The following is a 60,948-nucleotide window of genomic DNA, read 5'->3' as shown; positions in this document are numbered from 1 at the left end:
TTCAGGGTTTATCCTCCTTGGACATTAAAATCCATCCCTCATTTCTGACCTAGACCTACCAATGGGACCCTTGCTCTGAGTTTGGGGCCAGTGTAGGCTGTGGTGGAGCAGGTCTGGGCAGAAATAGCTGGGTTTTTTGGACAAGTGACTCCTGCAGAGCTGCTGGCTCCCTGCATGGGTTACCCAGAGTTAGGTGCACTCTGTTGGAGGGGGCTCCAAACACCCTGCAATTACTGAAAATGAAAGTCAAATGATTGTGGGAGCAACTTTGTTGTAGAGTTGAAGGTGTTAAATGGGACAAATCTTACAGGAGAGCTAATTCCTTTTATTAGATGGGGAAAACAAATTAGCTGGGTACACAAGCCCTTTCTGACACTATTGTTGCTGTTATTATTCCTTACTGGTGCTGTTAGAAATGAGGGCATTGCATTAGAGGGAAGGCACATTATGCAAGGGTTTAGACGTGCTGGTAACTGCTCTCTGCTGACAGGTATTTACTTAATGATATGTTGGAGTGAAATCCAGCAGCAAGGACAAGCTCTGGAGGGAGCTGGGAGTGCTGAGCTTTGCCTGGACCTCCTGGATCTGCCTGACACCCCCCACCCACAGCAGGCATCCCCCAAAACCCCTCTTCTGTCCATCCTGACCATTGCACATTCCCAGCCTGCATCCCCAGTGCTCTCCTGGAGCCAGGCCTGGCTCCCATGGATGTGTGCAGCCTCCAGAGCTGCCCTGACTTGCTTGCAGCAGGTCTTTGTGCTGGTGCCTGTGCTGGAGGCAATGCCTGCTGTGGGGAGCAGTGGGACTGGTCACGTTTCCGGTGTCATGTGCTGTCCATGACGGATGGCAGAGCCAGTTTTTCTGCTCCAAAAGTGGGACTGGGGAGGAGACCGCAACCCTCAAATACCCGGAGCCCTGGCATCCAGGAGATCACTGCTTTTTCAGCTCCAGGTAAGGCCCTTCCCTTTCTCCCTTGTGCCAGGCAGGGAGCTGATACTCACCTGTGTGTTTTACAGGCTGGGGGAGCAGAGCAGGACAGTGGGGTGAATGAGGGGGCAGCAGGAGCATCCCTGGGGCAGCTCGTGCTCCATGTGGTTTTGGGGATGGCAATGGGGGCCTGAGCTCTGTGGGAAGGATTTGAGTCCCCTGGCCGAGATGAGAGAGGGCTCAGTGTGAGCTGGTTGTGCCTGGGGAGGGGTAAGGCCACTCAGGCTTTGAATACACAGGTTTGCTCTGCTCTGAGCCAGCTGCACCTCGTGCCCGGCTTGGCCGTGGACAATTGCAGCTGCTCCATGGGGACCATCAGCTGCTCTCTGGGTTTTGCTGGTTTTTCTGCCTGGGCTTTAGGAAACCAGCTCATCTGGGGCAGGCAAACCTGCCTGTGTGAAATGTGAGGCTCCAGAGGAACAGGCAAAACCAGATCTGCTGGTCCGGGGTGGAAGGGGAAAAAGCTGAGGGTTGGCATGGAGGCAGCACCCACGGCAGGATCTGCACAGGTGCTGGGTGGCACCCCCAGACAGGGCTTGCAGAGCCCACCCCATCTCTTGGAAACCAGCAGGGTTGGTCCCCAGGGACCGAGGTAGCAGTGCAGGGGGGGATTAAAGGGGTTTAGCCCCCCACAGAGGCATTTCTTGGCATGTGTTGGAGCAGAGCCATCCCCGCCCAGCCCTGGCTGCTGGACTTTGGTCTGGTTGTCCATCTCCCAGTGCAAAGCTCCATGTCCACCTCTGTGCCTTCCCTATCTGTACCCATCTGTGGCCTGTGCCTTCCCCACCTGCTCCCCTCTGGCACTGAAGGCTCAAGGCAGGGGAATCCTCATGGATTTGGGGCTGGGCACACCATGGGAGCCATGGGGCAGCCTTGGTGAGGGTCAGAGCATCACCTGCACCTTTTTCTATCCCTTCCCAGGGCTGCCTTTTCCTTTGTTAATGTTTGATTCTTTTTAATGATTTCAGATTAAAATGTGATTATTTTCAATTAGTAGTTGCGCTTCTTAATTACGGAGATGAATTAGATTGCTGTTCATTATTAATTAGATTTTAACTTTGCACTGATTAAATCTTCTATCAGTCACTTCCCACACTCCTTTCCTTCCCTTTCCATCCAAACTCCCTCTCCCCCTGTGCCACCCCAAACCCCACTGGTTTCCTGCTCCCCTGCAGCATCCTGGGGGTTTTAAAAGCTGCCTAGAAAATACAAATCAATGTTATCGGCTTAGAGGCTGCAACTGCCTCCTTCAAAGGGCCAATAACACCAACTAGATGATGTCATTTTGTGGCTAAAAACCATTAAAAAGAAGCATTAATATTCTGCCTCCCTCCAACACTGGCTGGATGAGAAACTATTTCCTAATTGCCTGCTGGGGTGGATCTGCTCTTCCAGTGAGCAGGAGGGACCTGATCCCCTCACCCCTGCTGCCCTGCTTGTGTATGAGAGGGAGGGTTTGACCTGCCCAGCTATTTCTTAGCCTTTGTTTGGGCTTCCTATTTTTAAAGCAAGCTGTTTCCTTCGCTTTCTTTTCATCTGTCACCTTTCAGGCACCTAATCAATGCTTGGGAGTTTTCTTACCCTTGCTCTTGGTTTCTTCTCTGCTTGCTGCTGTCTCCATCTCCCTCTCTGCCATCACCCTGTCCCTCAGGGAAGGTGTCCTTTCTGCTGGGGATTCCTAGGAGCCCCCACACCTGCTCTTTATTGTTTCTTCCTCATTTAATTTGAAATACTTCTGTAATTTGCTTATGGTGAGGGGTTTTGATATCTCCCTGCCCATTTTACCTGAGATTTCTCTGCCTCCATCCCTCTCCACTTGCTGCTTTCCTGGGCAGAGGGGGCAGCCTGGGTGGGCACAAGGTCTGGTCCTTTTGGGTTTTGTGTCATCCACACATTGTCCCTGCTGTTTCGGGGTGTAGAAATTACACAGGGCCTCTGTAAAAACTGAATGTTCCAGGGAGGCCTTTTCATCCCTGAAAAACTCACCTTCCTCCACTCTCTCGTTGCTCCTTCAGGTCCTCTCTGTTCCCCAGGTGTGACCGTCTCGTGCCCCTTGGTGAAATGTCGACAATCCTGAAATGTGAGTGTTTGGTGTGGGCCCAGGGGCACCTGCAGGGTTTGTGTGAGCTGGAAGCTGCAGGCTGGCAATGAACCCTCCTCTGTGCCCTGCTGCAGGGTTTGGACGGGAGGATAAGGAGAAAGAGGAGGACAGGAAAGAGAAGGAAGAAAAGGAGAAGGAAAAGACTGAGGGAGAAAAGGAGAAGGAGAAGCAGAAGAGGAGGAAGAAGGAAGAAGAAAAGGTAGGGATGGAGTTTTTGCAAAACCATTGACATCCTGGCTGTAAAGGGAAGTCATGTCTGAGTCATGGCAAACCCACACCTGTAGAAGATGGAGCTGTGCTGCCCACAGCCTAAAAATCCCAGTGTCCATGGCTTTTCCACTGAGAGACAGCTGTCTCTTTGCCCCCAGCATTCCTAGTTAGATCTCCCTCCTTTTCCTCTCCAAATGGGATGCTGGTGTGGACAGCAATGCTCCTGCACTGTGCAATCCTTGCTCTTGGCTCTGGAGAGCTCTGTGCTGCCATCGTCACACGTGGTGCCACAGCAGCACCAGGGGTGCCAAGCCTGGCTCTAGATACCCACAGGACCAGAAATCTCTCTGCCTCCTGACTCTGAACTGCCAGGGCTCCCAGTGATGCTCTTCCCTCTCTCTTCACCCCAGCAGGGAGATGGGGAGGAGGACAGGAGCAGCAGCAGCTCTGACAGTGACTCAGAGGAGGTAACCCCAGCCCAGCCCTGTGGGGTTTGCACCTACAAACCCCAGTGTGGATCCTCCCAAACACCTGGGATGGGACACTCAGCACTCCCCTCACATGCTGTCCCTTTTATTTCTGCCCCAGGACCAAGGCATTGCCAAGGATGATGAGAAGGAAGACAAGGATTAGTCTTGCAGTGCTGGAGCAGCAGTGCAACCCTCCTCAGGTGGAGATGGAAATGGCAGATTGGGCTGGAGAGCGACTGGGCCACTGTTAGCCAAATAAAGATGTTGTGATCTCCAAAGAGAAATGCTGTTTATTCACCAGTCACACTGCCTACCCAGTGCTGTCTGTCCCTCTGCAAGAGGAAACACTCAAGGAAAGGCAATAACAGGTGGGGAGTGGGACCTGGGTGAGCAGGTTTTGTACAAGACCGCGACAGAGTCTGGAGAGAAATTCAGGGGCTCTGTGGGCTCGGCCTGCCTGGCTCTGCAGAGTCCCTCCAGATCTGGCATCTCCCTGTGCCCTCCACGCTGTTGTTGTGGGATGGAGCAGCGTGAGCAGGGACAGACACCTGGAGCTGTGCTGAGCAGGTAAAACTGATTTCAAATTTATCAAAAACAAACGAAAAGCAGTTATGGGGGGGAAAAAAGCCAAAAAACCTCTCTGTTTTTGCAGCGCTGACCCCAGCGCAGGGGCCGCGCCCGTTCATCCGTCCCCAGCCCCGCCGAGCGCTGGCATCTGGCGCGGCGCCAGGAGAAAAACAAGTGGGGAAAATGAGGAAAAATGAGCTGGCACCGCCATCTACCGGGAATGAGACGTCTGGCAGCGGGGCCGCGGGTTTCATAACGCTCGGCTGTTTGGTAAGGCTCCCGCAGCGCGCCGGAGACAGGGAGAGAGCATCGGGAACAGGGAGAGAACATCGGGACAGGGAGAGAACATCGGGGACAGGGAAAGCATGGGGGACAGGGAGAGGGCACTGGGGACAGGGAGAGCATCGGGGACAGGGAGAGGATTGGGATAGGGAGAGCATCAGGGACAGAGAGAGATCATCGAGAGCATCGGGGACAGGGAGAGGGCATTGGGGACAGGGAGATAACATCGGGGACAGGGAGAGGGCGTTGGGGACAGGGAGATAACATCAGGGACAGGGAGAGTATCGGGGACAGGGAGAGGATTGGGATAGGGAGAGCATCAGGGACAGAGAGAGATCATCGAGAGCATCGGGGACAGGGAGAGCACTGGGTACAGGGAGAGGGCATTGGGGACAGGGAGATAATATCGGGGACAGGGAGAGCATCGGGGACAGGGAGATAACATCAGAGACAGGGAGAGGGCATTGGGGACAGGGAGAGCATGGGGGACAGGGAGAGCATCGGGGACAGGGAGAGCATCAGAGACAGGGAGAGGGCACTGGGGACAGGGAGAGAGCATCGGGGACAGGGAGAGCATCGGGCACAGGGAGAGCATCAGAGACAGGGAGAGGGCACTGGGGACAGGGAGAGCATGGGGGACAGGGAGAGAGCATCGGGGACAGGGAGAGCATCGGGCACAGGGAGAGCATGGGGGTGACAGGGAAGGCACCTGGAGCAGGAAGTGCTCCAGGAACAAGGAGTGCTCTGGGGACAGGGAGAGCACCAAGGACAGGAAGCGCTCCAGGATCAAGGAGCGCTCCAGGGACAGGGAGTAAATCGCGGACAGGGAGCTCACCAGCAGCCCTGGGTGCTGGCAGAGTCCAGCCAGCAGCAAAAGGAACCTCAGAGGGGGACACACGGCCAGCAGCCCAACCCAGTGCTGCTGCCAGCAGTATTAGGACAAGCCCAGAAGCCTCCCCATCAATAAAAACTTCAATGCAAACTTGAGCATGAGCCCTCCCTGCTGTGTTGCTGCCTTGGTTTGTTTCCTTTAAGGAGTCTATTTTTATGAGTATTTTCTTGAGTAATGCAGATTTCAGGCAAACCCAAAATTAAAAGTCAACACCGCGGAGGATTTTACTTGAAACCACAGAATGTGGCTCTGGATGTTCTTTCTGTGGAACAAATGCAGCCAGCTCTTGTATAAGCACAACAAACAGCAGGAAAGATGCTGAGGAATGTTGTCTTAATTATCCAGCACAAAGATTAAAGGGAAAACACGAAGATGGGAATAACAAACAACCCTAAAAGCTAAGCTGGGTTTCAGTGAGCTGGTTTGGCTTCAGCAGGAAAGGATTGATTTTAACTGCCTTATTGCTTCATGAACCCTTGGGTGCATTAATGTAAAATAATCCTGTGTGGGGTTATTTTACATATTTTACTTTTTCCTCTGTGCAAGCACACAGGACTCTTGCACAAGACACAAACTGCTTCCAAATAGTAGATGGAGTTGCAGAATTTTACAGTCCCCTCAGGCCATGCTACTAAAGGATGGGAATATCTTGGAATAAATTCTGTGTTTGGACATGAAAAGGAAAGGCCTTGCCTTTGCTTTTCAAGATAAAGGTTGGAAACCTTTCAAGCATGGTGTGCCAAACTCTGAGGTGAAGCTTGCCTGTAGACGCTCAGTTGGAGCTGAGAGATATTGCATCTCATGGGGGTGGGATTCTGCTTTCCAGCTGTCAGGTATTTAACCTAAAAGCCCTGAAATTGTCCTCTGTGCCTTGTGCCCCAACTCCCAAAATGGGAGCCTGCAAATGTCTGTGTGGAGCTGACCCCACAGCCTCACACTGCCCCAAATCTCAGCACTTTCACGTGCTCAGGGCCAGTGCTGGGCACTCCCTGCAGTGCTGGGTGATGGTGAGCACCAGGTGAAGTCTTCTGCTCGTGTTTTACAGTCCCTGCTCCAGGCCACTGCACCAAGCTCCCTGCAAATCCAGCCTGTGCAGCCAGATCCCTGTGGCACAAGGGCAAAGAGCCAAACACACCCAGGACTGGCTGTGTGAGCATCCAGCTGGCTCCTCCAGCAGCCAAGCTCCTCCATCCTGCCTTCAGCACCTTGCCCTGCATGTGGCTCTCTCCCCTCTGCACCCTTGTCCTCCCTTCATAGAATGGCCAAGTTTGCTCAAAAAGTTGTGGAGGTGAAAACCATTTCACGTTCCCTGGTGTCCCTAATTCCACACTGCATCTCAGCCCTGGCTTGAAGCCAGGTGACATGAATGGGCATAGAGCACAAACATTCGTGCCAGCCACGGGGATTATGGCTCTAAGAACACTTAGTGGAGGAGGCAAAAGGCAGGTGGAGCATCTGGCCCTTGGGGATGCTGAGGACCTTCAGTCAGTTCAGTAGCTCTCCTGAGGGACACATCCCCCAGCATGGCCTCGGTGTGCTGGGATGAGTGTTTGCCCACAGATGTGCCAGCCAGCAGCTGCCCAAGCTCTGCTGGGCCTGAACTCTGGCTTCCCCCCATGTTTTAACCACCTCCTCTGCCTGGAGCATCTGCAAGGTTCAACCAGAGGCTCCTTGGGGCTGCTGTGTCTTCAGCTGGCTGGGAGAGGAGTGTGGAGCACAGAGCTGGGCCAAATGCCCATCACACCAGGCTCTGCAGGGGCGGAGTAGGAACAGACCAGCAAGAGGAACTGGCAGCCCTGGAGTTACTTAAGCAAGTCTTGTTTACACAAATTTATATAATAACTTTGGCTGGTCCTCGGGGAGCAGGAGGGGTTGTGCTGCCCCTGCTCACAGCCTCTGGGGGTGCCTGCAGGGATCCTGCACAGCACGTGGCTGTCTGGGGCCTCATAGCAGCAGTGATGCCAAGAGAGTTTAGATGTGGAGAAAGAATTGTTTCCTATAGCATTTCATGCAGAGGTGCCTCCAAATAAAAGTGTTCTTCTATAAATGCCAAAAATTTTAGAACAGAAAGGTTGGACCTTTATATTGTGATGAGACTTTTCATCTTGCATCTCGGGGCTTTGTTATATAAAGCATCCTATTAGGGAAACAAGGCTCTCTAAGGTAGAGATCAAAAAGAAATCTTTCCTCTGTTCCCAAGTGACCTTCTTCATGGAAAATTTCAAGCTGCTTTTTCATTCCACTAAAAAATGGGAACAGTTAAAAATCCTCACTTTCCCAGAAAAGCTGATTCCTGCAGCCCTGCTTATGATCTGCTAATCTCTGCAGAGTGCTGGGCAGAGGTTTCCTATGAAACCACTCTCCTATTTTTGAGCTGAATAAAAAGAAAAGCAAAACTCAAATGGAACTGGAGTCATACAAGTGAAGGCTGTTCTGGAAGGTAAAATCCCTGCTCCTGCTTCCTGCACAGCACTCAGACTTGGTCCTCTCTATGATGCATCCTTCTACAACTTATCCCTTCACTCTGAATATCTGTAAACTAAGACTCTTTGCTGTGTTAATTAGCAGCTAAAAGTTATAGCAGAGCTTTATTCATGGGATTAATTGTCATAAAAATGATGCTGAGGATACACATATTTCCCAGCACCTTTCCCTTCCCTGCAAACCTCTCTAGGATTCTGCATTTGCTCTTCCACAAGAGCAGAGCAGGCTCCTTACTCCCCAAACCTCACTGCAATAGCTTCCTAAAACCCACAGTGGAACGGTGCCAGGCTTCTTGCGAAGGAGAACCTTCAATTTGCCCTGGCAGATTCCCCAGGACAGGTTTCTGGGTGACAAATGTTCCGAGCAGTAACAGCCTGACCTCTTTAAGAGCCGTGACGTCCGTGCGTTATGAAAGGAGGAGCTGGTGACGGGCTTACCCAAACATGATTCACCTGCTGTTCAAAGTGCACCAGAGGTGGAGCCCAGCCAGCCTGGGCAACAAAGAGGCACAGACAGAAATATTTGTCTGCTCCTTGAGCAGAAAGCTCTGCCCAGGCCACCACTGCTGCGAACAGGCCAGGGGTACACAGGCAGCTCTCTATAACTGTGGGAGAGAGCAGCCCTGCTCATCCTGCCTGAAATCCAGCCCAGGGTGTGTTTAGGGCTTCGTTCTGTCTGACTGAGGGGAAGGGAAACTGCAGGGAGACCCTGAGAGCCCTCTGCATTTCTCCCTGAGACTTCCAGGTGCTTCCTTCTCCCCACGGTCAGACAGAGCTTTTGGATGGAATCGAGCCACTGGCTTTGCAGAGCTCCTTGTCCTCACCAAGAAGGACACACGGGGTGGTGAAGATGCTGGAGCCGAAGGAATAAGGAACCAGGGTAAGGGATGAGGAAATCAGCCCCTGGATCTGGCCTGAGAGGCCAGAGGCATCCCTGCAGAGGGTTGTGCCAGCTGCAGAGCCCACCCTGTGCCACTGGCACCTCCTCTGCCAGCGCTGGGTGCCCGCCAGCCCTGCTGGCATCTCTGGGAGCTGCACAGACAAAAGGGAAAAGGGAAAATGAGGGAGGCAGCACGTACTCGCTCCTTGCTGAGGCAGGGAGCCAAGGCCACGAGAGCTGCTGAGTCCCCAGCTGCAGTGACGGGCCACCACGGTGTCACCCCGGGCCACCACAGTGTCACCCTGGGCCACCACGGTGTCACCCCGGGCCACAGGGCAGGCACACGGACACACAGCAGCCTGTGAAGGGGCAGCTTCTGTCTGACCCTGCAGTAAAGGCTCATTACAAATCTGCTCTCCCCAGCCAGAAGATGCAGAGGTTGATGTGGCCTCCAGGTCTGGCCCACTGGGAGGCAGGAACCTCTGGACACCAATCTTCTTGGAAGGAATGGACCTTGCTGCAAATGTAGACGTGTCTTCAGGGAGTTGTCTTGTTATGACTTTTCCTCCTTTAGTCACTTTGTTATCCATGGTTTAGGTGGTGCTGAACAAGCCCTGCTGACTTTGGGCTCCTCTTTGGGAACTCCTATAGATGGAGGATCTTCATCTTCAGTAAAAATACCAATAAAACAATTGCAAGGCATCAAGGCAAGCTTACAGCACCCTGCACCACAGCCCATGGTCTTGTCATCCATCCCAGGGCTTCCCCCCAGGACAACGGGGACAGCTGTGATCTGTTTTTGTATTCTCTCCTTGGGGTGTGTAGTTTGTACATGACTGCCCATGCTGTGGAAAAAGACATCTCCATCTATTTTATGTGGGCATTGCTTCCAAGGCTGGCTGTTAATGTTCTGCCAACCTCTTTGCCAAGATATTTGGCTTGAGAGATTAAAATGAGCCAGATAGGAATCTGGGCTCTCCTGCTGTGCCTCTCCAGTTTCCAGAGTTCAGGCACAAGCCTGGTTACATGAACAATGAGATAATGCTCCTTTGCAGCTCTCTGTCCCACCGGCCATGTGAAAGTCAACTCATTTCTCTAGGAATGATGCTGCCTCAGGCAAAGCCTGTGTGAGTCAGAAGGAAAAAATACTGAAGTTTTCTTAATTCCCTGACCCTGTTTATGTCTGATCCTCTGTGCTGAGAGTCAGGACCCCTCTGAGCACTCAAGCAGCAGAGTTTCGGGAATTGGGAACAATACCATGTAATTTATATGATTGCTTCCTGCCCAGTGCCAGCACAGAGCAGAACTGGAATCCCAAACCTCCTGGAGCACTGTGGCAATCTGCCTGCCTCTGCCCAGTGCAAACCACCAGCAGCAGCTCCCCTAACTGCAGACAAAGATGCAGGTTATAAAAGATGAGCTCAGGACAAAGAGTCTGCCACACCACCTGCTCCCACTTCCTTTTGCTCCACTTCCCAGGAAAGGCTTTGTACCACATGTAGCAAACAGGGAAACCTGCTGGTTGAATAACATCCTGGATCTAGAAATACTATGATGCAAAGAAAGAAAGAAAAAATTCCAGGAAGCTGATGTGTTTGTTGACATCTTTGGGGTGGGGTGGGGGGGAAAGGGAGGATGATGCAAATAACTCCCTGCATGTTGCAGGCACATACTGAGGTGTAAAAATAATTCCTTAGGCCAGCTCTGGAGGCTTGCAGAGAGCCAGGATCCAGGTGCAGCACTGCTGGGGCACAAGGGTGCCTGCACAGGTGCTGAGGCTCTCTGCCTGATCACCCTGATCACCCACAGGCTGCCCGGCACTTGGACATGCCACTGTGAGCCCAGCGTGGCCCTTGGACATGCCACTGAGAGCCCAGGGTGCCACTTGGACATGCCCCTGTGAGCCCAGCGTGGCCCTTGTTGGCAGCAACTCTCCCCCTCCTTGGCTGGGATTCTGACGCTTTCCTCCTTGTGTGGGTTTAGGAATGGCAGAACTTGTTTCACCCCTGTGCAACAGGACTTTCAGGTCTGATGGGGCTGGAGGAAGCTGGTGGGTAGAGAGGTGTGGAAAAGGGGTCATGACATTTGGGGTGCGTGTTCCTGTTTACACGTGCTTGTGGTGCCTTTGAAGACACCCTTAGGAGCACACAGGCAAACAAAACTGAACAAAAAAAGGCAACACTGGGAAGGTGCTGCCACCTCAGAGCCACTCCATAAACCCTAATGTGTCAAAAACAAGTGTCAATGCCTGCAACAAATATTTATGCACTAAAAATGAGCAAACACAGCTGGTGTGCAATCCCTGATCCCCACGCTGGGCTGTCAGCAGTCTGGACCACATTAATGAGGCTGTGCTGGGGCTGAAGCACCAGTGGATGTGTGGCTGGGAGCCAGAGGAGGAGCTGCAGCAACACCTGGAACTCCTCACCCTGCACTGACCCTGAGATATTTCCCATCTCTAAACAGAAAAAAAAAAATTAATTAAAAATCCTGTTGTGCTTTGCAAATAGTTCCTACACACAGTGTGATCCGTCCTGAGTTATGCAACACGTGAAGTTCTCATCTGGCCAGCAGAATGGTTAGCATTAAGCATTTAAAGCTTTTTTTTTTTTTTTTCTTTTTCAGTTATGTACTGAGTCAGCACAAACAGGGCAGTGACAAGAGAAAGCATTCGGAGTTCTGAACCAGCTCAGCTCTGGACAGACTGAAGAAAACAAAATGTTCTTGCACACTGGTGCTAATGAAGCCTGGTTTGCCATGGCCTCATGTGTCGTGGTTGATTGATTTTAAACTGCATTATGCAAAGCAGCAGCACGCCCGCTCTGCTTCGAGAGCCCACACATGGTTGTGGAGTGAATCAGGAGGTGAGGGAAAGAATGAGGCAGGTCCCAGAACAGCCCTGCGTCTCCCACAGGAACTGGCTGGGGTGATGAAAGATGCTGCTCTCCTCACCTGGCAAAGGCTGCTGCTCCCAGGCTGAGCCACACAAACAGGTTGTTGTGCACTTTGCTGCAATGTTGGCTGTGGTGGCTAAAATCAGGCTCATTCCATGGCTCACGAGCCAAGAACGTGCCCTTCCTGAGGGGTAAACTGGAGACAAAACTGGAGAAGCCTCCCTGGTGGCAATCTTTGTTGTTTTAGTCAATAGCCAGGTTTTGGTGGAAAAACAAGCCATGGTGAGAACTAAACCATGAAAGGAGAGTGTCTGGCGTGAATGATCTTTGTCCACCTGAGGAATGCCCATGGGAGAACTGCTGGGGGAAGGGATGGGCAAGGTCCTGTGAGGCAGAGGCAGGAGGAGGGAGCTAAACGCTGACCCTGCAGATGGGGACATGGAAAATGTCCCCTGCTGGGCAGTCCCACACTGACTCCAATGCTCCCACTGTCCCTAATGCCATGCTCAGCTTTTCAGGGCAGCGCTCCCAAATGCCACCTGAGATTTCTCCATGCTGGAGGGATCACTTAAAAAGATAACGGAGAAAGCAATGAAGCCTATCAAGCCCACATAAAATGCTTAGTTGTTGAGCTTTTAAAACCACTTATGAGCCGTTTAATGTAATTGCAATAGATTTGGAAACAAAACCTGCTCCACAGCCCAAACCTCCTCCAGCCACTCCCTCAGTGGGGCACGGGTTTCACCAGCACTGATGTCCCACTGGTGATCTGAGCAGCTCTGCCAGTGTGTGCGTGGGGTTGGGTTGTTTTTGGGGGCACACAAATGAGCCCTTGGGGAATGTGCTTCATCCTGATCTACTAAGCTGCAGAAGTGACAGATTTCAGCTGTTTTTCTCGGCACCTGCAGTGCAAGAGCTGCTGGCTTTTTGCTGTGTGGCTGTGTGTGAGGGGATGCATCTCCCTTGTGACACCGGGTCCATGCTGGGGGTCTGTGAGTGGGAAGGGGATTGTCCACATACAGGGTCTGAATTCATTCAGTTCTGGGTGTAGAGCATCTGAGGGAGATGTCGTTTCCCGTGTACCTTGGAGGAGTGCCCCTTTGTCCCCAAACGTGATGAGTTTCCATGGAGGGTAATACAAAGAGGCATCGGGTGCAACCCAGCCTCACCAGCCTGCCCTGCTCTGGAGCACCGCAACAGCCAGCACCCCACTCCAACTCCGGAGAGCCTCAGACAGCTGAGGGAGCCCAGGTATCCTGTGCCAGGACTCTGGAGCATCCCAGCCTCCTGTCCCCATCACAGAGCACCGTGTTCCCCCAGGACTTGTGCCTCAGCCCTGCTCCACAGGATACCCCCGGATACCCCAGGCAGCCCGCACCGTGAGTGGCTCCAAAGTGTCCTGGCCCCACACTGGGGCATCCCAACCACCCCCAGCACTCTGCACCTTGGTGCTGCTTCGGTGCGCCCCCGTGTCCGTTTGGGACAGAGCTCTCCTCGCCCGGCTCCCGGCTCCAGAGCCGGTGTCCGGCTCGTACCGCACCCGGCTGCTCCGGAGGCCCCCAGCATCCCCGCCTGCCGGGAACGGGCAGCGGAGCGGAGTGGGTCGGCACCCACCGGCACAGCGACCCCGCCGGGCCCGGCTCCCGCTCGGCCCCGGTTCCGCGGGCTCCGTTACGAAACGCGGCCGGGGCGGGGCGGCGCGGCCGGCGGCGGCCAATGGTGGCCCGGGCAGCCCCGCCACCGGCGCCTGCCCCGGGTCCCTCCGGCGGGCCGGGCCGGGCCGGGCCGGCAGCCGCAGCCTCGGCCGGGGCGGGAGCGGCGCGGGGCGGAGCTGGGCGATGCGCGGGGGCGCGGCGGCGGCCGGGCCGTGCGGGCACCGCCGGCTTTAGGGAGGACAGCTCCCCTCAGCGCCGCCATGAGCGGCCCGAGCTCCCCTCCGCCCGGGGAGAGCCCCTCCGGGCAGCCCCTGCGGCTGGACCTGCTGCGCTGCCCCTGCTGCCGCCTGCTCCTCTGGGAGCCGGTGACCGCGTCCTGCGGTCACTCCTTCTGCAAGCCGTGCCTCGGCGGGGCCGGGCCGTCCCGCTGCCCGCTGTGCCAGGAGCGGCTGGAGCTGCCGGGCATAGGGGCGGCGAGGTGCAGCGTGGTGCTGTGCGGGATCCTGGAGCGATGCGTGCCCCGGGAGCGGCGCCTGGCCGGGCTGGCGGAGCGCGTCCGCCACCGCCTCGCCCGCGGGGACGCGCGGGACGCGCTGAGGATGGCGCAGAGAGGGGTCGAGCTGGGTAAGGAGCACCGGGCTCGGGGGCTGGGGGTGCGGGTGGTGGGCTGAGGGGTGCCAGGGGCCAGCCCAGCAGCCCGACAGGCGGGGATGCACGGGCTGGGCTGTGGCAGCAGGAGAGTACCAGTGTGGGTGACAATGTAGGTCACCGTGTCCCTGCGGCTCCGTGCGCTCCGAGCCTGCACGGTCCGGAGCGAGAAGACGTGGGAAGTGTTGTAAGGCAGGGCTGGTGGGAATGGGGATGGGAAGGGGGGATGCTGGGCATTTCTTCCATATCCGTGGATGTCCCGAGGTGCTGGGGGCGGTGGGATGCCCGACAAACCGCGCTGCTCGTCCCCTGCCCGGCCGGTGTCCCATCGGCCACGTGCTCCTGGAGAGAGGGACAAGCACCGATACTCACTCACATCGGGCGGAATTTCAGGGTCACAGAGAGAGCTCTGCCCAGGGGGTGATCATTATGTAAAGCGGCTGGGACTCGTCCAGCCGGGGATGGACACGTCCTCTCCCCTAGAGCCTGGCGAGGACACAGCCTTGGCAGAGCTCCTGTGCCAGCCCCATCGTGCAGGTCAGCGCCCGGCCCGACCCATTCTCCACCCGGCCCTGGCCAGACATTTCCCGGGCCCGGGGGTAGGGGGGGGAGGTGGGGTTTGATCTGCTTTAATGTGTGGCTGTAAGTGGATTTCTTGGAAAGTAAATAAAAGGGGTTATACAATGCGTCTGGAGCAGGGGGTTGGGGCGACGGAGGCAGAATTTCCTTTCTCCGCGGCGTTTCTATGACAGCGCTGAGCTCTCCTCCCGCTCTTATTCATCGCCTGCTGCGAGACAAGTGCCAGAGGTCCAGGGTAAGCCTGGAAGCGAAGGGCTGAGCGGACCGGTCGATCCTGGTGCTGGCAGCAGAAAACAGGTCCTTTTATGCAACCTCCAGAGGCATCCGTCCGTCTCTCCCTGCACACCCTCCTTCACAGTAAAGGCACATGCACACTGCTCTGGTACTCATTTACCAGGCTTTTCCCTGGTTGGGGTGTGCAATTGCACTTTTCTCCAAAAATCCTTTGCTAGCATAAAGAGGAAACATTGCAAACTCTGTCCTCGCTCTTCCCTGCACGTTCTGTTCCCCGAAAGACAGGAAAGTCTGGCTGAGGGCAACAAGGAAATTGCAGTCACAGGCTCAGCTCCAGTGAACCTTTGCTTGCTGGGGCTGCCAGGCTCAGGCACGTGGGTGGTGCTTTCAGGATGTGTTTTCCAGTTCCTGCAGCCAGCTTTCAACTGCACACTTTTTTTTTTTTTTTTTTTTTTTTTTTTTTTTTTTTTTTTTTTTTTTTTACGAGCTGCCTTTCACTTTGGAACAGAACCACTGATAAATGTTTGACCCATGGGGATGTTTTATTTGTGTCTCAGTGTGGTGTGATGGGTCAGTTTGCAGTGCCCTGCTCATCCCAGCCTGTAGGGCTGCTCGCTTTGCTTGGGTGGAAATAAACTGTCAACTTTTTATCTTCATTCTTTGTGAGTGAACATCAGAAAAATGCAGTGTAATGTGTAGCACAGGAGGCCCTCTGACATGCCTGGAGCGTGGAGGCTGGTGAGGCTCTGAGGCTGCCAGCTGGCTGATGGCCCTGGTGTGTAATGATATCATAGATCAAAAATAGCTGCAGCAGCAGAGAAATGCAGAATTCATTGCCCTGTTTTACACATCTGGGGTGGTTTTGGTTTTTTTTTTTTTTTGCCAAATCAGTTGCTTTATTGCTGGGGCTGTGCAAATGTTTGAATGGGTTTGCCCACATGGAAAATAAGCCTCTAGACTTTGTACCTATTTGTTCATCCCTACCTTCTTAGGGGGTGGGATATTTCATGTCTGGATGGGTGTTTGTGGGATGGAGTACTGAGCAGCACGTTCCCATGTTTCCTCACTCAATCCCTAAGGTCTTGGCTAATATTACAAAGGAAAACAAGGTCCCAGGGACCATTCTGTGCTGCACAGCTCAGCATGGCCAGTGCAGCTTTTGCTGCAGGAGGGGCTGTGCCTGCCTCTCCTGCTCTCTGCCTTAGGGTGACACCAGGCAGGGAGCAAAGTCTCTCTGTGCTGCATGCTGGGGACAAGGAGGCAATAGCCATGGCAGAGTTTGCTGCTCTGTGATAAGGACTGGTGGGTGCCTGGGCAGGGCGACAGGTAGGGAAATGAGCAGATGCCTCCTGCACCCAGCTCTCATGGAGCTGCCAGTCCTGACCTGCAGTTTGCTGGCAGAGCTGCATCAGCACCGGGGTTGAACCGGGCCGGGAGGAAATGCTGCTGGCTTTGGAAGTGCAGGAGAGACATCACCAACACTGGTGTTCCTGGTGATTGCTGATCAGCTGCCAGCCAGGCAGAGTGCCCCTGGGAGAGCTCCTGGCCCCTCAGCAAGGTGATGTTACCCACACCACATTTGCCAATGCAGCAGCAGTGCCTTCAATGGTGCCTGATTTATGATACAAGGCTGGCATCAGTGTCAGCATCCTGCAGGGCCACCATGAGTTACCTGTGCTGGACCTGTCATCATCCCACAGGGAACTGGGAGCCTCCAGTGACATTGCAGGACATGGACATCTGTGACACTGGAGGCCTCCCCAGATGCACCAGGAAGCCACAAGTGCCCAGCCCCAACCCCCTGCAGCTTTGGGCTGATGCTCAGAGCTGGGGGGGATGCAGGGCTGGATGCTCAGAGCTGTTACCTGAGCTGGAACACCAGCACTGCTCTGGATGTAGGTCACCTCCATGAGCTGTGATATAACGGGGTGGGTCTGGGCATCTCTGCATTTCAGAACCCACAAACATTACCACACCTGGTTACTCTATGTAACATGTTCTTTAGGACTAAATCCTTTTTACAAATCTTTTTTGCACAATTTTTTTTCACAAAAAATGTGCAAAAATGATGCAGGCTTAGATACTATATGTTTGTCTAATTGGGAACTAGAAAAGCTTTTTTCAGCTTGTCAGTGTGCTGGTAAAAGATTTGCTTTTGATCAAAAAGCAATCTAATGGTGAGCTAAGTGAAATTGATAATGGGAACAATCTTGCATTGAATTAGAACGTTTGGGCTAAAGAACTAAAGAGGAGAAACATGGGTGCCCTTTCCAACATCTCCCAGCCCAATTCTGCCTCTGGCTGTGCTGATAGGAAGGAAGATCTTTATGTGGTTTTGTGAGGCAGGAAAGAAAAGGATCTCACTGCCAGTTTTTTTAGGAGAAGGCAGGAGCATGTAATGCTTGGTGTCATGACTAGCAGTGTCTGTGGATCCTGTGCTCCCCCAGCACCCTGATGTCCCATCAGTGACATCTTACTGACAAGGAACTGGATTCTCAATTATTTTCCTCTTTTTTGGGAAATCTCAGCCTTTCCTCATACTTGGAAACCCCAGGTCATGGGGTGCAGGCAGATCCTTGCACCCCTTTGGCTTCTCATCTGCCCCAGGAGAGCAGTGGCAGCCAGGTGGGTCTGGGAATTCAGGTATCCAGCCCTGCAGCCCTGTTTGGTAACATGTTATTTTGGCTCTGCTGGGTGAGTCACATCACAGAGCCTGCTGTGGCCACAGCCCTGTACGTGTGTGGTGGAGCTTTTCTTTTGCTCCATCCCAAAGAGATGGGTGAAAGCCCAGATCCCAGCATGGCTGAGCCCTGAGGCAGTGGTGGGGCCTCTTGGCTGGGGGTGCTTTAGGGAAGATGGGGGGAAAAAAAAAAACACAAAGGGAAGAGCCTCAAACAATTTAAAACTGGGTATTTAGGGGGAATAACTACTTTCTTACAAAGCCAGTGTCTCCTGATGAGGAGCACTGATGTGAGGCAGTGGCACAGGGGCTGTGCCCCTGTGGTGGTGGCTGTCCCAGGCTGGTCCAGGGCTCATGTCCCACGTTCTCTTGCAGCCCTGGAGTGCAGCTCCCTGCGGCTGTGCCGGGCAGAGGCCCTGCTGGCCCTGGGGCAGCTCCCACAGGCTCTGGAGGACCTGGATGCCGTGTGCAGGGCTGAGCCTGGGCACCACGAGGTGAGTGAAGCCACATGGACTGCACAGGAGCAGCTTTTCCCCCTCCTCAATTCTCCTCTGGGTTCATCCTGCTCAGAAATGCACTTTGCAGAGCTACTGGGGTGCTAACCAAGGTGGCAGGTGCTGTGTTGCTCTCACAGGAGAGGTCTGGCACTGTGTCCATCCTTCACTCCAACTCTCCCTAGGCTTGGCTTTAGCAGCTGCTGCACTTTGGAGAGTCCTGGGATATTTTAGGGAGCAGGTGCTTTGGGATGGGGTGGGAGCAGGCAGGACAAAGGGACATTCCCTTGGGGCTGGCATGGGAGCTGAAGGGGGACATGCTCTGCTGGTCACTGTCTCATAGTCACCACGTGTTCTTTCTGCTCTGCAGGCCTTCTTCAGGAAAGGGAAGGTGCTCCTGGAGATGGGGCAGAGAGCTGAAGCCCTGCAGGCATGGGAGCACTGCCTGACACTCAGTCCCCATTGCCAGCTGGCTCGGAGAGAGATGGAGAAGGTGTGTGGGCTCTGCCATGTCCCTCTGCTCTCACTTCACACAGGGACATGTCCTTGTCCTCTGAAGGACTCCACAGAGGGCTCAGCCAGCACAGACACCAGAAGGGTCCTTTGGGGAAAAAGAGGGAGCCTGGCAGCCTTCCCACCTCCTTGCTTTTTCCTCCTAGCATCCCCCAACCCTTGCTTTGTCCTTGCAGATCATCATGGAAGCTGATGCTCCTCAGCCATGCACGGCTGCACGCCTGGGTGATGCTCACCTGAGCTCAGCTGGTTCCCATGTCGATGGAGGGAGCCCAGTGCTCCCATCTTGCACAGAAACTCAGGTAAGAGCCTGCAACATCTGAATCTGCAAGGAGACTTCATGTTCCTCTGGGACATCCCAGTGATGGGAAAGGAGGTGTGATAAGGGGAGCTTGTGCAGGACATGTGGCCATGCTTACCTGCTTGTGTGCTGGGATCTGCAGCTGGTGGAGGGAGGGAGAGCAGGTGTCATCAGGGCTGAGCTGTGGGGACTCAGCAAACAGAGGAGACTTTATCTCTCTATTCATCTCACTACATACAGAGGAAAAAAAAGGAAAACAAAAAGTGAGTTTCAGTTTTTTTGGAAAAAAAAAAAAGACACACTTGAGAATAGTTCAGACCATTAGCAGCTGTTAAGGAAGCTTTTATTTTCCTCTTTGCCTTTATAAACAAATTTAGCAGGCTTGGAGAGAGGAGGGAATTCAGAATACACCCAAATAGCAGTTGGTACACTGGACAGAGTGAACCATGTTTTAACCATGTGGTGGGCAGCAGTGTCTGAAGGCTTCTGTCCTGCTGTCCTGCAGATGGAAGCTGTTAATGTACGGTGACACACCAGAAAACTTCCCGGTGCCATCAGGCTTGGTGGGACAGAGGGAGAAGAGGGTTTGGGCTGAATTGCATCTTGCTGTGCCTAGGATCAGGAGGGAGAGCTGGCAGAGGGCCGAGGGGGTGCCGGGTGTGAGCAGAGCCAGGACAGAGCCACCCTTCCCCAGCCAGAACCGGCGACGGCGGCAGAGAGTCAGGGCCAGGGCCTGTTGGGTGAGTGTCATCACAGGTACCACTCTGTTGTGTCGTGCAAAATACTTGTGTGGAATCCATTTTGGCACTGAAAATGTGCTCTTTGCGCTGTGTTCAGCTCAACAAATATCCCAGGGGCACACAATGGGGGAGCTCTGGCTCGGACATTCACTGCTCCTCATGCATGTGGGGAGGATCCACCTGATCTTCTGTGTGAGCAGGTGAACTTACACCAAAACTTTGCTCCAGCTTGGTGACAAGTTCTTGTTAAAGCCAGGCATCACTGGTTCCCTGTGTGGAGTCAGGGAGAGGCTTTCTGTGGTTCCCATGTGTTTGGATGGGTTTTGGTTTTGATTGAATTCCCCTGTGGGGGACAGGACATGCCATGAGCTGGGCAAGCAGCACCTCCATCAGTATTGACTTGCCATCAGTGTCCAGCCAGGTGGACAAATAGCAGTGATGGCTCATGGCAAATTTCCAGAGACTTCCATCCTGGAGCTTTTTGGGCCACTTTGCTGCCTCAGTTTCCCTGTCTGCAAAAAGAGGAGATATCACCTTCCTCTACCAAGCACCATGAGACCCACTGACACACAAGCTATGGATGGACACAGATGGGTTAATAGAGGGGTTTATGTTGAATTTCCTGCTGGTCTTGTTCTTTTTTAACGCTTTCAAAGCACTTTGTGGGGCAGTTATGCCTCAGAACGAGGTCTGAAAGCAAAGATTTATTTCCTATATTGAAATGGGGGATTGTCTTTTCTTTTATCACTAGATAACAAGGAGGAAACAGCAAACTGTACCCAGCCATGCCTTGGGGAGTCACTGAGCATTTCTGACTTGGAGTGCTCCCTCTGCATACGGTGAGTTCTCCTGCAGGAGAGGTTTTAGGATCAAGAATTGGCACCTGCTGGGTTTCCTTTGCTGATGTGCATCTTTCTTCCCATCTTAATAGCAAGCTCAGTTCTGAGAACTGCTGATACAGCTAAGAGGGGAAGGCAGGGCCATGGGACACCCTGCCAGGCTCAGGAGCTCAGATCACCCTGTCTCAGGGTGCAGCATCACTAGGGCTGTATCCCTTGGGACAGAGATGTGGAGCTGGGGATGTTCAGTGGGGTCAAAGACCAAAAGCAGTGGTTGCCCTTTGTACCTGCAGGCTGGGACAGGAGAGTGTTGCCCAGGGAAATTCCCTGTGGGGATATTGCAGACCTAGTGGGGAGCATTTTGGAGCTCTTTGCCTGGTGCAGGTGGAAAAGGGAATGGGACAGAGCTGTGTTTGTCTGCTGGCTCAGGGCTGGTGTTGCACTGCCACAGGGCATGCTGAAACCAGGCTGCTGTTCCTGGTGTGTCCCAGGACAGAGCAGTTGTGCAAGGGCTGCTGGCACAGAGCTGGGTGGGGTTGCACTGCCAGATGTGCAAGTTGGTCAAGGTCCTTCTGGCAGCTTTTTCCAGGTCTGTGCATGGGGGAGAGAGACTGAGGCTGCATCTGGCCTGAATTATGTGAATATGGGTCTCTTCTGAAAGAAGAAAACAGTGTTTAGGAGTAGTCAGGGCTTTCCCAAGACCTTAATTTAATTTTTGATTGTGGAGCTACCTGTGAGCAACTTGAGCACTTGCTGCTGGCTCTGCTTCTGGAGCAGGGGAGCAGGAGGAACTTTCCTGTCACTGCCCTTTGGATTACACACCACTGTGGGTGTCTGGGGAAGCACAGACCTGGCAGGACCAAGGGGTGTCATGTGTGTACTCATGGGGTCTGCTGGGACTCCATGGAGACCCTGCAGAGAGGGGGAGCAGAGCTCAGGCCTGGAACAGCTCTCATCTTACATCATTGTGCAAGCCCAGCAGTCTGAGCCCAGACTTTCTAATTAAGGGGCTAACTAAAGTCTCTTTCTGCCAGACTTATCTGTGCCCCTTTCCCTTTGTTTCTCCCTGCACTCCATTGACTCTGATCACCCTTTTCAGGATGTTCTTCGAGCCGGTGACTACGCCCTGTGGTCACACCTTCTGCAAGGAGTGCCTGGAGCGCTGCCTGGACCACAGGCCCAACTGCCCCCTCTGCAAACAGAGCCTGAGAGAGGTGAGGGCATGGCTGCCACGGGATGGAGCCCAGGGGAGAGCTGGGAGCCAGCTCCAGCTGCTGGCTGCCTGCCCAGGGCTGGGCTGGGAAGGTGCAGTGCTCTTCCATTAGCAGCTCCCTGGCACGACAGTGTCAGCTCCACTCACGTGGGAATGACCAGACAGCTGATAATTAAGACCCAGAGATTCATTTCCACAAGATGCCACAGTGATTTAGTGAGATTGTAAACAGGAGAGGGGAGAGAGAGGGAGAGAGGAGAAAATGCTAATGACTTTAAAAAATGGAAATGGATGGAAAACCTGCTAGCCTGGAGATTTGATTTAATCTTTAATGTAAAGGGATTCGGATGAGACCATCAGGGAAATTAGGTTGTCATACAAGGACTGCATCACTGTCAGAGACAGGACGCTGTGCTGGATGGGCCCTGGCTCTGAGCTGTGTCTGGAGGTCTCGGTGGAGCTGACATCCCATCCTGCTCCATGGCTCAACATCCCCCAAGAGGTTTTATCCTTGACTTTCTCTGGTCTAAAATTACCTTCAGTTCCAATAAAAGTGAGCGTGATTCAGAGTCCAGCAGGGCTTCAGGGCTTCCTCCCTGCTCTTTTCCAACCTGTTTTTGGGTCTAATTCCTTTCAGTACCTGAAGGCTGGGAGGTACAGCCCCACAGTGCTGCTGCAGGACATCATGCTGGCCACCTTCCCCACACAGCTGGCTGAGCGCCGGGAGCTGCACCGGGCAGAGATGGCAGAGCTCTCCAAGTAAGCAGGGACTGCTCCTGTGTGTGCGGGTGGGTGTGGAAGGGGCTCTGAGAGGGATGCCTCTAGCCCCACATTCCTCTTCACAGAGAAAAGCAAGGCACAATTCTTCCCAAGAATATTCTTACCTCATTTGCTGTGCCCGTGTTTGTGCAAAAGTAGAAAGTAACATGGAGATTGTTTACCCAAAGTGATAGTTTTGCTCACAGGTTTTGTTTCGTTGGCCTATCAGCGCCAAGAGTGTGTGTGTGTCAGGATTGTTGCGTGACAGTCACAGGATTCAGTGCAGTGTGTGCAGGGTTGAGTGCTTGTCAGGTTCAGTTTTAGATGTATAGAATAATATAGCATAATATAGCATAATAAAGTAATTAATTAGCCTTCTGATGTCCATGGAGTCAGATACATCATTCTCTCCCCTCGTCGGGGCCTTCACAGCGTTGCAATAGATGTCCACACCCCATACCACTGCTGTGGCTTGGTTCTGCTCAAGTGATGTCTGTCCCACCTCCAGGACCACATTGCAGCAGTGCTGTGTGGGTATGGACATGCTCCATGAGGCACCTGGGGGTGAGGGATCATCTTTGCAAGGAGCTGTTTTGTGGGCAGAATCTGTCCTTGGTCTCTTGGTGAGCCAAGTGGAACTTTAGTGTTGCTCTGTGCTGGAGCATCGCTTCTTGTGCGTAAGGATACACCTGGTTTGGGGGAGCAGCTGATGCAGGGCTGGGCTTTGCTTGGGAAGGTCTCACTTCTGTGGTTTCTCCTCCTGTGCCTCAGCCTGACCAAGAACATCCCCATCTTTGTGTGCACGATGTCCTTCCCTGGCATCTCCTGCCCTCTGCACGTCTTCGAGCCTCGGTACCGCCTGATGATCCGGCGGTGCCAGGAGAGCGGCACCAGGAGGTTTGGCATGTGCATCTATGAGAATGGGAAAAGGTGAGCTCCTGGGCAGGCTGCCCCCTGCCCCAGCTGCTTTGCCTCTCTCTGCTCCAGCCCCAAATGTCTAAAATACTGAGTAGTTCTGAAAGGTTTCCTGTCAGTGCCATCTCGCAGATAAAATCAGCAGGGAGGTGGGTGGTGCGTACCCCACAGTGCAGAGTGAAATGGGATCAAGGAATGAGGCCAGCACTGAAGCTGGACAGAGCCAGTTGTAACTGTCAAATACAATTCAATACAATTCTTGAAACAGCTTCTGAATCAGGATGTCTCTGAGCTCCATGGTTCTCTGGCTGTGACCTCCAGCTCCTCTTAGTGAGCACTGGGAGGAAACTTGATTGAATCTCTGAACTTGCCCCTGCCCTGCCATCTTGTTCCTGGTCCTTTTGGAGACGATACCTTCAGGAGAAGCAGCTCCCTTGCCTCCTATTACCCCAGCTGAGCCCTGTTTTCTGTCCCTGCGTCCCTGCAGCTTTGCTGACTATGGCTGCATGCTGGAGATCCGTCAGGTGGAGCTGCTGGCAGACGGGAGGTCCTTGGTGGACACCATCGGCCGGCAGCGGTTCCGCGTGCTGAGCCGCGGCCACAGGGACGGCTACCACACCGCCGACATCGAGTTCCTGGAGGACAGGAAGGTGAGGGCAGGGCTGGGCAGAACCCTGGGCTGCAGCAGGACAGATCCTGCCCACGGACACCTGTGTCCCTCTTGGCTCCGTGCAGGTGTCCGGGGAGGAGCTGCAGGAGCTGCAGTGCCTGCACGAGAGCACCTATCGGCTGGCGCAGCGGTTCTGTGAGCACGGGGACCTCACCTCCAGGCACATCCTCATGCAGCATGGACCGCTGCCAGAGAAGGAGGAGGACATCCAGGTAATGCCCAGAGGGAAGGGGTGCACCAGACAGAGTACCAAGAGAGTCTCTGAAGCAGCACTGTTCCTGCAATAACCACCCTGCTTCCCTACTCGGCTTCCCCTCAGGATGAACAAAAAAAAAAATCCAGTTTTTCACCCCTGTTACAGCATCTCTTATCCAGACAGTTGGTAGGGCTTGTTTTGTAAACTGCTTGATGTTTCTTTATGGTTTTAAACTGTTCTTGGAAACTGAGCACTGAGTTCTAAAATCTTTCCCAGAATCTTTTCTTAAATGAGACCTGAGAAACTGAACTGTGTGTGTTTGAAAACTTCTTGGGAAAAAGAAACCAAACAAATTGGCAAAGAGGCGAACCCTGCAGCTTATTGAGTCTGCAGTCTCCTTTCTCACTGTGGTCCTTTGAGACAGCCATAGCTGGCCAGTGGTAAAGAGCTAAGAGGACAGGGTCCAATTTGCTTATTATACTGCTCTGACAAATTCAGATTCTGTAGGAGAAAAAAAATCCCAAAATTTAATTTTCACTCCTTAAAGGAAGCATTTCCTCTCTGGATTGTTACAAATATACTCTTGCTGGCTTGTCCCAGGCTAAGGCTGTCCTGGCCAGCAGTCACATTAATGATGTGCTCAGGAATTACAAAACAACTCACCCTCCTTCACCTGAATCGAGCTTTTCCTTCTTGGTTTGACTCAGGTTATAGAAAAGCCACTTTACAAAAGCAGTGCCCAACAGCTGTGCCTGCCTGGCCTGCACCTCACCTCTTCAAGTGATGGCCAATGTCCCAAAAACACTGGCCATGCAGGATTTGGCCTCTGTTTGCAAAAAGCACTCGCTTAAACAAGGAAATGCAGAAGATATTTCATTGTCTCTTTAGTATAGACTTTCTCCCAGTTACAGATGAGATGCAGATGCAGATGAGCCAGGAGGCTCCCTGGGGAATGCTTGTCTGGAAATTGAATTAGTTTGTCCAGCAGTTTTGAGCTTGGACAACAAAAGGGCTGTCCAGATGAGTACCTTGGCCACTGGTATTCATCACAAAGTTGGCGTGACTGTCCTGACAAGAGCAACTCTTTGCCATCAGCGATGCAGCGATGCTGCATCCACCTCGCAGCTCTGACGTGGGGATCTCTCTCCCTCTCTCCCCCCCAGGCTTCAGTAGACGGCCCGACGTGGTGCTGGTGGCTGATCTCCATCCTGCCCCTGGACCCGTCCTACCAGCTGAGCCTGTTCTCCTGCACGTCGCTGCGGGCGCGGCTGTCGCAGCTGCAGCGCATCCTGACGGCGCTGCTGCAGCAGCCCCCGCCCCGGCACCTGCTGCCCGAGCGCAGCCCCCGCCGCCTCTGAGCGCCCTGCCCTCCCCGGACCCACCTCCACCCTCGGCTTTCTCTCTCTGTGTGGTTTGAGTGTGGTTTGAGCCCTCCTTTCCATCCCCCAAAAAGCGACCTCAGCGATGGGCTGGGTGCTGTGCCCAGCTGGCAGCGACACTGTGCCGTCCGTGCCACCCCTGGAGCTGATGTGCTGTGCCACCCGAGCTGGGCTGTGTCTCCAAAGCCAAAATCCATTGCTGAGTGGCCTCTGCACTGAGGAGGATTCTCCTTAGGGGGAGGACTGAGTGCTGGGATTGCTGCAGTTTGGGTTCTTCCACTCTGAAGGACAGTTTAGGTTCTTCCACTCTGAAGGACAGCTTAGGATCATTTGGTAGATGGTCCTGATTCACACAGGAAATTTAGAGCCTGGGGAGAGGTGGCACTGGGGAAGCAGAGAAGTTCCAAAGGCTTCCTTTGGAGGATGCTGACGGCTCTGCCGCTGCTTGCAGCTTTGTGTTTGAACGAGAAGAAAGGTTAAATTAAACAATCTCAAACTCATGGTCTTGCTCCCAGCCACCTCCACGGCCACATGGTGAGGAGATGGTTGTATTTGAATGCTCTCAGGTCCAGACCCCCCCTTCCCACTGCTGTGCTCGGAGCTGTGCTGTTTGCTGGCCAGACCATTCCCTGGACACTGCCAGCCACTCCCCTCCCTGCCAGCTCCAGTGCTGTGAAATGCAGTGGGAAGTGGAATTCTGTCAGCTTTGGTGCTTGTCCCCTACCCAAAAACTGCTGTTCCCAACCCTGGCTGGGTTCAGGTTACAGGGTTGGACCTGGGAGGAGCTGATAGCACAAGGAAGTTAAGTCTGGAAGTTCTGTTGTGAGATTTTCTGTTCCTTGACCAATGCAATTTCCCCCTGTTCTGTGTTGTGAACTTTCTGCTTCCTCAGGAGAAAATCAGGATCTCAGCTGAGGCTGGACCCTTGCACTTGGGACTCAGAATAGTTCAGGATCCCCCAAAGGAGCACAGTGAAGTCAAAGGGATCCAAATATCTGGATTGGAGGGATGGGGCAGGAGCAGTGACCCAGGCCAGGATCCACATGCCAGGGAGCGAGTGCTTGGCTGCTGCTTGTCTCTAGACACAGGGCAAAAACTCTCTGGACAGACCAGGCCTCCATGGAAATCCTGAAGATTTGGGATTTTTATCTTTGATCAATAATTTCTGTGGCTTTGGGTTCAATTGCAGGAGTGACATCCACCTGGTTGTTGGATTGCTCCTGGAATTTTATCCCTGCACTTATCAAAGGCACCACACCCCCTCAGAGAGTTGTTGGATGTGTGTGGGAGAGAAAATGAGGGCCCTGATCGTCACTGCAGGTGTTTGTGGGCTGAGCCTGGCTGGGACACTGGCTCCAGAGAGCTCCCTGCTCAGGGCCACCACCTTCCCCTGTCCTTCCCCTCCAGGAGTGGGCAGTCCCTGTCCCCCTGTCCATCCAAGTGCCTCCCTGGAGTGACAGTCAGGAGCAGGGCTGGCTCCCCAGGAACCTCTGTGAGCACAGGGCAGCTGAGAACAGCCCAGAGCTGGATTTGCTCCTCACCTTTGAGCCACAGTGCTGGCCCAGGAGCACCAGGACTCCCAAGGAGCCATTTCCCTGGCATGTCAGCTTGGCAGGGCTGGGGCAGGGGATGGAGGGATGCTTTGCACTCCCAGGGCAGGTGGCAGGGTGACACTGAATTCAGGAAGTGCCTTTCTTTCCCCCAGGGGCAATGTGTGACATCCCCAGCCCAAGGCACTCACCTGCCCCCCGAGCTGCTGTTCCCCAGGGCTGGGGGTCCCTGTGGGTCCCTCCAGCAAGGGGGGGATGCAGGAGATCCCCTGTCACCCTGGGGAGGGCCCAGAGCCACCTCTGCCTGGCTGCTTTGGGAAGGGATCCCTGCAAATTGCTCCAGTTTGCTTGGAGCACCTTTGTGGTTTTTATGACTGTCTTTGCTCTTGGAGTTACGTTTTCTTTCAGGTCGTTGAAATAAAGACCTTTTGTTGTTGTTGTTGTTGTTTTGTTGCTGGTGTTTAACTTTTAGCTGCTCATTAATAAAAGTGCTTGGGGATCCCCAGGGAGATTTGGGGACACATGGACAGGTCACACCTTGGTGTCCAGTGACCACGGTCCAGCAAGGGCAAAAAGGGGCAGGAAAAAAGTGGTTTTGCTCACAGAATGTGTGTGAAACAAGACAGGAAAAATGAACTCCTGGCTGTCATTGCAGCTGAGGGCTGTGGGGAGGGATGGGATGGGATGGGATGGGATGGGATGGGATAGGATAGGGTGGGATGGGATGGGATAGGATAGGGTGGGATGGGATGGGATGGGATGGGATGGGATGGGATGGGATGGGATGGGATGGGATGGGATGGGATGGGGTGGGAGATGAGCCCAGTAGAGATGCTGGCCAGTGTGGGATGAGCCTGGAGGCAATGTCCCCAAATGCTGTGGCCAGCATCTGTCCCTGTCCTGCCTTTGCAGCCCTGGGCAGAGGGCTGTGGGCTGGGAGCAGGTTACAGCAGCTGACACTAGGGATGAGAGGTGATCCAGGGATGTGGGCATGGGGTCTAAAATGAGAGGGTGGTCCTGGATGGAAGGTGATGATGTCCTGCTGGGACAGCTCTCACCTGTCTCTTGCTCCCATCTCTTCCCTCTGCTTCCCAAGGTGCCATCCAGGGCAAGGACAAGAAGGAACTGCCCAGCTGTGCTCCTTTCCTGGGAACGTGGAACAGCTGCAGCAGAGAGGGAGAGGCTCAAGTGGGCTGAGCAGATAACCTTAAACAGAACCCACCCCTCAGAGAGTGAACCTGCTATGCCATCAATAACTGCCTCCATGAGGAATTACACCTTGAATTCCCCCCAGCAACGCTCCAGAGAGGCAGCTGTGCCCTGCTGAAGCCCAGCTGTGGCTGTGGCTGGTGCCAGCCCCTTGGGTGGCTCTGGCAGCCCAGCCCGTGCTGGTGTGTGCCCGGGGGCTGGAGCTGCCCGGGATCGCTGTGCGGTGCTCCCTGCTCCCACTAGATGTCAGGAGGAGGCTGAGTGCGGGCGGGGAGGAAGGCACAGCACAGGGGATGTGCAGCTCTGGTTCTTGCCAGAGCCCTGGCCTTTCTCTCCCAGCCCTGGCCCCAGCTGGGCTGCCCTGAGCTCTCCGTCAGCCCAAAGTGACCCTGTGCAGGTCACTGTGAGCCCACCCCCAGCTCCCCAGGCACACGAGGTCGGTGCTGCAGGCTCCTCTCCCCTCCCCAGCCAGTTTGTTCTCTTGGCACTGGGGCATTTGGGGTGTCCTGCTCCCCATCATCAGTGCCCAGGCAGAAAGGGACCTGGGGGCACTGGTGACATTAGCCAGTAGTGACCGTGAGCCAGCCGTGTGCCCTGGTGGCCAAGAAGGACAATGGCTCCTGGCCTGGATCAGGAATGGTGTGGCCAGCAGGAGCAGGGAGGTCGCTGTGCCCCTGTCCCTGTCACTGCTGAGGGCACACCCTGAGTGCTGTGCCCAGCTCTGGCCCCTCAGCTTGGGAAGGACCTTGGGACACTGAGCACATCCAGAGGGGACAACAAAGCTGGAGAGGGGCTGGGAACACAAGCCCTGAGAGGAGCCCCTGAGGGAGCTGGGGGTGCTCAGCCTGGAGAAAAGGATGCTCAGGGGTGCCCCCATCACTCTGCACAGCTCCTGAAAGGTGCCTGTGCTCACCTGGGGCTGGGCTCTTTCTCCAGCAGCACTGACACAGCCAGAGCACACAGCCTCAAGCTGCACCAAAGGAAATACAGGTTGGATATTAGGAAAAAGTTTTTTATGGAAAGAGTGATAAAGTTCTGGGATGGTCTGGTGGTGGAGTCACCCTCCCTGGATGTGTTTAACAAAGGACTGGATGTGGCACTCAGTGCCAGGGTTTGGTTGAGGTCCCCACTTCCATCACCCCAAAACGGGACCTCCCAACAGCACCATTGCCTCCCTTCCTGTTCCACACCTTCAAATAAAGACATGGGTGACAACTTCCCTCACCTAACAGTGTAGGCAGGCAATTAGATAAAGAGGTAAATAATTAATACAGCAGGTGTCAGACTGTGCCTCATCTTTCTTTAACAAATGGTGCATTTCCAAACTAATTAGACCAGCCGGTACTTGAGAGAACAGAAAATCAACACAAGATTGTTCAAGCTAAGATTTTCTTCTCTAGCAATGGAACAGGAGCACAGTATATGTTAAAGCTAATGAAGGTGGGAAGAAAAAGGAAAAAAACAGCACCGAATTTTTTTCCCACCCTTTAGCAATACCAGTTGGTGCAATGAAAGATGGGTTGTATTGTTCCTGCTTTTTCAGAAGAAACAAAAAAAAAAAAAAGCAAAGGAAAGCAATGAAGACAGATGTGCCGTCTCTTTCAAGAAACTCACCCACGGGATGTATTCAAAGCTGGAAAATGACAAGTGATGAAAAAAAACTGACTGAAGTGACTGCTGAAGAAGTTGGAGTGGGACCTGCCTGTTCACCTGGAGAAACATTGAACATCCTTAGTTAGAAGGGACCCACGAGGACATCGAGTCCAACTCCTGGCCCTGCACAGCCCCAAAATCACCCCATGACAATGTTTGGGCTGTCACAGTGGTGCTGTCCCCTCTCTGGCCAGGCTGCATGAGGGGGTGAAATTCACCCCTGTCCTGTTCAGGGCAGAGCTGGTGATGCTGCTGAAGGTGACCCAGGGCATAGATCAGTGGCAGCTGCACAAATGCCTTTGTCTCCTGTGCAGGGGCACTTTGGAGGTGCTGCTCTGGCATTCCCTGGCTGTGCTGCACGTGGGAGCTGTGCAGAGCCATTCCTGATCTGGGAGGATGCATCAGGTGGAGCTGCCTTAGCATGACGGTCGGTAATTCCCTCCATTAATAAACTGATTTACAGTGACAGCCTTTTTCCAAAGGCTTTTCCAAACCCATTTAGCCCCCTCACAACCTGCAACTGAGAAGCTTTAATTTGGGACAGCAACAAGGGGCTGCCTCCCAACCCTCCCAGCCTGATTCAGGGCCACTTTCAGCCCCTGGGAGCACGTGCAGGAGGGATTAACCCCTCAGTCTCTGCCCACAGCCACATCCATCCCAAAGTGCCCATTGGTGATTTGGGCTCTCCCTGCTGATTCCTGATTTCACAAACCCCTTTGAGCCCAGGCAAAATACTTACAGGACTGATTAAATATCAAGGAAATGGGAAACTTGTTAAAAGTGTGGAATTTATATAAATACAGCATTATTAAAACAAAATGTGACTTTTAACAAGGACAGCTCTCTCAGCTGGGCTGTGTTTACCTTAATTGTTTCCCTCCATTAATTACAGTCTGAGAGGAAGACTTGTGCAAATTGAAATAAATTAATCGAATTTGTTTAGAGTTTTGTGTGTCTGGCTTATGGGGATTGCAATTAAGCTGGTATGTTTGGTGTATTAAATTACATTGCCCAGATCTATTCTTCCCTTTTCAAGCAGCGTGAACGTGAAAAGGCAGAAGTCAGTGACAATTAAAGGGTAAACAGGCAGTGTGAGTGATGGTGATTTTAGCTCCTGTGCCTCAAGAATTTCACTCTTTGCAAGAACTGAGGCTCATTCTGCAATAAACATATCACCAGCTCTGTGCTATGAAAGATAAAGGGGAGATGGTGGAGCAGAGACCAGGGCACATCCCAGCTCTGCCCTGGCAGTGGAACAGTGACGTGGGTGGGAGTTGAGTCCAATTCTCCAGGAAAATCAGGCTCTGTGACTCAGCAGCCTTGTGTGTGTTCCTGCTCGTTCCCACCAGCAGCTGCCCAGTACCACCCACGTGTGACACAGGGGAAGAGGCTTCCAGATATACCCAGGGCCTGGCAAGGTCTGTGAAAATGAGAAATTAAACGGGTAAAAAAAAAAAATGCATCTTCCTAATGGGGAGGGGAAGGGGATGCTCAGCCAGCAGAGAATTTACACCAGTTTTTTTTTTTTTTTTTTCAGGATGAGTGTTAAAGAGGAAACCCTGGTCTCATCCATGACTCAATGTTATCTGGTCTTGTCCCAAACAGCCACAGGAGCAGGCTGAGTGTGAGCTTGCTCCAAGACCCTCCAGCCCCATGGGGAAGTGCAGCCAAACTTCATGGGGAATTCCAGAATTCCAGCTCAGATGAAGGACAATGGTGCAGTTTCCTCTCCAGAGTAAAAGGAATACTGGGAACAGGAAAAAGAAAAAAAAGAGAACCCATCACAGCAGAAGATGGAGGCCAAGAAGAAGAAGAAGAAGGAGAAAGGCTGGACACACCCAGTTCCCTCCATCTTGCCTCCTGAACCCCCATACCATAAACCCCAAAATCTACTTTCCACCCTGTGATAACTTCACTATTATTCTACCCAAACTGTTGTGGCTTGCTGATCTTCATCTAAGGTTGGTAATTTGCTCCACGGGTCATAATCAAACCCACAGGTGTTCTGGGCTCTGTGCCAGGGCTTCTGAGCCCCCTGGCAGGGGTCCTGGCCATCCTGGACTGCCAGAGGGATGTTCTGGGTTCCCACACCCCACCGCTGCTCTGAGCCTTGCTCAGTCCAGAAGACCCACTGCTGTTTGTGTCCTGCTAAAACCCCTCCATCCCAACAGGAGCAGATTCCCATGGGAATTCCCACTGGCATCGCTGTGCAGAACAACCCTACACTGTTCCCACCTTCTCCCACTGCTCTGGGCTCTGCTGGGAGGGCAGCAGGACACAGCCTGGCCATAAATAGAGGGTGAGCAGGGATGCCAGGGCCCAGCAGTGTCTGGCAGAAATGTTTCCTGCGCGCAAACCTTTTCACCTGGCCATCTCCTGAGCCCTGATGATGTATGGAGTGGCTGGGCTGCAATAGGATTTCCACCCAGAATATTGGCTGGATGATAAAGGAGTCTGTCTGTGGTGATAATTGCACCATAAATAGCTCTGGCTTCGGCAGTGAAGAGTGAGGCATTAGAAAACCTCACCCTCTGGATTCCTCCCACCTCCTTCCATCTTCCTTACAGCTAACAAGCGGGGAGAGCTTCTCACCGGTTTTGAGCATCCACGAGAGGTTTATTGTGCTCAGACACAGCTGGGCACCTTCCTGCCCATAAATCTTCATAGCAGCAAAGGAGAGAGGGGGGAACAAAGCAGCCCAGCTGGGTGATCGCTGAAAAGCAGCAGGTAGGGCTGGGCTGTGGCTCAGCTGTCCCTGCTCATTGTCTCTGCTGCTGTCTCACTGCCTCCTCCAGGCTTCCCCTGGCTCTTCTGAGCACTCCTGGGCACTTGGGGTCTATCATCCTCCTTTGCTCCTCTGATGGAAACTGAAAACCTGCCAGCCAGCCCCAAACACTGAAAAATGAGCTCAAACTGGGGAGTGCTGTGGAAGTCAAGGCTGGAAAGAGGATAAATGTGACCAGATTGGAAGCTCTCCCTGGCTCCTGGCTTTTTGAGCCTGCAGAAAGCACATGGGTGCCTTGTCTTCTCCTCCCAAAAATTTTTTTTTAAAAACATGGGAAATGGATCTGACTTCACTGGTACATTTACCTGCTTTTGAATGCCAGAAGATATTGAAAAACAGAGGGTTTAACCCCTCCCATTAAATGCAGGTTCACCTGAGTTCTGTCCTCTGCACAGATTTACTCACTGCTCACACTCAGCCACGAGGAGCTTTGGGGAGTGCGGTGGAAATGGAAAAAGTGGTCAGGACTGAGTGGAGGCATCTCCTCATTAAATTTTATTCATGGGTCAGTGAATTGCTGCTGTGGCTTTTCCTTTTGGCATGTGCAGTGCCCAGATTTGCTGCAAATAGCTAAAGGATGGGCTGTGTAGCACAAATCCTTTTTACAAGCTTGGAGAGCCTGCAAGACCCTGGCCAAAATTTAAACCTTGAGGAGTCAGGTGTGCCATATCCCAAATGCTGTGAAAATCCCATTCTTGGTTCCAGGTCCCAGCTTAGAGGGGTTACAACATCCCACTGTAACTCAAACACACTGACATCACTAGTGTTTTCTAGGAAGGCTATTAAATCTATTTTTTTTTAGAATTTTGAAGGGTCCAGGAGTGATGAGGGAAAATTATTCTCCTTCCTGGACAATTTATAAAGCTCCCACAAATAGCTGCAGTAGGAGGAGGGCAAGTTTTATTCTCAGATGGGAAAAGAGATGCTTAAAAGGCAATTTTTAGAGGCATAGAACTGGGGTAAATCCATGCCCATTGTCCAGGAGAACCATCCAGCTGGGGCTCACACTGGCAGGAACAGGAGCAGCTCTCTCCTTCCTGCACACAGTGAGGTGAAGACTGCTAAGCAGGCAGAAGCTTTTCAGCTCCTGCACAAACCTATAAGCTCCCCAAACCTTCCTCTCCTGCACACCCAGCAAATCCAAATATAGAACATGATTTTTCTTCTTCTTCTTCTTTTTTTTTTTTTTTTTTTTTTTGCCATACAGGAGCATTTGAAGCAAAACTATTTACCCTGTTAAAGCTTTGGATTTGCAAGTTTAAAGCTTTCACAGTTCCAGGTGCACCCAAAAAGATAAGGGAGCCTGGAGGTACCCTGTTGTACCTGGAAATGGATAAATAAAGCTGTGATTAATTTGAAGGTAGCTCTTAATGCTCATTATTTCTTCATTATCTACTGCTATTATTACAGTGGCCTCACCTAAGCTGATACAGGATAGCACAAACCCCTTAAAGCAAACAGGGGAGAGTTGTAAGGAGCATTTGAAAATGCCAGAGATCCCAAAAGCCTGGGACCAGGGAGGGATCAGCAGTGTGTTCCTGCCACTGGCTGCTCCTCTGCTGATGCCAAAGCTGTGGCAGGGCCAGCAGGGCATGGCGTGTGCAGAGCACCAGTCCCTGCTGCAGGATCTCGCTGGGATTCCTGCGAAACCCGCGCTCCAAATCAGATCCCAGCATTTCCTTGGCTGGACACAGAGGGAGGAAGAGAACCAGGCAGGCTTTACAAAGATAATGAGCCTGAAGCAGCAGCCTGGGAGCAGAGGGATCTGTGCTCTGGATGACTCAGTGGGATGAGGCGAGTCAGGGCTTTGTGGGAGAAGCTTTGGAAGAAAGGAGCCAGGGCTGAGATGAGATTAATCAAGTGGCAGGAGCTGCCCAGACATGGCTATTCTTGGCTGTTTTATTAGAAGGGAGATTAGTGCCTATGGTTCCTCAAAACAAGTTTCAAGGCAATTAAACAGGCTTTTCAATGGGTTCCTTCCTTACTCAGCAGCTCTGCCTCATTCAGCCTGTCTGGATTTATGTGAGCTTGGATGCTCTGGGTCTGCAGGAGCAGGAAATCCTCGTGGGGCTGCAGTCAGTGCAAACTGCCCCATCCTGAGCTCTGTGCCCTGCTTCTCCTGACTTTTCCCTGGCAGCTGTTCTGTCACCTGAACAAGCAGCTCTTCCTCCTCCTGCCTGCTCCAGGCTGCATTTGAAAGTCTGTCACAGACATCTTTTTGTGAAAATCTTTTCTTTAGGACTTTTTTCCCTTCTGAGAAGCTGAGGCCTCAGAAGCAAAATGTAAACAATGGTTATCTGCTGCTGAGGAATGCAACAGGTGGATTTTTGATTGGGCCATCTTGAATGTTTACAATTAATGGCCAACCACAGACCAGATAGCTTGGACTCTCTGTCTGAGCCACAGATCTTTGTTATTCATTCTTTTTCTATTCTTAGCTTAGCCAGCCTTCTGAGGAACCCTTTCCTTCTATTTCTTTTTAGTATAGTTTAAATGTAATATATATATATATATCATAAAATAATAAATCAAGCCTTCTGAACATGGAGTCAATATTCTCGTCTCTTCCCTCATCCAAGAACCCCTGTGACCACTGTCACAAAATTCCTGTTGCCAAGAGGGGCTGAGGTGGGAGATTTGTGCCACCAGCATCCCAGATCATCATCAAGGACACAGGGCTGGTGCACCCACCAGCCTGCTCTGGGGTGGGCAAAGCAAATACAGCCAATTTCTGGCATAAAAAATTTAAAACCAGGCCCACATAATGTTTCTGTAGCTGCAACAAATGAGTTCCATGGTTTGGAGCTGAAATAAGCTGTCAGTGTTTGACTGTCTCTGGGAGTTAAAGTTTTATGCCAACGCTGGTGAGATTTTAGTCCAGGTCAGGAAAAAAAGACATCCACTCTGAAAATTATTAATTTTCTTGTCCTTATTTCTGAAAGTCATTCTCTGTGTTTTATTTTGTCAGCTTTCTCTCTCTCCTGAAAGCTCAGTACCACCCACAGCACAGGGTACTGCTGAGCTCTGGCTCTAAGTCAAATCTCCTGCCTTCAGGGAGATGGAAACTAATCAATGAGCAGTATTAAACAATTTGAAAGCCTCAATGATTTTTACATTTCCCACAAAGGTCAGAGTCCCCCTGGCAGCTCCACTGAGCTAAAGGTGGCAGAGGGAGGTGACATATCTCAGGAAAAAAAGCCCTCATTCCCCTGTTTCCTGCAGAAGATGTTTTCTTATGGTAAGGGAAAGATCCCACTGCTGAGCACGCTCAGGCTTCTGGGCTTGTGCTGAGCTGAATTTTGATTTTTCAGGAGCTCATGGGGAGCCTGGGCTGTCTCAGGTCTGGGCTTGCAGGGCTGGGTTTGCAGGGGAATGGGGTCCAGCTGCTTTCCCAGTGTCTTTTCCCAGTCTGAGGGGCTGCAGGGCTTTGCTGGGAGCAGGATGATGGATGCATCCAGGCTGCCCAGGGAATGTGGGATCCTTCAGCTGACTGAGGATAACTCACCTGCCCAGCAGCTGCTGCCTCCAGCTGCCTCAGGCTGGGGTTTCACTGGACAGGAGATTTTAGCCCAGATTCAGCCTTGATTTGGCACCTTGCCTCCCTTTCCAAAGGTGTGGGATGCAGGGAGGGCTCTCATGACTCACTCTTAAGGGAGGGTGCAGGATCCAGCCCAGCCCATGGGAGCAGAAAAGTCGCAGAAATAGAAACCTTGAAGTATACCCCCATCTCCATTGTTTTTCTCTGTACAGGCCCTTCTATTCCTCTGGCAGCAATAAGAATTTTAATAATTCCAACGTGAAGATTAAGTTTCTGATTTTGCACTTATTTTTTTCTTTCTGAGCAATCTTAACAAGTCACTTCTCACTAGGTCCAGGACTTGTGTCTCTGTTTAAGGATGATTACACTTAATTTCATTTCTACATCCAATAATGTGAAAGGGTTGATAATATTGAGCACCAGCGTGAGAGGCTCCCTAAAGGGAGACCAGTAATCAGTTGATCCTGTTTCCATTCTAATAGCAACCTGGTTAAAACCTAAATCTTTTATTTTGAGCTTTCCTGGCAGCGCTGACACAATAGTTCAATCCAGCTAGAACTGCTCAAGACCCTTTTGTATTTAAGGTTTGTAAAAAAAAAACCCACTGCAATTAGCAAAACAAGGGGGGTGGAACAGCAGGAGAAAAGGACCTTGAATGATGCCAAGCTGCAGCAAGGCAATGCTCACTGGGTGGAAAGCCAAGGAGCCAGCAGATTCTGGAGATTGCTGGGAGCCATTGCCTTTCCCATTCCAATTATTTCTCTCAGGTGCATTGTTAACTGGCAGAAGTTGGTCCCCTTCAAGTTTATTGACAAGCAATATATTCTTAGAAAGGATGGGAATCAGCAGGTGCTAATTCCATCTCAATGCCCCTCCTCTCCCACCCCAGTTACTGCACCTGGTTACGCACCACGGTTATGAACTTAATGTGCAAAGTTAAATGTAAACAGGATTAAAAAAAAATCTTAGCAATTATAAAGCACTTGAAAGCATTCTCCCTCCTCCACTTTGTTAGCAGACTCTTCACTTTGCCTGTCTTGCACATCCAGCATTGCAGTAACTTTCTGGGATAGCTTAACTCATTCCAGGCATTTCAGCCAAAAAGGAGCATCAATTTCTGTGGCAGAAGTGGCATGAGAAAATGGAAAGTATTTGTCTTTATTTAACAGAAATGGGGAAGGAATAAAAGAAAACTTCATTAAACTGAATTAAAAAATGTCAGGTGAAGGTTTTTCTCCTTAAAACCAAGGACAAACATTTCTTAAAAATTCTGTGACTTCAGAGGAAGACAAAGCCACAGCTGTAATTGCCTTTACCTGAGCAGAATTTGACTGTCAATCTGTAGTCCTTGGTGATGTGCTTCTGTGCTGTTATAATCTGAGAGTTTTTATTCTGAGGGCTTTGGCAGAGATGTTTAATTATCCATCTCATTTGGACCATTTCAGGTTTGGTGGAGGAAAACATCAGCACCATAATTCCCATAGGATGGGGATTTAAAATATACATTAGGTCAGCATTTAGGGATAAAGCCAGAGTTTCTGTGGGGTGCTCAGATCCTCCTTAGTGCAGCTAAACAACAGCTCTGAAATATTGTGCCTTGGTGCAAGCATCTGTCATCAGAGGCTCACAGTGTGTGAAGGCAGCTGGAGCTGATTGACCCCCCTGGCCCTGAGGCAATGATTGACTCTGAACACAGCTCACTCCTCCTCAGCTGCCCAGAGAGGAGCTGCTTGCTGTCAGAAACAGCACAGTTAGCTGGAATTGGGGGGCATTTAGGAAAATCCAGATCTACGGGAGGGCGATCCACTGCTTGTGCCCTGCCGAGCCTGCCCAGTGCTCCTGCTGCGCACCAGGTGTTGGCATTTTGGTGCTTGCAGCTATAGCTGTACTTCAGAGTTTTCAAAGGGATGCAGAAATTGCTCAAGAATAAAGCTAATTGGCAGCAAGTCAAAGTTCTGGCTGGCAGGAGGAACAGCTTGGCCTGAAGGGACCTGGTGGCTGCTGTGGGTGCAATGTCCCCACAGAGTGCATCAGGGCCATTGCTCCCTCACCTTGGCCACCACAGCAGAGGCAGGGGCTGGCTTGCAGGGCCACAAGGAGCTGCCTTAGCCCAGCCAGCCGCTGCTGACATGCACATTCTGCTTTCTAATTTGCCTGAACTCTCAGCGGGCCGGCACCTTCTAATTTGCTGTTTGTTGCTGCTCTGCTAGAAGTCCAGCTGATTGCTCTGTTGGTGCCAGCAGATCAATCTCACTGAAATAGACTTATTTTTCTTCTCATCTTGAAGAGGTTAGTTTTCCAAACATCTGTGCTAACCTGCTGAGCTGAGTGAGATTGCTCTCTCTCCCTTGTGCTGCTCTTGTGCGCTGCCAGGCACATCCTCAGCCCAGGGCAGGGCTGCAAGAGAGACCTGAGGCTGGCCAGCCGCTGGATTTTTATGTGTGTGGTGGGAGAATGGTGAGGAAGGAACACACAGAGGAAAGAAATCCAGAGAACTATTTTCAATGTCATTAGTTTTACAGTTTATTAAATTGAGTTTGTCTCGACAAGATGTGGTGGGAGGCCGTGCAGGCTGGGCTGGCACAGAGCAGCCATGGAAGGAAGGACAGCCCAGCACTGCAGAGGTGGGGCTAGCACACCTCTCACCTCAGGAGAACTTTTTGGGCCTCTAAATTTAAAGGTCTGCTCAATCCAGCTCTCTGGGATCATTTGCACATTGCAGTCTGTGCACGCCTTGTTAAAGGAACTCATCTGCCCTATTCCAGCTCCCTGTTCCTCTCACTGAGTGCAAACACACATTGTCCTCCTCAAGCTTTGTACTGGACAGCTGAGCTCCTGCATCACCCCCTGTGCTCCCAGGGATCAGGAGCTGCTCCAGCTCTGTGCATTCCTGATGTTTGCTGGCACATCTGTAGGGCACAGGATGGATTTTGCACGTAAGGCATCATCCAGCCTTCATGGGACCACCCTTCCAGGGGAAACAAGTGACTCCTGCAGCCTGACCCCCTGTCAGAGAGGGGCTCAGCTGCTGCCTGGGGAGGTGGGAGGTGGGCAGGGGGCAGTGCCTGCTCAGCCCCTTCCTTTGCTCAGCCCCTTCCTTTGCTCAGCATCCACACTGACTGTGGCACACTGCTAATGCAGCAAAGCTTTGCTTCTGCATTGCATCTTTAGAAGGGTTAGGGCAGAAATATCCTAGAAACCCAAGAAATAACTGTCATAAAGGAAGAGCATGTAATTTAGAACATTTTAAAAAAACCCAAGTCATTATTTCCTCAACACCAGAATTTGCTGAAAGCACTCCAAGTTCTGTTTCGCGAGTGCCACGGAACAAAATAATTGTGCAATTAGTAATGCATCTCACACTCCATGAAATGAAAGATTTTTTACTTTCAACAAGTACAAAATGTAGCATTTTGCTTTCCCATGGTGGGAGAGTGCTGGCCATTCCTTCCCCTCCTCCCTTTTTAACTGCACTGCAGTACGTAATTAATAAAGATAATAATAAGCACGCTTCACAAAGCAGGAGGGATGGGAATGGCACAGGATGGCTTGGCATTGCCAGAGCAGCCAGCAGCTCCCAGATATTAATTACAGCTCCCCGTGGAGGAGCTGTGCCCTCTCCAGCCCTGTCCAACACTGCTCCAAGGCACTGTGACACTGGGGCTGCTTGCCCAGGGTCAGGCTGGGGTGGGAGCCCAAGCAGGGCTTGTGTCTGCAGCCAGCAGCTCCTGCTTGCACAAGAGGGCTGCTGTGAATTCACTCACCAGAGAGGTGTTTCTGAGTTCCAGCATCCCCTTCAAGAGACCAGTCCGTGCATGACAGCAAACATCCCCTTGGTGCTGGCCTGGCCCGTGGAAAAGCTCTGTCATGACTTGCCTGGTTGGTATTTGGAGGCACACAAAGCTGTTGCCTGGGTGATGGCATCCTCCTCCCTGCTAGGCGCTGCTGGATAAGCTGCTCTCCCTGCTCTTCAGCTCACACTGAGCCTGCTGCTGTGATGGGCAGCTCTCCCAAACCCCTTTCAGAAATTCTCCTCCCCAGCAGTGAGCCCCTCTCCCCTGGCTGCTCAGCTGGGTGTGCTGGGAGAGGGACAGGAGTGTGACCGTGTTCACAGGGGTGCTTGGATGAGGGAAGAGATGAGGATCTGACTCCATGTTTCAGAAGGCTTGATTTATTATTTTATGATACATATTACATTAAAATTATACTAAAAGAGTAGAAGAAAAGGCTTCGTCAGAAGGCTGGCTAAGCTAAGAATAGAAAGGAATGATAACGAAGGTTTGACTCGAACTCTCTGTCTGAGCCAGCTGACTGTGATTGGCCATTAATTAGAAACAACCACATGAGAGCAATCACAGATGCACCTGTTGCATTCCACAGCAGCAGATAACCATTGTTTACATTTTGTTCCTGAGGCCTCTCAGCTTCTCAGGAGGAAAAATCCTGAGGAAAGGATTTTTCATAGAACGTCTGTGATAGAGGAGCAGCAGGGCCATGGCAGTTTGCAGCGACCACAGGGGTGGGATGCAGGAGCAGAGCTAGGCCTGGATGGAGCAAAGCACCATGGAGCAAAAGGAGATGAGGGATGCAGGAGTAGAGCTGTGCCTGGATGGAACACAACAACAAAAGGAGATGTGGGATGCAGGAGCAGCACCTGGCTGGGCACTGCACAGCACTGGTGACGCCAGAGCCTGGCAGAGTGAGAGGCTTTGGTGTGGATTGGAGCCATGGGGGCACCAAGGGAGCTGTGAGCTGCAGTGGGCAGGAGAGTGGGGCAGGGCAGGAGCTGGGCATACCTGGGGATGAGCTGCAACACAAGGACAGGCTCAAGCCCAGCAAGGGTTTGCTCCCAGCCGTGATGCAGAAGAAGGAGATCCAAGGATGGGGCCTGTTGGACTCAGCCCTGCAGCTTCAGCTGTGAATCACTGACCTTCAGCCGCAAACCAGCACCATACAAGCAAGCTGATTTAATTAAACATATTTAAATTGCTTTGTACACCACGCCATACTCAGTTCAGCTGCGAGAAGGGCGATGGGGAATTTAACTCTGAGGCTGCACCTCTGCCTTGTGGCTACCCAGGGCATCTCTGGAGCCATCCCTCATCCCTCATCCCTATCCCTGTCCCTGTGCCCAGCCCTGCAGCTCGGGTTTCCATGGCATGCCGGCAGGCAGGGAGGGCAGCCCGGCAGGGATCTGAGCAGGGAGAGGTGTTTTTTGGTGCATGCTAACGAGGTGGAGCCTGGCAGAGCACGGAGCCAGCAGGGGAGGGCAGGCAGGAGCCGGGAGCAGCTTATCGCTCCTCGGCACGCAGGGAGGCGCCAGGAGCCGGGGGCTGCTGCATAAATAAATAAAGCCAACATCAAACACCTCCAGCGCCTGCGGTTCCCGGCCCGTGTGCCTTCCCCAGGGGTCCCAGCTGCGTTTTCCCTCCAGCAGCTGCAGGCGGGGGTGCTGAGATTGCTTTTTGCCTAAAACTAAATTGCCTTGGAGATTAAATGCTGCTGCAGTCACAGAAAAAACAGAGCCATGGGGGCTGGAGCAAGGCCTGGCAGTGTGATAAAAAGCCCATGGACTGTTTTTCCCTGGAAAGGGAAGGCTTGTGCCAAGAAAAATCTGGAGGACTTGGGTGTGAAGCCAAAGGCACTCAGGGTGCTGCCGTGGTGTGAGCAGTGCTGAGTCCCCTCATGTGGTCTAACAATTACTGGAATACCAAAGCCAGAGCAAAAAACCTTCTATAAAGTGGCACAGGAGGGGTCTGGGCCACCAGCAGGCAGGGACCCTCCTGGCCCAGCCCTCCTTGTGTGAGCAGCTGCTGCAGAACAGCATTTTTTGGGAGTGCTGGGGTTTGGGGTCACAAGCGGGGCGCTCGGAGCTGGGGTTACATGAGAGGAGGTGTTGCCAGCTGGGGGCTGTTGCAAGTCATGAATGGGACGGGACTGCTGCGGAACGTGCCCTGAGCTGTTCTATTTTTCAGCATCAGTCTCATTACATGGTTACGACAATGGGAAGATGCTAGCAGCTCACATCCCAGGCAGCAGACTCAGAACTTAATGTTACAACTCACTTTATAAGTTTTTTGACTAATCACACAAAGCAAAAGCACATTGACAGTAGTTCTTGGAGCTGGGTGCTCCAAGAATGGATCAACAGCCCTCAGTATAGAAGTCTTCCTATAGCGTTTCTGTGCTCATGGAGGCAAACAAAGGCAAGCCAAGCTTTGTGCATGGAGCCCTACCAGCTTTCCTTCCCTCTGGAGGGGAAGAGGCAATGCTATCCTAGTTACTTACCCAAGATCTACCTCAAGCTTTCCTTTTTTCAGTTGCTCTGCATCATTTTGGGTTCCCCAGCCTGCCCAAAGCAAGTCTCTCACTTCCTTCTAGCTGCTGCACTGCCCATTTTTAGCTTGTGCCTCACTTCACCAGGCAAATGCCAAGCTGCACCACAACTTCCTGTCTTGGTCTCCTAACAAACTTTTTTTTTGGCTCCACAGATTGTGTTTCAGGTGTGATGTGAAGCTTCACTGCAATCCAATCAAACCAACAGCCCCTGGCTGGCCATTGCTATTCAGAAAAAATCTCTTCCAGTGAAGTTATCACTTCAGCAGGCTCAGAGGAGAAGCTTTATAAGGCATCTGAGGATTTTCATGCTAATGATTTCCAGTCCATCATCAGTTCCTCACTGCTTGAGTTTCACCTGCCTGGTGAATCAGTGATTTCTATCCTGAGATCTCTTTCATCTCTTGCCATCCTGGAAGAACTAGATAATAAAGAAGTGGAGAAAAAGCAAAAAGAAAGATTTTAGCCCCAGATTAAGAGATGTCAGAGTCTAGGTCATAAAAACCCCTACACTTTGTACTTTTTATCCAAGACACTTCTGCTATTTTAAATGGTTTTGAGATCAGTTATAACGGAATGGGAATGAAGATCATAATTTCAATTTGCTCAAATATCAGGTGATAGAGAGCTCAGAAAACAGGTTCAGGGTTTCAGAGGGAGCTAGAAGGACCAAGAAATCTGGAGAGGCTCCATCTGATTACAGGGAAGTTGAACACCTGGTTAGTACATCTCCTTCTCACTGGCAAAGTTTCAGCAGTGGTGAAATCCTGTTTATCCCCATCCATAAATAAAACCCCCAAACCAGAAAACCAGTATTAGAAGTGATTATCCCTGGACAGGTTGTTATCAAAAGGGGGCAGGGAGGGTGAATTTACCCTGATGACACGTTTATCTCGACGATGTTTTCCCAGAAGCTCTCCAGAAGAGCTGCCAGCCTGCCCCATGGCCCTGCTTGCTGTTCCCCAGAACATTTTGCCTCGTGAGATCAGCACCAAGCACAAAATTCCTGTCAGAACTGCACTGGGGGGGGGGGGGGGGGTCTCTGTGGAATGATGCATTCCTGCATCATTCCAAGCACAAAATTCCTGTCAGAACTGCACTGGGGGGTCTCTGTGGAATGATGCATTCCTGGTGCTGCCTGGATTAGACCCACCTCCATCCTGCCTTCCTTGCTCCAGAACAAGCTGGGCTTATCAGGCTCCTCTCATGATGCTTTTGCTCAGTTTCTGGCAGGAGGGCGAGCTTTGTCTTGCAGTCCCTTTCAGTTTTGATGTTTTTTCCCTTCCCCTGCCTCCTCTCCTACGCCCATGTGCCACCATCCTTTGATGATCCTCTCCTATTAAAGACTGAAGGGGATTTGCCACGTGTCACTTTCAAAGGTCCAGGGGCAGGAAGCTTTAATCGCCAGATTTTTCACACAGTGTGTTAAAATTTATTAAAGTCAGTTCCTCTGATTTCCCTTTAATGAGATGACGACTGTGTGTATGAGATAACATGAGGTTCAAATGGTGGCAAACTCAGAGAGGGTTTAAGCAATCAGACCAGGAAAAAGAAAAAAATAAAGCCCAAACCTGCGCTAGATCTCATGTCTTAAGGACTTACTCTGCAACTTAATTTAAAGGTACAAAACTGGGATCATTCTTCAAATGGTACAGCAAGGCTGGCAGTCTTGTAAAGGGCTTTCCTTGAGAAAGGGAGCAGGGGTGGGCTTTGGGTATTGTTTGATTTTTGAGACACTTTTGACTTTTCAGTCACTGTTTCTCTGTGGCTGTCCCTGTGGAAACAAAGATGGGGTGATCAACTACCTGGGGCTCACCCAGCACCTGAGGAAATGCTTTAAATACAATTCCTTGTGCTCAGTGTTACTGGGGTGTGAGAGACTTATCCTGTGCTCCAGCAGCCCTGGGCAGCACTGAAGAGTCAGAGGCAGCAGGGAGCTAAACCCTGTGTTTGTTAGCCCTAAACCCTGTGTTTGTGAGCCCAAACCCTGTGATAACTACCACAAATCCTGTGTTTGTGAGCCCAAACCCTCTCTTTGTGAGCCCAAACCCTGTTTTCACCAGCCCAAACCCTGTGTTCATTAGCCCAAACCCTGTATTCATTAGCCCAAACCCTGTGTTCACTAGCCCAAACCCTGAGTTCATTAGCCCAAACCCTGTGTTCACTAGCCTAGACCCTGTGTTCGTTAGCCAAACGCTGTTTTCATTGTCACAAACCCTGTTTTCACGAGCCCAAACCCTGTTTTCACCAGCCCAAACCCTGTGTTCATTGTCCCAAACCTTGTATTCTCTAGCCCAAGCCTTGTATTCACAAGCCCAAACCCTGTTTTCACCACCCCAAACCCTGTGTTCACAAGCCCTTGCAGCATGGGCCATTGCCCCAAGATCCCACATAACCCCACCGCCAGCCCAAACCAGCTGCAAGTGAGACCACCTGAATCTGGGTAAAAAGAAAACCTCTTCCAAACTGGGACACACTAAAAAATTAAAGCCTTTGAGAAAAGAAAGCAAAAAAAGCACTGAAAAGCTGAACTTTTTGCCGTGGCCACCCTGGCTGCTCCCCTCCCTCTCCTCATTTCCCCCCTCCTCCTTTCCCTTTCTGCTACCTTCACATGGGATTCTGCTGCCCTACTTTTGTCCAGCCTTCTCCTAGAGATAAGATAAACGCTATTTTCAATTAACAAGACTTGATTGCTGAAAGCAATAGGAGGCAGTTCGTTTAGACCCAGCAAATTAATTGAAATCTAAATGTACACATAGTATTGCAGGGAGAGCAATTATCCCTCCTTTGGCCCCTGCCACGCAGGCAGCTGGGCTGGGCTGAGCTCTGTGAGCAGGAGGAGCTCATGTTCACCCTCCTGTCTCCTGAAGTTCCTCCCTCAGCTGCTTTTAGCCCATTTCCAGCTTGCAAGAGGAAGTTCTGCGTGGCTCTGACTGGAAATTGGAGCAAGAGGATGTGTCCTGGGACTTTGGCGCTGGTGGGATGCAAAGTTGTTCTGTGAACATCAGTCAGACATGATGAGATCTTCCCTTCTCACTCCTCTCCTCCTTAGGGAGGGCTTGTGCTGCGTGTGAGAATGGAATATGTGCAATATCCACCAGCTGAGAGGATTCCCTGCCCTTTGCAGCATTTACCAGCACGATCACTTCAGGGCACATGGTGGGAGCTGAGACCTTGGGAGCTCACTGCTCCTTAAACTGTGTTTACACATGACAAACAGCAGAGGGAAGGAGGGCAAAACAATCAGCCAATGAAAGAAATATTCCATCCTAAGAAAGATCTTCCATGACTTTGGATGCCCAAATGCTTTTGGTCCTGCTGATGGAGCCATTGTGGCTTCTGTACCACCAGGTGCCTCAGGAGCTGGACTTGTTCCCTCCCGTCACCTGAGGGACACCTCTCAGCACTCTTAGAGTGCCTAGAGCTAGAGACTAGAGTACAGGGATAAACCTTGGAATGTTTTCTTTCCTAAAAGGATGAAAATGGAAAACCTCGGAAACTGCCCAAGCACTGAGGAACACCCAGAAACTGACCAAGCACTTCCACTTTGGACATCTCTCCTTCAAAGGACTGCTCAGAGCTTCACGGCTGTCCTGAGGGGTGCACTGTGAATGTGCAGCACCTAGGCATGGATCTGAGCAGCAAGGAGACATCCCCTCACCCCACAGGGTCATCCCTGGCCTCACTGTCACATCCCACAGCTCTTAGAGACACCTCACTAAAACCCACAGCTCCACAATTTATATACCAGGGCACTGTAGAAAACAACCAGCTCCAGCACAGGATCCACCCAGAAGTGTTCCAAAGCAGCAATTACAATCCAGCCTCTGCTGGAGAGCTAACAAACCCATATCACATTTTCCTTGCTGCACCTGCTGCCTCCAAGCCAACTGGCACAAAGATGGGGCTTTCTTATTCCTGCACAAATGTTGCTTTCAAGCTTTCCCTCCCTGCCAGGCGTGGGAGGAGCCCCCTGTGTCAGCCCAGAGGATTTCTGAGGATTTCTGCTCTCATCCTGGGAGCCAGCACAGCTGGGGCTCCCGTCAATCCTCTCTCACCCTTGGGAGCTGCTGAACACGGGGCTGGAGCCGTGTCCCAGTTCCAGAGCTGGCAGCTCTGGAGGGAGCCAGGCTCCTAACTGACCTCTCCTGATACAAAATTCTGGGCCCAGAAGGACTAGCCAACCTACAGCCCACAGCAACCAAAGCTGCCACCACCCTCCACTCCAGCCTAATCAAAGCTTACTTAGGATCATTCGCCTTATCCGTCCTCGTCATCCTCATATCCACATACAGAAACAACCAATGGCCCTCAACCTTCGTAAAAACCACCAAATCCTGAAAATGATCGATGCCCTAATCAACCTCCCAGCACCATCAAATATCTCAACATAATGAAACTTCGGATCTCTATTAGGCGTTTGCTTAATCACTCAAATCTCACAGGTCTTCTGCTGGCTATACACTACACAGCCGACACCTCCCAGTTTTCAGGGAGCAACTGAGGCTCATGAAACCCCAAAGTGGCACCTCTGGAGCTGGCAGCTCTGGAGAGAGCCAGGCACGTTTGCAGGGAGCAGCTGAATCTCATGAAACCCCAAAGTGGCACCTCGGGAGCGCCTGGCATTTCCTGCTGCTGCCGGCGGGGACGCGGCTCCTCGGAGGAACTCGTTATGCACCAGCATCTGTTCCATCACCTCCCCTCTCTTCCCTTCTCCTGTCTGCCAGCTCAAAGTGTCCTTGGCCCCTTCTCTGTCTTGCTTCCCTCCCCGTCTCAATTTCAGAGCAGATTTCCCAGGCAGGGGTGAGGAACATCTTGGAGACGCAACTTGGGCCCAGCTTTTCCAGGGAGGGAGGAACCCTCTTGCTCTTGGTGCAGTAACTTTCTAAATAAGGTTATGGACTCTTGGGACAGCTCAGAGAAGACATTTCCTAGACAGAGGCTGTTTAGGTGACAGTGGCCACTGCACTGCTGGTAGGCACAAACATAAGTGGAACTGGAAAGTATTTCCTGCAATATTGCATTCCCAGTAATTCCAGTTTCAGGTCAGATTTCCCCATGATGGCTGGCCAAGATTGTGCATAATATTTTTGGAATCGTGAGGTTTTTTCCACGTGGAATTCTTGCTGTGACCCTTGAATATGCTTGGGTTTTTTTAACTTTCCTTTTTTAATGACTGCACAGCATATTGTCCCATTAGGGGCAAACATCCTCATTGTGATCAGTCAGCATATCTAGATCTTCATCTGCTCTTTCCAGCAGCAGGGAGTCTTGCAATCAGTCCCTCAATCATGATGTCAAACCACAGCCTTTCATCCTGTCTATTCCCCAAATTTAAAGTCTTTCAATTCTCCATGTGATTTAACAGTGGTTGCAAGATAAATCTTTCAGAGAAGCTCTATATGTACGTTCCTTGCACTCAGTTATGCTTTGCAGTACAACTCATTATCTTCTCTTTAGATGTCTCACTTTGACAACTTTTCTTTTATAGTCTTCATTTTAGCTAATGAGCTCCCCCACAAAAATCAAATGTTTTTATGAAGCTCATTTACATTAAACCTACCACACCTCCCTCCCTTAGAAACACAAGCAGCTTCAGAAGAAAAACAGACCAACAAAACAAATCACAGCAGTCTGTCGGAGTCTATCTTTGGGGAAGCACAGAGGGTTTTTTCTCTGGTTTGCAGCCTGCTTGCACAGGTTTGGTTGTTTTTTCCTGGCCTGGAGTTAGGCTCCATCTTTTCTTCCTGCCACACAGCACTACCTGATGCACTACAGTTACCAAAAAGTATTTTCCGACCTGCAAAGTAATTGGTTTTGCTCATTTCAGGGCATGCATTTTGGAGTTTTGACAGAAAGTCTCCCTTTGCAATGTCCTAATTCCTGTTAATGTCATACCCCTCCCCTTTTCACCAGTCTTATGAAGCCCCAGACACATAATTCAGCTGTTTTCAGGCTCTGTTTTGACCCCTTTTAATCTGCCTCCCATTATTCCTGCCCAGCAGCCTCCTGTCTCTGTCAGCAGCTGAAGAGCTCTGTGCTGTTGAGGGGATTAAGCACCAGTCCCACAGGCTGGGATAAGGAAGCTTTTCCTGCCTACACTCCTGCTTGGGGAACAGCTCAGAACCAGAAGGAGGAAGGCACTGAGAGTTTCCCCTCCCACCCATGGCATTAAAAGCAGTGAGTGTCTTTTCCCCCATCCTCCCCACAGCTGCAGGAGATGGGAAGTGACCTGTCCTTCCACCTGGACGCCTGGACTTCTCATGGAGCACCACTGACCCCATGAAAATCTTTCTGTTTGCATTTTTTAAAAAAAGAAACAGGAGATGCAACCCTTTCTGTGCCAATTGTTCTAAAAGAGGATCCAGGAATTACAGGAGTGGTGTTCAAGCTCCCTTCCTGCTTTCTGGTTAATCAGCAAATGTACTAAAAATGTGGCATATGGTCTGTGAGGGGTGGGGAGATTTCTCTTACACCAGAATGAAAACACTTCTTCATATGAAACCTAAAAGCTGATCACACTGTGGTCATGTGGCTGTGTCAGGATCCTGTCAAAATATATTGCAGCAGAGATGGAGATACGTGGCATCTTGCAGAATTCTGCCAGATGTCTGGTGGGATCTCACAGGGGGATGTTGGAGCCTAAAGTTTGCTTACGAGTCTCTGCAAGTGTGTGGCTTGTGACTGCAGCTCTAACCCATCTCCCTTCAGGAATGCCAGAGCTCTGGCTGGGGCAAGCTGGCCACAGAGGGGTTAACTTAGATTTCCCTTTGATTGCTCAGTGAATGCAGTAGTTTAATTGCTTTCCTTTGGAAAGGACAATTAACAGCACCAGGAGTTATCCTTTTATCTTGCCATATGGATTATCACACCAAAGGGCATTGATGAGGCCATAAAGGTCCTCTGGTTTATTTCTGCAAAGAGCTGATCTTTGTGCTCATATTTGATTTTTTACTGTGGGGTTTTCTCTGCACTTTTAAATGGAACCTGGATGCACGCAGTGCAAACAGGAATGATCACAATGCTCTCTTTGAGCATATCAATTGCTGCCCATTTGGGGAGATCAATACTTTTTCTAAAAGATCTTGCGAGGTTAGATTGCTTCCAATATTTCCCCTAATGTCAAAAAGTCCATCAGGAGCTGGGAGTATACACAACTCACTGTAATTCAACTGCTTCCTTAGAGAAAGAAAGTTTTCCCAAGTCTTCACCTTGTATCTTCTCATTCAGCTGAGCCAGGACCTCAGCACACAAATGGGAAAAGTGTGAGACCTTGTGACCTGTTGTCCATTTTGTCACCATTTTGTGGCCATTTGGTGACCATTTTGGGTTCATCTTGGGTGTAGCCCCTGGCTGGGCTCTTGCGCTGCTCAAGGTGGATCTCTTGAGGCCTCCTAATAAATCTCTACTTTATTCTTTAACTCCATCAGTCTCTGTTCTGGGTCAGCCTTCACAAGGCATCAGAGGTGCTGCTGAAATCACTGCATGGCACAAGCCCTTGGCTGCAGGAGCTGGGGATCACCAAACCACAGCAGCCTCATCCCCTGTGGGCTCAGGCAAGGGCAGATTTGATGTCCCTGCCATGGTGAGGCTTCTGGGTGTGTGGGGTTGCTGGTGCCACTTATCCCTGCTGAGGGGTGAAGATGGGGCGGAAAACCCATGGCTGCCACTGGTGATGGTGGTTTTCTGTGAATGCTGTGGCTTTGCAGAGTGATGCAGTGGGTGGATTTAGGGTTGCTGCAAAAGGGATGTGTCACCTTTCCTGCTGCCACAGCTGCAGGCCCATGCTAGCACCCTCCTGGTGTTAGTGGAGAGAGCTGGATCAACCCTAGAAGGAGCTGAAACACTTCTGCATTCATATTTTGGTTTATTTTTGTCTTTTTTTGTTGTTTTTGGACATTTGTCCCGAGCCACTCTGCAGCCAATACTCCGGGAGCTGGTGTAAAGGCATCGTCCTTTTCCATCCCTGGTTCAAGTGGGTTGTGAGGCCACCCACCCACCTGGGACTGGTGCATTCCTGCATCTACAGACCCTCTGGTGGGACCAGGTCTTTGCAAAGGAGATCTGGGCCATAATACCTTATGGAATTATGGTAAATAATAAAACCACTGCAGCATCCCTCCAGATGCCAGGGCTGGGGATCTCTTTCTTTGTTTTTTGTGTGCTTTTGTTAAAGTGAACAGACAAGGAGCTGAGTGAGGGCTCAGCTGTGTGCACAGGGATGTTGGGCAGGGAGGAGGGCAGAGGGGTGGGAGGGAATAACCCCCAGAAAATGCTGCTGCCCCTCCAAACCCTATGGATCACTTTGCAGTGACACTTATAGACAAGGAGCATTTTCTTGAACAAATATGGATCTAATGGATTAGGTCTGATCTAATTATGCATTCTGCATTAAGCCCATGCTCCCACTGTCTGTGGCTGCTAGCATAATTAAACTTAATGTACTTTTAATGATGTCTTCTTAACTCATGCATTCATATATTATTAGAATCAAACAGGACGAGCTGTCACGAGTCCAGGAGAGCTCTTCCAGCAGCTCCTGATGGGACTCATGTTGAAATATTAATAATGCAGATTTCAAGGTTACCAACATTGGTTTTGAAGTGAGGAAAGCTCGTCATGCAGTTTGAGCTAATCTGAGGCAATAAACCGGCTCCCCTTTCAAGTTCAGCCTCTTCCTGTCTTTCACATGTGCTCCTGGGAGCAGAGGAATTTAAGTTTTACTTGGAAAAGATGTTAAGTAAGTGAACTGCTCAGTGGGCAGCAGCTTTCAGAGAAGCTGGGACAGGAACTCTGTGGGCACCTTTTGGGGATTGAGGGATGTTTTGTCCTGGCCTCAGTCCTTTTCCTGCTGCTTTTCTGGAAATTGGGAGCAGTTTGTTTTAGATCTGGCAGTAAGAAGGCAAACTAATTTTATTTCTGATCCTATGTGATCCAGTGAGACCCTCCCAGCCTCTGCTGGCCTTATCCATAGCCCCCTTGGTGCAGGGAATATGCTCCCTTTGGCTGTGCCCCCTTTGAGAAGGGGTCTGGGGAAACATTGCCATTGCTGCCCTGGCCCCAGCATCCTTCATGAAGCAGGCTACAACAATGAAATGTTGGGCTTTCCCCTCTTTTTCCTGTTTTTATGCAAACTTTTTCTCAATGAGCCAATGGCCTGGCAGACAGGTTGTGTTCAGAGCTCCTGAGAGCGAGCTGTGAAATCGTCTGAAATCCTTCCAATGGGAAAGCATTGATTTATTACACTGTAACACTGATGGGAACAACACCCTGTACCTTTCATCTGGAAAGTCAGGACTTATAGAACACAACATGCCATTAATTTTGATGCCAGCTCGAACAGGGAAGGAATTACTGCTGAAGGGATCCAGAGAGCATGTTGAACCAGCCCTGCAGAGTAATGAACACACGTTGAGGCTGTTACTTTATACCCCATTGATCCTTAGGAATAGAAAGATACTTTGACAGGTAATTTGGGCTATGAAAGGCCTCTCAATGTCTGTGTTTACATGTTAGTGCATGAGGAAGGGGGTGATCACCCTTCTGGGGGTGAGGGCTGCAGTTTCACTGCTCTAGAGACAGCTCTCCCTTGGCACAGGTTCAGCAGGTGAGTTCATGGAGGTGATTCCCAGATTCCCAGATTTGCTCCTGGCATCCAGACAGAAATGCCTCCCTGTGAGAAGTGCACTCCAGAAAAAGGGAGATTAGCCCAAGTGCTCTGGAAACAGACAGGTAACCCAGCACTTTGCAGGGTTGTGGCTCCACTGAAGGGCTCCTTGCTGCCCAAGGACAGTGTGCGAGGTTATGGGATCATTTCTGCCCAGGGTGGATCCACACTCCTGCCCCATCCCAAAATTAATTTGCTTTCTAAAGCTATATGGTGATAGGGACTTATCTGCTTCTAAGAGAACACCATGTGCAAACCCAGAGCCCATTCCAGGTCCTGGAGAGGAGAACCTGGCAGTGCTGAGGGCTGTATTGATGTACAGATGGAGGAGAGGTGGGGATGGACAGAAGGGAAATGGAAAGTGATGCTGAGTGTAGAATCCCAGGGTGGAAATAGGATTTTGATGCAGTGATCAGTCTCAAGCTACCCCTCTGCTCCTAGGAGAACCTGTTCTAGGTTCTTGCATACTAAACTCATCCCTCTTGTAGACTCAAACACTCACGACCAAGTGTCTGGAAAGAAACAGAACAGCTCTGTAAGAAGGAAGGTGAGGAGAGTGTCATCTTTGTAATGAAGATGGAGCAACAGGGAGTTGGGGCTTGCATGTGGTTTTACCCCAAAATCCCTGCCCTCCTGCAGGCTGCTGGGCAGCTGTGCATGGCACTGTGATATCCTGATATCTCTGTTTTTAATTAATGAACTGGGTATCAGAGATGAGAGCACGGGGACTTCAGTCAGCAGTGGGGCACCAAGACACAAAACCAGCACTGGTGGGTGAAAAACTGATTTATGCTCACAGCTAACATGAAGGTAACTGGGGTATCTGTGTTTAGGAGGGGCCAGCAGCACAAAAGCCATCAGAGGCCACACAGATCCCCAAAAGGGATTTGGGGTTAAGCTAGTACCTCTGCTGGTAGGAACCCGTGTGTTCCCATTCTCAAGGTGGTGCCCAAGCTCTGACATGGCTTAAAAATGTGCACAGAAATGTTCCCCTGGGACCCAGAACCACGTGTGAGACCTGGGTGACTGACCATGTCATTGGAAACTGAACAGGAGCCTGAGTGTTCACAGTGAAAACTTCCCCATGTCTCCCAAAACTTCTGATGGACACCCAGCACTGAGCTGCTGGAGGTGAACAGTGGAGCCAGTGGTACCCACTGGTTTACAGAACACTTTGATGCACCCCCTGTCCCTTACCTGAGCTTCAATGATTTAAGTTCTCCTTGCACTTGGTGGCAGGTGGGACAAACCAGCCCAGCCAAATCTTTTTGGAGCATCCCAGCTCTGGGTCCTGACCCCACAGCAAAGGAATGGACTGGGTGATGCATCTGTTGCTCTCCTGATGCAATTCAGGGTTCAGTGAGGTTTTTTATTTTGCTTCAATAACTGCTGAAGATGGATTCTTGCGGGAGACTTTAGAAGGAATATGTGGGTTTGCCACTAGGAGGAAATTTTGTCTCGTTTATGCTGAGATATAAAGGAATGTTTCTTGTGCATTTTTGCAATCTCACTGGGAACCAAGAGTGAACCACTGAGCAAGAAGGGCATTTTGTGACAGAATCCAAGCCCCCAGCACAGCACTGGATCCCTAGGGAATTGTGGAAGACCAAACTGGGCTGATCCAGGATAGCCTGCCCTTGGGAAGCCTCTCCTTCAGGCCCCAGTACTTGGGAATCTCTTGCTCTTTGCAGCCTCAGGGTTCACTGTCTCTTTCAAAACTTATTAATTCTGTCCCTTGCTGATTCTGTATTTAAAACTTACCAGTGGGGAGTTACCACTTGTGGATGCTGGAGATTCTGGTGCTCTAACCTTGGCCCTGTGGGATGCCTGGTCCAAAGGCACTTGTGTGTCCCAGCTTTCCCAGATGATAACTGGGAGTGAGGATGTGGGAAGGGGACTCCTGTGACACCAAGTGCTCCACAACACCATGACATTAATGAGTGCAGTTTACCTCAGGAGCTGTCAGTATTTGCATAAATGTCCAACACCCTTTAAATCCTCTTCTCTTTTCCCCTCTCAACAAGCTTTTGGATAAGGAACTTAGCAGGTCAGTTGTGTGAAAACTGAGTGAGAAGCATCTTAAATGTCCAAGCCTCTGAAACAGCATGGGAGCTCCTAGGAAAGCTGATTCTAGTAGGGATTTTTGGACCAGTGCTGGTTCTGAGTTTTCTCTGAGCTGGCCATGTCTTCCCTCTCTGTAAAAACAAGCTAAAATCCTCTAATAGCCCTCCTCAAAAAATAACCCCACAAGACTCCAAACAAAGCAAAATAATAAATTTTGAACCCAATGAATATTTAGTTTCCTGACTCTTGGGTAAATATTAGATAGATTCCCAATTTCAACCTGAAGCAGTTTATTCGGCTGCTGTTCACAAGTCAGACACAGCAAAAATCAAAGAAATCTCTTTTGATTCAGGTTGGGTAATATTGCCTGAGGGGTAACATCATTTTCATTTCCACACATCCAGCACTGGCACAAAACGGCATGGACAGGTATGAGAAATGGATCATGGATCCTTGGTTCTAAAATTCCAGCTGATAGTTTTCTTATTTTTTGTGTAAATAATAATTACCAATAAAAATGTTGCTTCAAAAAAAGAGAATGTGAAAAGAAAAACACCATTGCATTTGATAAAGCAAAATCCTTTGCAGTACTGCCAAAAGAAAAGAAAATAAAAGAAAGGAAGAGAAACCAAAAGAGAGTTAAAAACAAATATAGCTGTTAAATAAAAGATCCAGGTACCAAAGAGCAAAATTTAATGAAAGCCAAAACTGTTAAATATGGAATCCTGTTGAGAAAAAATGTCAATGTCTTCAAGAGTTTTACGATTACTCTATTTTTAAGAAAAGTGTAGTAAAAATACATATTACAAGTTTACATTTTCCACGCTTTTGTCCTATTCACCTTTTTTTTTCTTTTTTTTTTTTTTTTGTTTTGTTCTGTAACCCCTCCACTGATCAAAAGCCTTTCACACAGCTGCATCTCACATCTTCATGTCACAGGTGGCCAGTTCTAGCAGTGCTGCTGCTCATGAGACTGCTGTGACCTGCTGCCATGGGGTCCTGCTCCTGGAGGAGGATGGGGCTCTGGTGGCTACCAGCAGCCTGTTCCCACCACACTGGCCCAGAACATGACAAGAGCTGGGACAGGAGACTCATCTGAGGGCTCTGGACATGGAAAAAAAGAGCTTGTGCTGATAAGGATGCCTCCACTTGTGCTAGCGTTACACAGAACTGACATTAAAATTAAGAAAAGCGGGTAAAAAAAGAATGATGAGCAACAGAAGGTGCCCTGAAGTGGTGCTTGGAGTGGCTGTTAGCACAGTTCATGTTCAGTGATGAGAGATGAAGATCACAATGTTCCCAGTTTTGGACAGAGGAAAACATTGGCACAAGACATGCTGTGCCCAGGCTTAGGACCTTGACTCTGACTTGCTGGTCTCCAAATTGTTGCATGACAAGTGGATAAGTGGAGCAGATGCTTCAGACCAGGCTGGTGTTAGAAGTGGTAAATGTATTGCTCTGCACAGTCATACACTAATGGAAACTGGAATTCACACAGTTTCCAGCCTTACTTCCAGATTCTTCTCATAGACCTGTACCAGTCATTTGCCTACATCATTTTCTCTTCACCTTCCCTTCTTTCCTGGCTCCTCTCTTGCTGTGTTGCAAAAAACAGAAAAGAGTAAAGAAAATGAGAAAAAGCAGCTCAGAATGCTCCAGCAGCAGCTCAGTCCCTGGACAGGTATTGGACTCTGTGAGAACCTTTGAACTTTATTTGCCATGAGTGAGATGGGAGCTGGCCAAGTGGGCTCACTGTAGCCCCTGCCCCACAGATCTTCTCTCTCACCAGGTGCTCCCCTGGGAATCCTTCACTTGAGAATGTCACACCCCTGAGGTCTCTCAGGCCCACCAGGGTGGGAAGTGTTTGTCTGTCCATGCCAGAGATTCACAGAATGAACCTTTTGTGTGGTTCTGGAAAACCATTCTTGCCCCCTTGACCTCCAGGCCTGTGGCTGGACCCCCTGGCACTGTGGGTTTCTACAACACCAAGTTTGGGGTCAGCAGCCTGCTTTCCTGACTTGTGGATGCTTCCCCCTCTCTAAGCAGAGTGGGAATCTGCTACGCTTGGCTTTGTACCCAGACAGGCTCCAGCTTGGTGGGGAGATTGAGTGTGACCAGCATGTCATGGTTGCTTGTATGATCTCCTCCTTGGTTTGCTTCAGCAGCTCCTTCCAGGAATCCATTCTGGCCAGCTACCTACAAATTGTCCCTCTGAGTTAGGGAAGAATGGCCATAAAGGGATTTCAGAGCAGGAGGGCAGGGTGGTCCCCGTTGCAGCCCATGACTTGTAGCACGTAGCGCTGGTTGATTGGCAGCTGTCTAGAACTGGGTGTCTGGAGATGGCCTGTTCCTGGCCCAAGGTGGTTCCCTTATGTGACCACCAGAAAGGGAGCACACACAGAAGCTAAGCAATGAAGAAATGGTTCACAATTGCTTATTAGCCCCCAATAACCTGGGCAGGAGAGTCACACGTGAGGGGAATAAATACCACATCTACTTTCCCTCTTAGCAGCCGACCGTGATCTCAGACCAACCCTCTGCTCCAGTCTGCCACTCTCCACTCCAGGCACGTGATTTTCCTCTTGAATCACCACTCATCATCTCTGGAAGAATTACTGCTTTGTCCTCACGCTACCTGGGCTTTCCAAACTCACCCATCACTTCTCCCCCTGTAAAACAGCCTCGTGTTTGTGTTCAGGTTTCTTCCTGCATCGAGTCCTTCATGCTGTAGGGAGAGCTGGGGCAGCTCTGTCTGCCTTGCTGAGATAACTCCACAGCCCAAGTTCACCACAGAAAAAAGAAGGCAGAACCACAATGGACAAAAGAGGTCAATGCTGACGCCCTGCACTGAGTTCAGCTTGCCACATATTGGTCTTTCCTTTTTTGCCTTTAGTAGCTCAGACGTTGTGGTTTGCATCCCAAACTAAACCAGATTGAAGGACTGAGCAGGGAAGGGGGAAAGGGCTGATGTTACCCTGACACCACAGGAATTAGTAAGAAAAAATATATATATTGCACACACTAAGACTTATTAACAACCAAGTTAAAACAAAATGGCATAGTCCTCATTAGTGTTCCAGTGGTTCTTTGATCAGGGATGGTTCACGAGTCTGTAAAATCCCATTACACTCTCCTTATTGCAGTACAGACCTGTTTCTGTTCTCCTGCCAGTGGATCTGTTTGCAAATAAAAAGGGAAATTTATTTGATTTCCTTGAGAAGATCCATCCAATTGTCCCTTCTGTCATCATCGTTTGTCTTGTTGGTGTTGGATATGTTTTTTGGCTCTGGAGAGGTGGAGTTGGGCTGCCCCTGCTCTCACCCAGGAAATGGTCAAAAGGCCAATTATAATCCCGTAGCTCCCAGGGACATGCCAGTGCTGTGGCTCATGCATGGGATTGTCTGCATGGATTTGGGGAAATCGTGGCTGACCACACGTCCATTTTCTCCACTGCCTCCTGCTGCAGCCGGCCTGGGAAGGGTTGATGTCCGTATGGCTTCGTTGATTGATTGCTGTGGGATTAAACAAAAACCCTTTTTAGGAAAGACGGGGGGGTCTCCCCCTGTCCTTTGCAATGTTGGAGAAATCATAATATTAACCAGTGTGTTCTTTCTGTAACTGTTCTCCCCTTCCTTGTCTCCATTCATACTCTCACTTTCTGCATGTCCCCACTGCATCTGCTCTGTTCATTCACACCTCTTCTACATGCAAAATTAAATGTTTCAGCAGTATTTTGGGGCATAAAGCAACAGTGCCATATGCCAAAAACCTCTTCAAACTCTACAACATAAGAACAGTCATCCTGGATCTGAGCAGAAGTATTTTACACACTTCCCCCATAGAGATGCTATTGCTACTCCAGGACAGTTATGCACGGTGGACTCTGATTCACTGCAAACATATGTTTAACTTTCCTCATGTGACAACTTGAGCATGTGCCTGTGTTTTTGTCTACAGTGATGACTGAGGTAACTAGGAAATGTAAGCCTAATTCAGGAAACAAAATTCCATCTTCCTGTTCCAGATCCATCCAAAACATTCACTTTCAGAGATCTAAGGAGACGATCTGTTTAGAACAATTTAACTAAAAGATAAAGCAAATTTGGTTTTTTTCCATTCAAGGTATCTCCAAGGGCACCATCATTCTTTCTGGACTGTGATATTCAGGTGAAGAATTATCCCTAACAGATAAATCTGGAATAGCTATTAAGTGCACTCTGACACTTTTCTTGCAGTGCATTTGTGCCATACCTAGCTTTACAGTGGGCACAAATGATAATCTAATCTTTGTAGTTCCATGGACACTATTGGTTCATATTATTTTACCCCTGTGCTCAAGGTAGCTCTCATTGCCTGTGGAATTTCCTGAACCTCAATGGGAAAAGAGCTGTAGCACATTTTCAGTGCATTAGAAATGTTATTATTGCTGACAAAACACTGAGCCTGCTGTGAAATGGCGACATAAAACACAAAGAAGCAGTTGCTTATTTTCCTTATGATTCTGGGTGAGTTTCAGTGAAATAAAAACCTATTTGGATTTTTTGAAACTCACTGCGTGCTTCATATTTCCATAACAAATTCCATGGTCATGGAAGAGGTGAAGATGAGGAAGACCAGGGATGTGTCACACATCCCTCTGCCTCCCCTAACACCACAGTATCTGTGTAAAGGATTGCCCAGATATATGTGCTCCACAGGTGCTGCCTTAAATGTCTATCTCCAAGGCTCTCAAATCTAATTCACTCTTGACACAACACTCAGAAATTCAGGCACACGAGAATTTAGGGCTGAAACAGATCTCCTGGGCTGTAGGAAATATGCTTCTGCAAGACCATGACAGGGTGGAGTTTAAAAAAGCATTACAGGAGACATTGGAGGCCAATTTCTCTCAAAGAGTATCCATAATTCTGGGATTTGGAGGCCCACATCATCCATTCCAGGGCAACAATGCTCTGAGCATGTATTGGTGTTGTCAGCCTGGAAATGGTGCCAGCAGGGTGCCAGCAAAGGGAACAACAGGATGTGAATCATTACTGCACTCTCCCAGTTTTATCTTGCTGTTAGGAGCCTGGGTTTGGGGATTTTTCCATATTGCAGCACTGGCTGTATCACACCAGCCCCAGCACACTTTATCCATGCTGCACACACATTGCCATAGCCTGCCTTCATTCATTTTAAGGAATTTCAATGTATTGCTGTTGCTGCTTGTGCTGTGGTTTTGCTCTGTGTCTGGATTTTGAATTAGCATCCTGCCACATGTCTGATCTTGCATTAACTCCCCATGACAACCCACTTGACCCTCTCTCAGCTTCCTCAGATGCTCCTATTCCTTTCTAGCAAGCTGAGTGACACAGTCACTTCATTATCCCTATGTCTTGGCTTTCCACCCATGGTCTGCATCCGTCTCTGAAGGCAGCTTTGGAGCCGGGGGAGGATCAGAGAGGAGGTGTGAAAGGCCGTGGAATGGGTTGCCACCTTCATCCGCTTTGATTCACTTCTGGACTTGTAACAAAACTCGATTAAGGCAACCAGCATGGCGAGTCCGAGCCCACCGATGAGGATATAGAAAACCCCCGCCACATTGCTGAGGCTCAGCGCGCTCGTCTTGTCCTGCAAGAAACAGGAGAAGGGAGGGAAGGGAGGGCACACGGGAAAGGAGAACAGCAAAATTAGCATGGGATTGCTCTGGGAAGGATGCTGCACAACATAGCAGAACTGGCATTACATCATCTTCCTCGTTAAATGAACAAGTGACATTTCTAAGAGCGTTTTTTCAATTTTTAATTCAGTGTCTAGTAAATCTAACGTTTCCCTCACACAAACAAATAAACATTTCCTCAACAATGTGACTCTTGGTAAAGGTTTGGGATCTCTGTTTTTCAATCAGCTAGCTTAAATGCTTGTTTTATCCAAAATACTTAGTTTGAATTATTGATTAAAGGAGGAAAAAAATTGAAGTTTTCCTCCTCTGTGACATTTGCTCGTCCCTGATGTCTTGCCTGAAATAACCTGTTCTCTTGGAAATGCTCATTCCTTCATTCCTAGATTGTTTCCCCCGCAAATTCTGTTGCTGAGCAACACATTGAAGTGGATGGGTTTTTTTCCTTTTTTTTCCTCTTCCTTTTCAATTCTGGGGTTGAGGTGACACCTGAGCTGTCCTCAGAAACTCATTTGATTTCTATGTAATAAGGCAGTTATTTCATATGCCATCAAGGCCTGCTGATGCATGTCTAAGCTAATTATTTGGTTGGCAATAAACAGGGCTATTAATGAGCCACAACTTTTAGTCAGCAGCCACATTCTGATTTTACAATTGCCTAATGAATCGTCACGGCTCTCTGGGGAAGAGACAAAGCTCAGAAAGACTCATTTCACTGCGAGGGAAACCAAGTTCTAACATCTAACCCTGATGTCACCCCCTGCAGCTTTCAGAACCTTCTCCTTCACGATGACCAGGTCGAGTTGGGGTGTGAGAACAATCTGGGCAGAAACAGGATCCCAAACTTGGCTCAGCTCCTGTTTCTAGGACAGGCTTTTTCTGCAGTGAACCAGCCAGAGTCCCCTG

The 60,948-nt window shown here is 50.6% G+C and overlaps 3 protein-coding genes across 4 annotated transcripts in view; 2 read left to right on the top strand and 1 right to left on the bottom strand.

Annotated features, from left to right (window-relative positions):
• The first annotated feature begins 814 nt into the window (after positions 1-814).
• LOC131564986 (merozoite surface protein 9-like) lies at positions 815-4,121 on the top strand. The gene is made up of 5 exons (XM_058815611.1): positions 815-951; positions 3,003-3,067; positions 3,163-3,287; positions 3,709-3,765; positions 3,887-4,121. Exons 2-5 carry the CDS (start codon positions 3,049-3,051, stop codon positions 3,929-3,931), a joined length of 246 nt encoding a protein of 81 aa, XP_058671594.1. The 5' UTR covers positions 815-951; positions 3,003-3,048; the 3' UTR covers positions 3,932-4,121.
• Positions 4,122-4,288: 167 nt separating this feature from the next.
• On the top strand, positions 4,289-27,566 carry LOC131564975 (LON peptidase N-terminal domain and RING finger protein 1-like). The gene is made up of 15 exons (XM_058815599.1): positions 4,289-4,298; positions 4,421-4,605; positions 10,856-10,922; positions 13,134-14,045; positions 17,938-18,056; positions 18,427-18,549; positions 18,746-18,871; positions 19,487-19,610; positions 20,362-20,449; positions 21,549-21,663; positions 22,300-22,421; positions 23,193-23,351; positions 23,824-23,986; positions 24,072-24,218; positions 25,366-27,566. Exons 1-15 carry the CDS (start codon positions 4,289-4,291, stop codon positions 25,558-25,560), a joined length of 2,655 nt encoding a protein of 884 aa, XP_058671582.1. The 3' UTR covers positions 25,561-27,566.
• Positions 27,567-54,656: 27,090 nt separating this feature from the next.
• The window catches only part of GRIA1 (glutamate ionotropic receptor AMPA type subunit 1), a 120,977-nt gene continuing 114,685 nt past the window's right edge, over positions 54,657-60,948 (bottom strand). For both annotated transcript variants that reach the window (XM_058815439.1, XM_058815441.1), the window contains exons 15-16: positions 59,859-59,993; positions 54,657-57,916 (exon numbers count right to left, since the gene is read on the bottom strand). In XM_058815439.1, the coding sequence (XP_058671422.1) occupies positions 57,728-57,916; positions 59,859-59,993 (324 nt within the window). In that variant the 3' untranslated portion in view covers positions 54,657-57,727. The remainder of the gene's footprint in view (positions 57,917-59,858; positions 59,994-60,948) is intronic.

This window comes from Ammospiza caudacuta, chromosome 16 (assembly GCF_027887145.1).
Source record: "Ammospiza caudacuta isolate bAmmCau1 chromosome 16, bAmmCau1.pri, whole genome shotgun sequence".
Taxonomy (NCBI): domain Eukaryota; kingdom Metazoa; phylum Chordata; class Aves; order Passeriformes; family Passerellidae; genus Ammospiza; species Ammospiza caudacuta.
Note: the sequence above shows the minus strand (reverse complement) of the source record. Positions and strands in the feature narration are given on the sequence as shown.

Coding starts and splice junctions, on each gene's coding strand:
- LOC131564986 (XM_058815611.1), top strand. Junction 3,288..3,708: donor GGAAGAAGGAAGAAGAAAAG/GTAGGGATGGAG, acceptor TCTTCACCCCAG/CAGGGAGATGGGGAGGAGGA. Junction 3,766..3,886: donor CTGACAGTGACTCAGAGGAG/GTAACCCCAGCC, acceptor TTTCTGCCCCAG/GACCAAGGCATTGCCAAGGA.
- LOC131564975 (XM_058815599.1), top strand. Junction 18,550..18,745: donor CTCGGAGAGAGATGGAGAAG/GTGTGTGGGCTC, acceptor TTGTCCTTGCAG/ATCATCATGGAAGCTGATGC. Junction 22,422..23,192: donor GAGATGGCAGAGCTCTCCAA/GTAAGCAGGGAC, acceptor CCTGTGCCTCAG/CCTGACCAAGAACATCCCCA.